Here is a 68456-nt window from a genome sequence, read left to right as displayed (position 1 = left end):
AAATTAGTGTGTGCTTCAATTTTTCATTTTACCTCTGTTTTTAAAAAAAGTTGCATTTTCTTAAATCATTCTTCTTTTCTCAAAATTTTCTTGCATATATACTTCTATCAAGTTCTAAACAAATTGTATCTTGGATCTCACTTGGAGAATGGCTATCTCTCCAATACAACTATTGTAAGTTTGATTTTCTATTTTATTTTTATACTTTTTTTATTAGAGGTTCTCCAATACCTTAAAGATCAATTGGCATTTTAGAGCCTGTAATCTAGAAATGAGTATCAACTAGGTTAGAATCTAGTCTTTATATTGAATCTCTTGGGGAGATATTGAAATCGTGTAATTGGGGATTACATATGGCTTAGAGAGAGTCATAATCCTTTTAGAGTTGTAATTTCAGCCAATAGAGCATATTAGTGAAATTTTTAAAAGAAAGGGTTCTTGGGCGATAACTACCACTAGGGGAACATTGAGAATAAAAAATCTTGCGTTCTTTTATGGTGTGTGCATTTTTAAATTTGTGTATCCAATTAATTTGATTGCACGACTGAGAGTGTTTAGATTATTTATTTTATAACTCAATTCACTCCTCTCTTGAGAAGTCACCTAGGCTAACAATTTTTGAGAAAGTAGAATGTTCACTATACTCTTTACTTCACTAGCACATTTGTAGCAGCATCAATCAAAGTGGTGAGCTAGTGAATTATTCCTCTAGTAGAAAAAATCTGCTTTTATTTTACCTAGATAGGGTGAAAGAAATTCACTCCTATTAATTTTTTTAACTGAATTAGGTTACTAAATGCAAGCTTTAAATTGTGTTTTTGTAATTTGGCTTTTGAATTTGCCCTTTAAATTTGGCTACAAAGCAAGCGAAATAAATTGCTAGTAGTTGAACTCATTCGTTTCCAAAATAAACCAAAAGACCAAAAGAGTAATAGGGTTCCTCAAATTGAGAGAACAAAAATTGCACCAAGGAAGATAACTCACTGAGAAGTGGAGGACCACGGGTATCAAGGTTGTAGAAAGATAACAGAATAGGTCTCACCATAAGCAAGGTTAACATAGATTCTCCAGAATAGCCATTTCATGCAACTTCCAAGTACTCGTTGTTATCATCAAGATTTACCCACAAATACAACATGCTAAATTTCCAATTGTATGAATTGATTGTCAAACACCTAGCAACTTCCCAGGAGGTCACCCATCCTAAGATTACTCTCGCTCAGGCTCACTTAACTTCAGAGTTCTTAGTCAGATACCTAACCAATACAACCCGAAAAGACTAGCCATTTAAGGTGCAGACAGCCAAGTGCCTAACCCATCAGTGGACCAGGGGTAGACGGAACCTAACCCAGGTGGACCGGAACCACCTCGCTCTGACATTGATGAGCTCCCATTACATATTGTTTGTGTTTGATTCCTTATATAGACACTTAAAAAGCATAGGTGGAAATGTATATGAACATAAAGCAAATTCATTGCACCCAAAATACGTTTACCAAACCAACCCATGAAAATAAACTTGAAGACTACATTGCTGAAATCAATTTATCTGCCCAAAATTCTAAACTTGCGGAGATATGCTTAAAAATTGTAAAGAAGACATTGGTTGCAGGAGAAAAAAAATGGTCTCATTGCCCCCCAAAAATACCTCATAGCCACGGACAACATAAACTGTAATAGAAGACACATCTTATACAATAACAGACAATAAACAACCACCAAAGAAGCTAAAAATAAGCAAAAGTAAAAAAATAAAGGCTCTTTTGTAGTAGAGAACCTACCACTATGGAAGACAAAAAAAATAAAGTATGCAAAACAGTAAAAAATTAAGACTTTCATCACTTCAAATTTAAATTCAAACAAAAGCAACAAATGAGTATAAAACTTACCTTATTGATGCTTTCAGCACCTCAATCTGTGGCTGATGCAGTGAGAACCTTTCCTGAAAGGGAAAAAAATAAGGCTTTCTACAGCTCAACTTTAAATTCCAGCAAAAAATCGATTCCTAAAAAGCATAGAGAAATTGGCCATCAGAAATCTTGAAACTGCAAGAGCTAGCAGAAACTTACACAAAGCTGGAAGAAAATACAACATGCAATCTTCAAATATAGTAACATAAATTCCTCATCAAATCTATTAACCAAGGGACCAAGATAACAGAAAATTAAGGAGAAAAAAGAAGAAAAATATCAAGGAGGAAGCAGAAAAAGTATGCCAGAATAATTTAAAAATACAATTTAGCTCTTCCGCTCAAAGAGCTGACAAAAGCTCGCAAACAACGCCACGAGCACGCCATGGAAAAGCAAATATGAAAAAAAAATCATTCTTAAACCTTACCTGAAAATATGGAAGAGGAATTTCGTGCTTGTCAGTAGTCTCCTATTATCTATACCAGCCAAACTTCAATGACAATTTGAATGCTGAAAGAAGAGTAGTTGATGGAGGAAGAGATTGCATTGGAACACGAGATAGAAGATAAAAGAGGACAAATAGAAGAGCAGAAGAGGATAAATGTTGAAAGAAGAGAAGTTGATGGAGGAGTCAGTGAAGGAACAGGAGAGAAAGAGGAGGTGGAGGAAATTTCCCTTGACAACTCGGCAATGAAAGAAAGAGAAGGTGGAGGACAATTCAGTTGACGACTTAACAGAGAAGATTGGCATATATAGGGACACGTGAAAGAGACTCTCTCCAATTGTATATTCTAAGCAAAAAAAATTATAATGAATAACATCTATAGAACAATATTTCCAAAAAAAACATCTATAAATGAATCACATCTGTAGAACAAAAAACATCTAATGAATCACATCTCTACAACAAAAACTAAAGAGTGTAAATATAACCATTTCGCTGCAATATTAAGATAAGATTTCCCCATTGCACTCTCCTTGATTATCTATACAAAAAAGATAAGTTGGCAAAAGTTGAAACGTTACCTTGTCAGTTTGTCTACTCAGCAAATAAGCAAAGACCAGGAATAGAGTTCAATAGCCTATTATTACCTACCGAGGGAAAGGACCGGAGGTTAGTCGAAGACGGTCACAACAAAGTCGGTGGATAGGCTACAGAAAAGTGGTTAATTTGAGAAAAGCCACACAAAAGAAAAATGTACAGTTTTTCGGAGGATTGCAAAAGTTAAGAACTGTAAGAAGAAATTCGTGCGAAAATAGTGTTTTTCCACCTAATGACCGACAAAAACACTAAATACAAAGATAGGAAAGAACATTTTGCAATAAAAGATACCTACTGGAGATTGCAACAGGCGAGAGAACACAGTCACGGAATTGGGGAGAATATGACAACAATGTGAAAATAGCCGAAGGTTTGGTTTTCAGAGGGTGACGATAACGACGATCTAGGGAAGAGGGGTGAGCGGAGAGAAAAACTCGCACAGAGCGAAGATACGAAAAAAGTCCTCGAGACAAGAGAGAGAATATAACACTAGTACACGGTAAGAGTGAGGGGTGATTTTACTTCTTCTAGATAAAGTAGCTTTAAAACGTTAATCACCCGGAAAGTAAGTGAATGGAATGTGAAATTCCACATATCATGTTGGAATTTTACTTTCAATCTTTGGTTGTCTTCGTGGGGTTTGCACATTACTTCTTCATCCTCCTTCATTATTCCGGTTTTTTCTTTCTTATCTTCTTTTATTTGTATTTTTATTATTTTGTAATTTGGAATTAAATTGATTAAATTTTATAACTTTTATTATTGCTTAATGATACTAAGTACTTATAAATTTAATTTATTATATCAAAATTTAAATTCACGCTATTTAATTCAAAATTTATTTTTTGACAAAATAAAATCAATTTTAATATTATAAAAATTATCATATATCTAATTTTAAAATTATGCGTACAAATAAAAATTTTATTCTATGATTTTAATATAGATTACTTAAAATTTTCATGATTAGTTATCATTGTTTGTAAATAAATTAATTAATATTTTAATACTCTTATTTAATTAAAAATCATATTATCACTTTAAATAAATTTTGATAATTATTTATTTTATTAATTCAATTACTTTAATTATATAACATAATTGTGAATTTAACTCTAAATGATATTTAAGATTCAAATGTATGTTATCAAATTAAAAAAATATTTTATAACCAAAGTAGTCAATACCAAATTTATGTCAACTAATTAAAAATATTTATAATTGACTCACAATAGCATGAATGCCCTTTTTTTAGTTATTTTATTGTAAATCTAATTTACTAATGAGGGATGGCCTAACCAAATGAGGGATGGCCTAACAGATGGTGCCATAGCCAAATCTGTTCCACTTTGAGGTCACTCGAGTGGCGCATGTGGTATGTTCTGTGCATATTGAAATCTTCAATGTAATAGAGCTGCACCCCCCCTCCCCCTTCCTCTTAGTTCACACACAATGATCTCTTTGGCGAAAATATTTTGAATAAGACAAAATGCAGGATAAATAAGCACAACACAATTTAAATATTTGGTAACTTGACTGACGGATAATAACTTGTGAGAAAGAGAAGGCACAAGTAATGTATTAGATAATAGTAGGGCTGGTGACAACATCATCATTCTTGCCCCTGTTACCAAAGAAATAAATCCATTAGCATTGGCAATACTAGTTCATCGGGGAGGAGAGATCTGAGAAAAAATATCAATCGTCATATGGTCCGTTGCTCCAGAATCAAGTATCTAAGTGTTGTAGTCAGTCTCTCTATTAGATCCGAAGAGAACATTACTTCGAGTAGAATTTGAATTGTTGACTAGAATAAGGGGAAAATACGACTTTACTGCAGCCACTACTGCCTTGCCTGTGCCTTCACTATTCCCAACTGCAACCTGCCACCATGCGGAGAGATAGACCTAGAGTGTGTCGGAGGGTGCGAACCATGTTTGATGCTCTTAGATGCCAGAACTGCTTCTTGGTGTATCATCGGAGCTACCAGTCGTCATCATTGTTTGACAAACAACCTCTCTGTGGACGTGAGTGTAGGCTTGCTCCATGATTGGCAAAAGTTGTATATGGAGAACATCACTTTAGATATGGTCTATGTGATCATCGAGACCATCCAAGAATACATACCCACTCTTATTGAACCAAGGTATTATACTGGTGAATATTGGCAGGGCACTCCTATCAGGTTTGGTTGGCGAAGTCTATTTCACACCAGAGGCCCTATAAGTTATTGTAGAATTTTTCAAGAGAGTTACCAGATTGTTTGAGACGTGTCACACGTCGCTGGAGATCATACACCTGGGAGGTGTCACTGCCATCAAAATACGTAGTAGTAGTGGCATCTTAGACCATCTTGGCTATCGGGAATTGAGTGAAGTTACTGATGAGGGAAGAGTCCATAGAATTAATCAACCATCCTTTGACATAGCGTTGTCTGTGTGCCATCGTCAAAAGGTAGAATCCGTTTGAGGAAGTTGAGGGAGAGCGCCGTTCAAATACCCCAACTTATCTTTGCCTGAGATATACATTTCGACAACCTGGGACTAGAGTGCATAGTTGGTGCCACCCAACTTGATTCCAATTGGTGCAGCGATATTGGTGGTCTGGGTCGGGGTTGAAGCTTTGCTCAAAGCTTCAGTCATTCTCGTGGTCAACTCAGCTAGGATAGAGGAGGGCGGAGATTCACTAGACTGACAGTCTGTATCAGCTATGGATGAAGACACGATAGAACCCATGATGAGTGCAAGAGATCTTCCCACTCGGTCATTGGGTTGACTAGGCTGAGTTCGGTCTAAGTAGAATCCGATTCGAGTCCGGTCAGAGGTGCTGGGTTGACTGAGTTCTAAGCCCGATCCAAAATTAAAATCTTGCTACGACGGATTTTGATTTCGAAAACAAGTCGTCGTCCGGCTTTAAATCTGCTACTATAGCGATCGTCGAAGAAGGGGTTCTCACCCAGGGAGTGATGCTTGAGAACATAGTCGGGCCATCGAAGCACCACTACTGTAGCGATCGTTGGAGAAGGGTTTCTTGCCCGGGGAGTGACGTTCGAGAACACGGCCGGGCCGTTGAAGCACTAGGCAGTGGCATTGCGGGTGGAATCAGACTGCTCGGCCTTCTATGGCTGTGACATTCTCGCATACCAGGACACCCTCTACGTCCACTTATACCGCAACTTGATTTTCACATTTCATAACCTTGGGTTGGGGAATATGAAACCCAAATTTTAGAAGAATAGACTTACTCCACGTAGTCTCACTAATGTTGTGAGTTATTGCTCTATTTGGGCTCTGCACTTGATCTAACTATAACTGTTTGTTTCTTACTTTTCCAACTTACTAAGTTACTATTGACAAAGCAACAATAGCTAGAAGTAGATCGTCTATCCATCTTACATCCATCGTAATCTTAGAGGGAACTAGTAGTTGGTAGATGGAATGATGCATCCTTCTTGTCCTCCAAAAATGGCAACTTGGGCTCCTCCACCGGCTGGCTACTACAAATTAAACTTTGATGGCAGCGTTTTTGGTTGTCCCGGTCTTGCAGGTTTTGACGAAGTAATCCATGATGAAAATTGTCATCTCCTTTTTTCCTTCACTGGGCCACTAGGAGTCTCTGATTCTACCACTGCAGAACTTTCTGGATTGCTCAAAGGGCTTCAGATCTTCCATGGCTATCTCATGGGGCCCCTCCTTATTGAAGGCGACTCCAAGATTGTCATTGATGGTGTGCAAAGTCAACCCCTCCTTCCTGGCGGCATTGGGATATGTAATTTAATTTATCTTATGAATTGTAATTGGAAACACATCCCTAGGTTTGCCAATCATTTGGCAGACACTCAGGCTAAGTTGGGTGTTTTACTCCAACACTGTTGTGGAGGAAGGTCCACTTAGTTAAGTTTATATTCTTTCTCCCTCTTTTAATAGTTCATACATCCTTCTTCTTCTTCTTAAAAAAAAAAAGATAACCACAATAATCTTCTTTTTAAGCAAGGACATTGAAAGATCACAATGAATTCTATAGAACCCAAATTGCATCACAACATTCCAAAACTTTTCAAACATGCTCTCGGACTTTTTTTAAGTCCATTAATAGCCTTTTCTTTAACCGACATACCTTCGCTATCTCCCCTTAAGCAATATATCTAGGAGGTTGCTCCATATATACCTTCTCTTTTAAATCATCATAGAAGAAGTCATTTTTCATATCTAGTTGAAAAAGCAGCCACCCTTTATTTATTTCAACAAAGATCAATATACATAACAAGGTAAGTTTAGCTACATGAGGGAATGTCTCAAATACATCATCAACAAAGGTTTGTAAATGCCCCTTTGCCATCAATCTTGCTTTGTTTGATAGATCCATCAACTTTATATTTAATGGTAAACACCAACGACACCCCACCATAGTTGCCCCTGTAGGTGGATCCCAGAGAATCTATGTTCTCCTAGATGTCAAGGCACTCATCCCATCATCTATAGTTTGTTTCCACTCGGGGAAACCCAAAGTATCCTGCATTGAACGAGGAATAGTGGACGTAAACAAAGACATGGCAAAAGACTTTATATGATGAACATAGAAAATCAAAGGACACATATTTGTTGACTGTAGGTTGATTCCCATATTGCTTTTGATGATAACAAAACTTAATTGAATTAATAACTTGCAAATCTGAAGTATTTCAAATACTGTACCTTCAAGAGCATTTCAAGGTCTAATACATCAAAGCCAAAATGAAGACCTCAAGCACCATTATAGAATATCTATTGAAGAAACACCTACAAGGAAGAAGACAACGAGAAGACTCGAGTTCAAGCATCATATACAAACATTTAAACTTAATCAGTTTTTGTAAGAGAGTATTCTAACTCCTATTCCTTAAGTACTTGTGAAATCGGAACTTTAAGATATAAATTGTATATAGACATGTTTACAATCATCATACACACGAACATGTTAAAACACTTAAAGAGAAATTCCCATCAACTATAATCGATTGATCGATCATCCAGGACATGGCCATTTCATGCTATAACGTATGATCTATCATCCCTTAGAGATTGATTGATCATCCCTCCAAATTGATCGATTAGTCAGAACCTTACCAGTAAGGGACTTAAAACATGATTGATCAAATGAAAATACACAGATTGATCATACTTGTATTGCACAGCCAGAGAGAATCTTGATTGATTGATCAACCACTGGTGATGTTGATCGATTTAACTTTTTTGGACCAACGGTAACATACTGATCAATCAATTCATCGATCAATAAGTCACTGTCTGACAAAAAAAGTAGCCATTATGATTGATTAATCGATCAAGCACTTACCAATGATCGATCAATCAATGGTTTGATTTTTGCAAACAAGCAAATGATAACTAATTTGAGTTGGGGAAGCTATAAATACCCCACCAAACCGTGAGTAAAAGAGTGAATGAACATTTATTAGCATATCTTTAAGACACAAACCTTTATCTTGCAAATTCCTACCAAAATTGCTTTAGAGTGACAGAGAGAGCCTACCTTTGAAAAACCTTCAATCTCTTTCAATCATCCTTGGATACATCATAGTACAAGCTCCTTGATCTATTCACAGTGTGCTATAAAGGAGGAAACAATTTGAATTTCTCAAGGAGAAGCATCTCTCCAAGTAAGGGTGTAATTTTTCCCTTTTTTTTATGAAATTGTGAAAGGTTCATCTAGAAGCTGATAATCTAGATAGAAAGGCCTAGCTAGAGCTAGAATCTAGAAGCAATCTCTTGGGGAGATTGACTTGTGTAAAAACCATGTATTGAGCTACACGTGGCCAAAGAGAACAGTAATCTCTTTGTAATTTTCCAGCTATTAGAGCTTAATAGTGGAATTTTCCTAGCACGAGTTCTTGGGCGGAGATTATCACCAGGGGAGCATTGATAACAAAAACATATTTTTGTCCTTGTGGTGTGTGTATGTTGCTATTCACATTGAATTGTTTTATTGCATGATATTTTAATTACACGCACAAATTGGTCTTAATTTTAATATCTCAATTTACCTCCCTTTTGAGAAGCCACCTGGGCCAACAATATTGTGAGAGAGGATGAGAGGTACATAACTTTTTACCTTTCTGGAGGCTGATGGGTAAATCCAAATAAAAAGGAATTGGACCTGTAGGCAAAAATGAAGATAGTTAGCTAGAGGCGAGGGCTCAGGAGTTCGAACTACGAATGGTATAGATGATGGCATCACATGGCAAGGGCATCGACTGTTGACTTGAAGAGGTGGAGAAGGACTTGTTTGGTGCATCCAAAACTACTACATGAACAAGACTAACCATAGAAGGACTAGATAACAATTGAGACTCAACAAAAGATGTAAAATATGGAGTATGCTCAAAGAATGTTGACACATATGTTTTTTGTCAAATAAGATCATAACATTTATACCCGTTTTTATGGTGAATACCTCAGAAGAATACACTTAACAGATTGAGGTGACATTTTATCTAAAGAATTATTAAACAACTGCATAAAACATGTGCAACCAAAGATGTGAGGGAGAACATCAAACAACTTGCAGTGAGGTTTTAAAACTTGAATAGGAATGTGACCACGCAAAACAGATAAAGGCATACAATTAATTAAGTAACATGAAGTCAATACTGCATACTCCCAAAAAGATTTTGGAACATTCATGTGTAATAATAAAATCCTAGTAACTTCTAAAAGATGTCTGTTTTTTGCGTTCAATGACCCCATTTTGTTGGGGAGAATATATGCAAGATGTCTGATGAGTAATACCATGGAGGCACAAAAAGACATAAAATTTTTATTGAGATACTCTAGTCTATTATCAATATGAAAAATATGAACACATGCCCCATATTGATTCTTTATTTCATTGAAAATTCAAGAATACATTAAATACTTTGGATTTTTCTTATAAGAGATACATTTAAGTAATATGATTGAAGTCATCTATGAAAGAAGCAAAGTACTTAAAGCTCACACATCAGAGTGAACTAATTCAAATATGCGAGAAATACAACTAGGATTAATAGGAAAATTGGATCGACGATGTTTCTCCAATTGACAAGAATCACTCTCAAAAGGAGATATCAACTGACAAAGACGGGAAAGACTAATGTTGCATAACTGGTGATGGATGCCCCAAACATAGGTGCCATAAGTATGAGGAGTCTTCAATGGTAAGTGGCATAGCTTTACGAATAAAAACATCATCCAGCAGATATAACCTTCTTTTCTTATGTCTGGAGCCAATCATCTCTTTGTCTACAAGTCCTGAAAAACACAAGAGGTAGGAGAAAAAGTTACTGAACAGTTTAAAGACTTAGTTATATGACTTACAAATAGGAGGTTGATAGGATACTTTGGAACAAAAAGAATCAAAGTCAAAGACATCTGAGGACTAGTATGTATAGTACCCTCCCCTTGAATAGGGGAGATGGAACCATTGCTAAAGTAACATGGCGATATGAGTGAGAGGGATGAATGGACTAAAATAAGGAGGATATACCTGACATATGAGTAAAAGCTCTTGATTGAATGATCTAGGAAAGAGAATGCAACACATTTGGTGTTGGCATACCTATGTTTACCATTGTGGCACTTGCTAAGGAAGATGGATCAGGCTCAACTATAGACAAAGTGGTAGATGTAGTGGTCAATTGACCTATCTATGTCTATTACTGTGGAATTTGCCCAGCAGGCTTACCAAATTTCTCTTAGTATTTGTCAGAATAGTGGTTAGATCGACTACAATGAATACATTTTCGATCCTTTTTATTGTTTCGACTACGGCCTAAGTAGAGAAATCTCGACCTCTACCTTTGTTGTTGCTTCCACGAATTCTAGCCATGGGCTTACCAATGAATGGCTAGAGGTTAGAGTGGTAGCATCTGACAACCTAGTATCATTATTTTGGCTTACTGACAAACTGCTCCTTCTACCCGAAGCACTCTATTAAAAACTTGCTCAAGAGTAGATACTTCATCATTGGCCAATAGTTGGGGCCTAATAGCATCATCTTCAAATCTTAAACCATCTAAAAACCTAGTATCCTGAATCTGATTCTTTTCTTTCTGAATGTCATCAGCATTTGTAATGAAAAGATGAAAAGTATTGATTTCTTGTAGAACACCTCTTATCTTAGTAAAATGACCTGTAACTGATCTACCACCTCTTTGCATGTTGAAATACCGAACATACTGCTCATAAATGCGAGATAACTTTCTCTCTTGAGACAAAATGGTAGCCAGTGTGGTCCACATCTCTTTACATGTTCCTTAGCTCAAAATTTTTGTGATTTCATATTGTTCACCAACTAAGTTATAACTTGATTGCCCTTTGCTTCCTAGTTTTCAGTTACCGGTATAGGGGGATCATCTCTGACATATTTAGCCATCCTTCTAGTCTTCAAGATGTAAGACATAGATCTTGACCAATTCACATAGTTTGATCCATTCAGTTTAATCGAAGTTATCAGATTAGGCTAAGAGTGTTTTCCATCTGAACTCTCAAGAGGTTTAGGGTAGCAACTTGTTTGCTGGATTCCGTCATCTATTTCTTCCAAAAACATCAAAAATCAATTCAAAGAAGGACCTAATTACTCCAAAAAAACACTTTTCCCAAATCAATTTACCCTGTGCAGGTCAAGTGGGCTCCATAGTCCAAAATTAGGGCACAATATCCACGTCCAAAGCACAATGCAATCAACATCAGTGCAATCAACCTTCAATTCATCAATTAGACATGAGAAGAATCAACTAAGAAGGCAGCAAATATGATGGTGCAGGCTGATATAGATGATGTAAAACTTGGATGGAGTGTGCAGGCAGGTCTGTCTCTAGGGCTTCTAGTAGGGGCCCTTCTAGGGCAGTAAATCATAAGGCTACTCAATTAGTAGCATAGGCCATCAACCAAAGAGGTTATGGCAGGAAGAAAAGGAAAAAACTTGATTTTTTACCTAACAGTCCAGAAATTTCTTGAAGTACCTTTAATAGAGTAGAGAAGGAGGCTTAGATACTTGAAAAAACTACCCAAGACTGTCTTCTACTGCTTTGATACCATGAAAATGAAAAAAACTTGATTAGATTTGAGAGGAAGAGAGGGAAGAAATTGAGAAGAACAGAGAAAGAGAGGAAGCAGCATAGGCTGCATTGAAGTGCTTGCCCAGAGAAAGTACGACCCCCTTCTTTTAATCTTCACTTGAGTGATAACTTAATGCCCCTTGTTACAAAAACTGCTATAACTTATATAATACAACTTAAAATTGAATGAAACTTGAAATGTAAGAGCTTAATGAAGACATCTATCTAAAAGGACAAAGCTGAGATTATTCAGTGTATGTGAAATGACCTAAATACACTTATACTGGTATTTTAACATATATCTTGTGGAAGGAAGGAACTAAATTCAAGAATACCAAAAATTAAAAAAAATCTTTTTCTCTGTGCATTCAATCATTTTGCCTGTTTGAGTGGCAATTGAAGTTGTGTGTACATGTATTTATGTTATATATGTTTGTCTTATATTTATGTTTTGTGCTTATATGTTGTTGTTCTTAATTTTGGTAACTGTAGTTTCCAGAGAAGCCACAGGCTGGTGATAGAAGTACCAAGATGTATGGAAGAAATGCTGGCAAACTTTTGAGAGAACTAGCCAGCAGTGAAAGTGGACATCTCACTAGTTTCAATGTAAGTTGGTCCGCCTCCGAAAATGTTTCAAAGTGTTCAAAAAATACAATTCAGGGGTATTTTGGTCATTTGTAGTCATGGATGTTTTGGTTGTTTGCCCTCACTCTCTTTGACTTTTTCTTTTCCTTTATATGTTTGATGCATATGTACTTGGGAGTATGCTGGATTATATTGTATTAGAGAGAGTACTGAGTCTGTTTGTATGTAAATAACCTAAGTGATATATTAACAGACAAAGAGGTCGAGTGCAGTCCCTAAATTGATCTCTCCCACACGAGTGACAACCTGTTTCTCTCCCTAAAATTTCACAATTCTAGTAACAAACTCATTGCTTGTCATCTCACTAGTTTCAATATTAGTTTACTGACCACAAATGTTTAACAGGCTCATGACCTTTATAGCCTGTATCTGATCCTTAACTTCATTCTGCAGCTAATACATATTTCTAGTTGTGTATGTTATGGCACTCTGGAAGTTAATTCTTAATGAAGACTGCAGAAAATATTTGTGTTTTGAATTATTGGTCATGTTTTTTTTCTGGAAGTTGTAAAAGATGTATGTTTTTTGGTTGAACTGGATGAGCTAGTGCATGTATAAGCTGGTGCGTTGAGATTATTTTGTGTCTGTTTAACTAATATTTTAGTCTAGGTTGGTGCTTTTGGGTCCAAGTGGTATATTATTGTCTTTCAGTGCTATGTGTTTTGTCTAGACTATGATTTCAGGATTGGGAATTTGCTGTAGGATGGTCTGGTGTGTTTATTCCTTGTGTGCTGTGAGCATGGGCCTTGCATATGGTTATCTGGGTTTGACTTATGCACTTGGGTATAACGTAAGAATCACTTTGCATAGTGGTGGTCACTCAACCAAATTCCTGCAATGGATGATTAGGAAACGTTTAGAGAGGAAAATCAAAACAATTGAATTGAACTAGTTTTCTTAAAACTCTCTTGGCTTGAGCTATGTTTGATTTATGGTGGCTAATTAGTTTTCACAGTTTGTCCCAATCATTAGCAAGATTACTATGTGGAAAATAGTTAATTTATGATGAATGGATGATAAATGTTGTCAAATGCTCTGCAAGTAACTATAATAGTCTGTGGTTATCCTTTCACCCCTCTTAAGACTAAATAATTAGGTATACAATTCATAAGTTCTGGATAAGTCTTCTATCTATACAAAGAGTCAAGAGAAGTCGAAAATTTCCTTCATAGTTTCACGATTCATAATTTGACTTCTAAGCTTAGAATTTGTGCTGTGGAATAATCAGATTATGATCTAGCTACCTCTACTTCCCAATCATCTGTAATAGGAATCGGTTGATCATCTCTAACATATTTGGATTTTCTTTTAGCTTTGAGATAAATTTGAACCAATTAGACCAACTAAGATAGTTTTGGTCATTCAATTTCTCGGTAGTAATAACAATAGTATCTTTACCTTCAAAACCCTCAATTTCTCTTGCAGGAATATTATTTCACCAAAATCAGCCATAGAGAATTAAAACAATCAACACAAACGAAAGAGGTAGGTCATAATTTGATGCCTGTGCAATCAGTGTGGGCTCCACTTCAATAATTAGGGTTTTCAACAAATTACTCTAATCTAATCACAATCATTCAATGTGAGAGGCAGCAAGATCAATTGGTACCATAAACAAAAGAAATTTCATGAAGAAATAACGTCAGCCTTCTTGGTGATGCATTAGCACCAGGCATAGGTTTGGGATTTTGTGCATGCTTCAATTGAGAAATTCTCAAGGCACAACCCTATAGAGGCATTAATCATACATATAACTACTCAATTGGCTTAAGCTATAAACCTTAAGGTTATGGGCAGAAAAAAGAATTGAAAAAATTTAACCTTAACTTTTGATCTGTGGAGAATCTTGAAATTCCTCTTTCCTGGAATGTGGATACGTTAGAAAAAGGAGAATTGAGTGCTTAAAAGGCTCTGAATCTGGATCTTATTCCTCTAGTAGCATGTGAGAAAATTTAAAATAGGAGAGAACAAGGAAGAAAATAGAGAGTTGAGGGAGAAGAGAATGTGTAGATTGCACTCATTTGGGGCCTTCTCAATTTATTTCTCACTTAAGTGGAAGTGATGTCATTTTACATAAATACCCCTTGTAACTTATGTCTATCTCAGTAATTACATGTTTAGAATAACCTGTAATCAGGATCATACACTCCTAACAATGACTCCCATCTTATTGTTCCTTTTACAGATTCATAAAGTGTACTGAAATGACTAAAATGCTCCTATGTAAATTTAACAATAGGATTATGAGGTGTGGAGCATATGTAAGTAGTGGAATTTTTTATCTGCCAACAGCAAAGTATGAATGTTGAAAGTACATATGCCACCAAAAAACACATGCATGTCCACGACTGCAAAATTTTTGTTGAAAAGTCTTTGCTTTTTGTAGATTTGGGTTTGCTAAACTTTGCGTAGGTAATGATGTTTATACTGTTCTTTTGTTTTTGTAGAAGGTTCTATTTGATAAAGTAGTTCAAGATTGCAACGAGCATCATCTTCAGCTTCAGTCCTTAATGAGGTAGCTGTGGCATTTCTTATGATATCCTCAATTTGCCTATGGATACATCGATGGATGATGCTCTTTTCTATCCAAAAAGAGCAAGCTCCACTTTTACCTAGAAAGTAAAACAATTACTTGAAATATGTCAACCTTTTAGTGGATGTAATTCTTATCTCTATGTTTCTTTTTTTATCTTGTCTTTTCATATTTCCAATCCACTAATATGATATCCACCCAATAGGATGCTCACACAACATGGAAATAAAATCATACTTGACCAATTATTGGAGTTTGCAATGCTCTTTTGGAAATATAATATATATATGATTACCTTTTATCAAGTCTAATTCTAATAATGAGGCATACATATTTCTTTAAAAAAATAATGAAGCCTATTTCGATGTAGTCCTTTTTAGTGTTTTTATGTTGATTCTACATATATATATATGATTCTTGTCAAAGTTGTGTAGAAGATGTTGAATTGAGCCCAATTTAATCCCAAAATGGGTAACAAATTAGGAGGCAAACGTTTCTAACATTCATCAATATAGGTTTTTTCTCACTCAATACCCCCCTTACGTTCAAACTACATATAACATGCTTGTGACATGGCCACAAACTCCAAAAACACACCCAATAGAGCACAAATTGGGTCCCAGCTCATACACACTTCCTACTCTATTACTATTGTTGGATTGAGTACGGTTCTATCCTAAAATGACTAACTACTTAGGAGGCTAATTACTCAAACTTAATAACCCAATAAAGTTTCTTAACAAATATCAACGTGGGATTTTACTCACTCAACATAAGACTTTGCCATTACAAGCAAACCCAACGTAATAATGTGAAGCCAAGTGTCAGTTTGCACTGCCTATGTTCTCTTTGTGTTTTTATACTAGTTCATGTTCTGACTGTTTTGTAGCAGTAATGTGTCACGTGTACCCTGACCTTTTATTGTACCATGTTACTACAGGAAAATACAGGATGAAGGCCTGGACATACAGACAACCAGAAATTCTGACCATTTGGTGCTGTTATTCATCATCTTTCCTTAATTCGCAATAAACGTTGTCTTATGGCTTACATGTATGCTTAGTAGTTTTCTATTCCTTCTTGTGCTACTCTGCTCCATGATACCTATTTTATAATCCTTGTATTAAGCTTATGACTTATGACTATGCAGGTATCATCGGTTAGATATGATTCGTTGCTTGAGATGGAAAGTTGGCCGTGAACTTCCTGAAGAAATCAAACAAAGGCTTGTGCAATCAGAAAGAGATTATTTTAAGAACCATTCTTTAGCTTTGGAATCATACATGTCAGAATTGGATCTTGAGCTCTCTCTCTCTCTCTCTCTCTCTCTCTCTGTTTCTCTCTTTATCTTTCACATACACACACAGACCACCATTTAGAGGGGCATGCTGTGCATTGACTGCAGCTCATCTCAAAGTCTGGCATATAACATAAATAATAGTTACCATCCTAGTAATGGGTTTTCTAGTTACACCTGTAGCTGATTACAACTTTCGTTACCTTCTTTGAGGCCACCAATGAGCTTGTTATGGTTGTTAGATGATTTGCATTCAGGGCATGCATCCATTCCATGCATGGCTTGCCCTCTGATTTGATGTGTCCAAGTGATTCTTATGTGTGATCTCTACTCTGACAGTACTTTGTATAGTTTTACCTGAATGTATAATTCACAACATCAGCCACTGAATTTTTGACCTTTTTGATTCTTAAAATCATCATTTTGTTAGGATATGGTCCCTCCTAAGGACCCATATATCCAGGTCCGTGTCCTTGATGATATTGGTGATGTATTACTTAGTAGTGCTCAAACTACCCTTTTGCGACACTCGGTGCACTCTCTTCGAGTACTGATGCTGAGCCATACATCTCTCAGGTTTTCTGCTTGGTCTATATCACACAGCTTTTGGCCACGGCAAACAGTTTAATTCTATGCTAATTGTATGTTTATGGTGAATGCTAGGGACTTATGGTGGAATTTTTGGGGTGATGAATATTATGGCAGGAACTGTCTATTTGGCATTTGTAATTGTAAATTTTACAATAATTTATTTGTGTACAACTGAAAAAAATAAAAGCTTGGTTCATGTCTGGTTTTTCATTATCAAACTAGAGTGGTAAGTTCTTATAGTGTATGCTCTGCCTTGCAACCCTTAACTCAAACTAGAGTGGTGAGTTCTTATTGTAATTGACTTTCTACTTGTTTATTAGTTGTACGAGAATTCTGGCAAAGTTTTTGACATTATTTTGGGAGACAAGTTTCTGTGGTTGTAGCAAAAAAATCTTATATCTAAAATATTTTCTGATTAGTTTAAAATAAGTGGACAAAAGCTTTCGATAGTTAAAAAGATTAACAAAATTATGAAAGGATTTGTTACAAGAAGAAATGAGTCTTTTCATAGGATTTTGAGAACAAATTCTTATTAATAATAAGCTGTCAAAAAGTACCAATGGTTCTTGTATATTAAGGTAGTGACTGAGAGAGAAAGGGAAGTAGTCCTCGTGATGAGAGCCGTCAGGATTCTTCTTTCAACCGCACATGGCGCCTTTGTAGCGTTTGAATTACATGTTAGCCGTTATCAAACATGTCACGCCCTCAAAAGGGACACAGACCTTTTGACGGATGCTTGTCAACTTGGAAGCTCCGAAAGGGCGAGAGTAGGAAGAAGCATAATCGATGCGTCCGAACAACTCTCTCTCGGGTGTCAGATAGGCCTAGTTCCCTGACTCTTCCCGAGTTGCAGAGGCTCGAAGATGAATCCCAGCAGTAAAACAAGAAATAGTGGGGAGGGCAAGGGAAGAGGTAAAAGAGGCTAAAGGAGGTATCAATTCTGTACAAGGGTGCAATTTGCTTGCGACAAAGAAATAAAAATAGACAGGATCCTTAACTAAGCTTGCAACCCCGAGTAGAAGTGGTCCAGAACCAGAGGAAATAAAAGCATAGGGCCGTCTCATAGGCTCGTACAGCCACCAGCTGGCGCCTTAAACACTCAAATTGGTCGCAGAGGATGGTGCTACTGCATTCAAGGTCTAAAATCCCGGTGAACATTCTATTCGACAGTGAAACAGAACACCCTAGAGCGTGGACCTAAGTGAAGAAAATGATCAGAATCGGAGTGCCTTGGTTAGGTGAGTCTATCCGTATCCTCTGAAGACCAATCTGTGGTCCTGATTCTCACAACACCTTGACATTTACATTTGAACAGCCAAGGTGGGGATTTTGTACTTATTGCAACTCAATAATCACTGACCCTGCAAGGCTGCAACCATGTGGACCCTCAAAAGTGATCAGAGCCATTACAATTCACACCCATCTCTTCTTTTGCACGTTTTGAAGTGCAAAAACTAATAACTTAACCACATGCGGAATGCTTCCAACTTTCACTAAATCGAAGCTGTCCTTTCTATCCTAAAGAGATTTTTCAAAAGACAAGAGCACAAGCTTTCTTCGGTCCCACTTCAAGCAGCCTTACTTATATAAACGATTTCACCTGCGATCCTCGTTCTAATAACGGCTATAAGCCTGTAAAAGTTTTTCGACTTGGTAGCCGTTATAAGTTACGAAGCGCTAGCAATGATTAAAAGTGGGGGAGGGGACCCCGGGGCCTTCTCCATTGGGAAAAAAAAGCCTTCGAAGGGAAGAAACCAAGCACAGAGAACGGAAGGTGAGAGATTTGTTGAAATCAACGACTTCCCCCTAATCCGAAGTCATTTTCAAAATCATTCCCTAATTTGTTGGAACCCGAGATCAGCTAGCTTTCAAAACTAGGGTCCTCCTCCCTCAATGAACGAAGAATGCCCTTGATGCGAACCCTTATTTACAAGCAAAAAGCCAAATTAGAACAGTTGAGGAGGAATCCGATGTCTCTTGAATTTTGTCTAATAAATACTTCAGACATGATGTTAATTTACTGTGATCAGATGGACTTTGTATCTTCGGTTTATTGACATTCTATTTCTAATTTAAGTATTTTCAGGGAAATAACTGCAGGGCTTGATCAATTTATTAGTGGGTCCCGTGTTAATCAAGGGTTGTTGAATCTGTAGGGGCCCCTGTTTCAAGTTTTGTTTTTTTTGTGATTCTCCTACTGATCGTGCGAAACTTGAACGGCGCCATTCATGAGCAGCCTGAAACACTGGTTGGTCCGTGGATTGTCCCATAAATGAGGGGCATTCATGTAATCCTGCTCTTGGGGATTCGTACATTCCAAGGCTCCTGAAATATTTTAGTAATATTTTTGAAAACCATTCAAACAGACTCAGCATTTATAATCCAGAGTGGGGAGTCTTGAATCATCATGAGAAAAAGAGGGTTGTAAGAAGAAGAAAGGGTGAGAGGGTGCAGGGGGTGGGTGTTTATAGCCGTTACTTTCCACATGAAATCAGCCATATTGGCGGAAATGATCCGGGCAAAGACAAAAAATGGAAGAGTAGCTCAGGGATCCTGTGTTGAAGCGAGTTCCTCGTAATGATGGCTGTCGTCGGCTTCTTCATTTGAACTGGCAACGATCCTTTTGCGTTTTATATCGCCATTTTTCCTTAGAGATGGTTCCGGTCGTAAGGATAGAGTTGCCTCCGCTGAAAGCGTTGAGAGCATTGAGATGGACAGAAGTTTGGTGAAGATCGAAGATGCGAGTCATAACCCGTTTTCTGTTTTCTGTGTTTGGCTGTCGGCATCAGTGAGTTTGCGCTGTGGAGTTTGTTTCAGTCATGTCTCAGGTTTGAGGAGGCTCAAAAGTTCTCTCTTCTGCGGGTGCTGGAGACCGGAGGAGGACGCCATGGAGAGTTTGATTGAGAAGGAGGGTGAGAATGAAAAAAGAGGAGATGGGTTTGTGAATTCCATCGAGGAAGAGAATAGGGATAGCAGTTCGTGCTCTGAGATATTGACCTCGGATACGTCAAATGAGGAAAAGAGTCAGAGTAGTTCGGAGGACTTCGAGGCCTCGCCGTCGATGGGGTGGCCAATAAGGAAGGACGAATTTAACCACTGTTCCATACCCGACTTGAGGAATGAGGGAGAGAAAAAACAACTGGAGCCTCGGAAAAATGAGAAAGAAATTTCTAATGTATCGGGTGAGTACTCAGTAGGCTTTTTTCTCTTCTCCTTTTTCTTGAACATTTTGCGTTTTAAAGCAACATATCTACATACTTGTGTGGATACAGTCGATCCACTCTTGTGTGCGTGGTGAGATTGATTCGATCTTTCGGTGCTTAAATGCGATTCCGTTCTATTCTGGTAAATCATTTTATGTGCATTTCATTTTCTCTTCTTTTCCACTTTTCAATCGACAGTTTCAATGTTGGTATGCAATTTAGACTTGTTTCTACTTTTAGTTTAAATTTTCTTCCGGGATACATTTTTGCGTTCCTCTCGCTCTATAACTTCCACCTGCATTCATTCCGGCCATCCTATCTATTTTAGTGCATTAATAAGTAAATTTTAGTTGTCATAGCAGAACACACTTTATTGTGTCCTTATTGGTTAATAATCGATTCTGTTGGTATCTGAATAGAGATTGAGATGATGAAGGAGAGATTTTCTAAACTCTTGCTTGGAGAGGACATGTCAGGCTGTGGGCAAGGTGTTTGCACTGCATTAGCAATCTCAAATGCCATTACCAATCTCTTTGGTATGCAATATTTGTGTGGATTTCATGCTTTAGTTCAGAATTCCTTTTCTTTTTGTTCTTCATGAGAAAGCCCTACTTTTTGAGACTTCTGTTGACTCTTTTTTGTGTTCCTTTTGTGCTCCCTCTTTTAGCTACACTGTTTGGGCAGCTCTGGAGATTAGAGCCCCTACCTCCTGATAAAAAGTTAATGTGGCGAAGAGAGATGGAGTGGCTTCTCTGTGTTAGTGACCACATTGTTGAACTGATACCCTGTTGGCAAACATTTCCTGATGGAAGCAAGCTCGAGGTAGCTATATTAAACACTTCAAATGTCAATTTTTAGAATCACCATGTTCTTGCAAAAATTTAGACATAGTGTTAATTCTGTTGGATTCAATGCTTCAAAGTAGCTTCTTAACATTGAATATTGCACATTAATGTGTACAATCAAGCAGGTACAGTGCGGGCAGTTTGAACTCCTCTCCTGACCTTTTTCTGTCATCTATGTCCTGCAGGTCATGACTTGCAGACCCCGATCTGATCTCTCTATCAATCTCCCAGCTCTTCGTAAACTAGACAACCTGCTTCTTGTAAGATCAAGAACTTTGTACCTATTCTCTTGCTTGCTCTCTTTCTTCTACAAGAATCATATTCTTATTTGTTTTATTTTCTGTAGGACATATTAGAAAGCTTCAGCAACAGTGAATTCTGGTATGTGGACCAAGGGATCCTAGCACCAGAAGCTGATGGTTCAACGTCTTTCCGTATGCAGCGTCAAGAAGAGAAGTGGTGGCTACCTGTGCCCCGTGTTCCACCTGGTGGTCTCCATGAGAATACAAGAAAGAATTTGCAAAGTAAACGTGAATGCACCAATCAAATCCTTAAAGCTGCCATGGCTATCAACAGCAATGCCTTAGCTGAGATGGAAGTCCCGGGGTCATACTTAGAAAGCCTTCCAAAGGTGAATATATAATTCACATCCCTCTCTGTCTGTAAAGGAAAAATCACATCCATCTGTTCTTATAATGTTTATCAATTAATCTTAATTCTGGAAATCTGCTGCTTGGTACTTGAAACTTAGAGAGGAAACAAGGAGTTGTAAAAGTCTCTTTTGTGTCTTTGTTCTTGAATTTTCATGGTTGAATACCTACTTAGCACATGGAGAACTTCATACACACCAGGGTCTGTGCTGTTTAACCCATAATATTTTGTGTTTTTTTTCTTTCATTCTTTCTTTTGATAATCTTTTCTTTGTTATTGCTTTAATTTTCATGCCAACCTTAGTCTGTACAGTTTATTGAAATATTTCTCTTTGTTTTTTCTTAATTCTCTCCTTTTTTGTTATTTTACTGTTCCTGTTTATTTTATTTTTTGAAAAGATAGGAGATAACCAAGAAATTATTTTTTTTGTTTGCATCTGTTTCAGAATGGAAGAACAAGCTTGGGTGATGTCATACATCGATATATTACATCAGATCAGTTCTCCCCGGAATGTCTTCTCGATTGCTTAGATTTGTCTTCAGAACATCAAGCTCTAGAAATTGCCAACCGTGTAGAGGCCTCAATATATATTTGGCGGCGGCGAACAACTAGTAAACCGGTAAACAACTCGAATCGCACTAATTCAAAATCATCTTGGGAAATGGTCAAAGAACTAATGGTAGATGGGGATAAGAGAGAGTTACTTGCTGATAGAGCTGAAAGCCTCCTCTTATGCTTGAAGCAAAAATTTCCAGGCCTCCCACAGACAACCTTGGATATGAGCAAAATACAGTATAACAAGGTTCAAATTTGAACTCTCCTCTCTTTGTTGATCTTGGGTTTTGTCATTCTATAATTACGTTTCCTAAAAAGTTAAATTCAAAATTTTCAGGATGTGGGAAAATCTATCTTAGAGAGCTACTCCAGAGTCTTGGAGAGTATGGCATTTAACATTGTAGCACGGGTTGATGATCTGCTTTATGTGGATGACTTGGCCAAGCAGTCGGATAAGTTCTCGACTGTTTCTACTGTTAGTGTTATTGCTCACAAGAGAGGTCCTATGTCATATCCTGTGCCTGTCTCGAGCACTCCTTATGCAACTGCCTTTGCTACTCCTAGCTTCTCCCCTGCTCCACTAGTTAGCCCTGCCAAGGGAGAGAGGTCCTCATTTATCCTTGCCAAACCTCATAGCCGTGGGTTTGGTGTAAAGAAGGTTCTGACAGATTATTTGGGTGTCGAGGTGAAGGGGAAGAACAACACAGTTGAGTCATCTGATTGGTCTCAAACTAACACAGAAAATTTGGAGTGAGGAAAGGGATCACAAGTCTTTCGATATAACTGAAATTCTTGAGCTTTTTGTTAGATCAAATAACTGTGCAGAGCACTCTTAACATATTTGTTGCTTAGATTCCGCAACTTGGATTTGTCTCAGGTCATCATTTACCCTTTTTGGTTTCTTTATTGTTTTTGTGAGTCATATTAGAGGTTTTTCTTTTATTGTTTTAGTGAGTCATATTGGGGATTTATGACTGGAGGGCTTTTCAGAATGTCTTGTACGTTGACAAACAATGAATATATGTGTACATAGTTGAGCATTATTTAGATAACAGATGACATTGAGCAGAATATGGTTTTGGTGAAATGGTGATGACCTCAGCATTTACAATAATACCAGTGGCGAAAACCAGGCACTGACACGGAGGGCTGTTTCAGCGAGAGGAAAATCAGTTTGAACTTACCGCAGGAAGGATACAAATTTGGAACCTGGTGTTCTTCTTTCTAGGAGGCATCGGGGCAGCTCCACAGCTCCACCAGTAAATTATCAAGCAGTTGAAGGGTTAATGGATTATGGTTAGAATGATGACCAATTCATTACAATGGAAATTCCTCAAGAAAAGAGTGTTGTTTCTATGCTATAGTTCACCAATTACTATTCACGATTACTATTTAAACATATCTACACTGTTTATATATACGGAAAAAATTTTAAATAATACAAAATACAAATACTATAGTATTCCCTAGGTTACTGACCAGTCATTGGTCAGTTCCCTGTTTTTACAAATACTATGGTTTAAATGGCACATACCGTGCAGTCTCCAAAAATCGCCTTCTTCTTTGCTCTGCTTTCTTTCTTTGTTTTATGATTTGTTGAATACCAGAGAGTTGAATTTATAGTTTTTCAGTTTTGAATTTTTTCTGCTTTTGCCCTTTAAAGTAATGGTCCTGAGAAAAAGTGGATGGGTATTTTCAAAATTTTCTTTATTACTATTTTTGCCCTTGCATTATTTGTCGGCGGAGCTGAATGTAGGGTATTTTGGTCTTTTCATGCTATGAAATCATTATTGCTGATGTAGGAGCATCTTCTTTTCTATCGTCATGTTGACGTGAGTTTTTATCGGCGATAAACATTGTTTGGTGACGTGTTGCTGACATCTTTATTGCAACAGTAGGTCTTATGCAAAAATATTTCTCGCAAAATTTGTAGGAGTGTTTTTCGCCAAACGCTTCTTGAGCAATTTCGCAATATTTTTCCTTTGTGCTTTTAGTGTTAGGAAAATTTCCAAGTCTTATTTTCCTTTCAACTTCTTCAAGTGCCTTTTGGATATGAGTAGGAGTCTCCTTGAAGCTTTTGGATATGATCATCAACGAGACTGATGTTTTGTAGATGAACGATTTCTTCTTTAAGATCAGTCTCTTAAAATACTGAACTATGTTCCTTATTCCAATAGTGCGACGATAACACCACTTTGATTCAGGGCAGTCTTTCGTCTTCGGTTTGATTTTTGGGTTGAACTGGGGAAGTTCACTTTCTTTTTCCAGTGTTTCAATAGTATTTACCGAAAGACTCCATAAGAACTTATTGGGCCCAGTGATTTCAACAATTGTCGAAATGAACTTTAATCGGATTGACTTGCATTTAACCACTGTACTGAATGCTTTGCAAACATTAGTAATTTCTTTGGGTAATAACTCCAAAGGTGTCCAATCGTTCACGTGTATGAGAACTTGACCGATGAAGTCATAATCGAACAACATCCGGATATACTTGGGTTCAGTGTTTGGGTATATGACTGTCCTGTTCCATAGTCCACTAGAGTCAGTAATCATAAAGTGAGTATGAATCCCTTCACCAATCCTTTTATTCCATACTTGAAATTGTGTTTGGTGATCAATAGTTTCTTTAGAACTAGCACCGACAGGTGTTTTGGGCCTTAGTGATAGTTCTTCGGAGATGATATCAATGAGTTTAAGCGGCCTTATTTTCCAAAGAAAATCAAACTCACTTTGCTCACTATGTTCTAGTTTACTTAGGTTTTTCAACCGAGTGAACTCAGATGGGGTAACCAGATGTGCTTTGAAAGATTTCTCTTTCACAAGCAGCTTCGTTTCCTCTTGTGGAGGATCCGTTTTAACTACTTCATTTCCAACTTGAGATTTGTAGGTAGAAGTCCCTAATTCCTCAGTCTCACAGGAAGATTGAGTTGTGATTTCCTTTTCCTGCCTAGCATGACCGGTAGAAATTCCGGGTCAACTTTTACTCACTAGAGTAATACAGTCATCTGTCTACTTAGTGAAAGTAGTCGTTATGACTTCCTTTTCTCGCAAAGAAGATCCGGTAGAAATCCCGAAAGAACTTGGCGATTCACACCTAATATGTAGTTCTTGTAGCTCTTGAGTTAATTGCTTAACTTTGAGAGCTATTTCTTTAGAGTTAAACCCATAATGGGTACAATTCTCATTTAGGAAGGGTTAGTACACTTTGTAAGTGCTGGGGAAAGTGAAAGTGAAAGAAAAAGTGTATTACTTAATGAGGGAGGGTTAGTCAATATTTACAGCTATTTCAGTTGCATTACTCAGTTCATCTCCTGACGTCGTTAGTGAAGCACCAACGACCGATTCATGTTGATTGGTACAATATGGGACCCACAAAGATACCACGAGCTGGTATCCTTATCCCATGAGCTGGTATCCTTATCCCATGAGCTGGAAGATCAAGTGGGACCCAAAAAGATAAACCACAAGCTGGCATCTTCAGCCTATGGTCACGTCGTTATAGAAGAGTTAGAGTTTGAGTTATGTTAGACTTCTAATTATGTATAATGGTCCCTTGCTATAGATCTAGTAACTCGAAGTGGTGAATCCAGACCGTGAACGACAAGTTCAGCACTAGTAGGTGTTGCTGCTCTCGGTAAGAGGTATAAGAACCTCTTATGGAACTCGGAAAAGGGAGATTAATTGCCCCTTTGCTGCTCAACAGATGAGAGGTTTAGAAACCTCTTGCTTTTCACGGAAAGAGAGGATTTTTAGCCTCTTGCTGTTCACGAAAAATAAGAAGTAGAACCTCTTCTCTCTCGGTAAGATTGTAGAGAACAAGAGAGATAAAAAAGGGTAGGAGAGAAATCAGATTCAAGAGGGAACCTAGACCTAGAGCTCGTCAAGAAGAACTCTTAACCCTAGAGCTCTTCAAGGAGAACTCTTAACCTTGTGTAACATAAAATCAGACTTGTCTTCTCTTCATTCCTCTACCCTCTAAATAGGGTTTGACGCAAATAGAGTTTAGGGTTTAATAATTACAATTCTGCCCCTACAACATCTTGCCTTAAACAATTAATGAAAAATATAACTTAAAAGCAGTATAAAATGAAAATAAAAGCAATTAACTCAGTGAGTCAGTGGCGCCTCCTTTGGGTGACTCGGTTAGCTATTGAGTCTTCAACATTTGCCCCCTCTTGGAGAAAAAGCTTATCCTCAAGTTTGTAAGTTGGGTAGACCTACTTGAAGTTGTCCAACTATTCCCATGTAGTAGCTGCTGGTTCGGTGTCTTTCCATTGGACTAGAATCTCCCACTGGTCATGAATAAGGTAGGCACGCAATATCATGACTAGAGTAAGAGTAACCCGTCCATTATCCACCGGTGAAAGGGACGAGGTGGAAGGAGGGAGTGAGCTCTGAAAGGGTTTAAGTAGGGAGACATGAAACTCATCATGAAGCTTGGCCGTGGGAAATTTCAATTGATAGGCAACCGGCCCCATGCGCCAAATAATAGTGAAAGGCCCAAAGTACTTTGGGGGAAAGTTTATGACGTTTTTGCCCAACAATTGAGTGTTGTCTATGAGGTTGGAGGCATAACCAAACGTAGTCTCATTCCTTGTATGAGACATCCCTGTGCCCCTTGTCATAGAAGTCCTTCATACGAACTTGTACCTTGTGGAGGCGATCCAAAATATTCTATAGCACCTGATCCCGTTCAATGAGTGCTTGATCAATAGAGTCCACTCAGGTGGAGTCCGGAGAATAAGAGAGAAGCCGAGGAGGATTACTTCTATAGAGAACGCGAAAAGGAGTAGACTGCAATTCTGTGTGGAAGGAAGTATTGTAACATTATTCAGCCCACGGTCGCCATTGAACCTAGGTTTTAGGACGATCGCCCACAAGGCATCGGAGATACATCTCCATGATGTAGTTAACCACCTCGGTTTGGCCATCTGTTTGAGGATGATAGGATGAGGAAAATTTCAGCTTGGTGTCGCATAGACGAAAAAGTTCCCACCAAAAAGTGCTGGTAAAGACTGCATCACGATCACATGCTTGAAATGTCTGGGCCACTCTGAAAGCAGTATATGGGTGTGCCATGGGAACCTATCCATCACCACAAATAAAACCGATTTGCCTGAGTACTGTGGAAGGCCTTCTATGAAACCCATAGAGATATCGGCTCAAACTTGTGTAGGGAGTACGAGAGGTTGCAGAAGACTCGCTGGACTTAAATGTTTGGCCTTTTTACGTTGACATACCGGGTAGGTTGTGACATATGCTGCAATGGTGGTCTTCATGGCTTGCCAATAAAAATATGCTCTAATGCGATGCAAGGTTTTCTGTATGCCTTCATGAGTGCTGTCATGGTATGTAGAGAGGATGACTAAAACCAACTTTGAAGTGTGGGGTAAATATAAGTGCAATTTGTAGCAAATAAGGGAATCGTGAATTGACCACCTAGAGTCCATTGCCCCTGCTGTAATTTTTGTGTTCAGATCTTGTAGGATCACATTGCTGGTATTTTCCTCCTTAACCATGCCAAAGAAAAGAAAACGAGGTAGGCTGATGGCATAGAGAAGCGGCGGATCTCTAAACGTCGTGACAAGGCATCTGCAGCCTTGTTTACCGCCCGGTGTAGTATTCCACTGAAAAGTCGAACCCCATCAATTTACTAACCCAATGTTGTTGAGGAGAAGTCGTGAGGCACTACTTAAGCAAATATTTAAGACTTTAATGATCAGTACGAATGAGAAATGCCCATCCCCATAAGTAAGGTCGCCAGTGTTGGACAACTTTGGCCAACCCGATTAACTCACGTCCATATGCTACCAATTTTTGATGCCGTTCTGCCAATTGTCTGCTGAAATATGCAATAGGATGAAAGTTTTGTTGTAGAATGACCCCAATGCCCCAACTGGAGGTGTCACACTCGACCTCAAATAATTCCTCAAAATTTGGAAGTTGCAGAACTAGTGAGGATGCAAGAGCTAATTTCAGATTAGTGAAGGACTGTGTGGCCTGATCATTCCAAATAAAGGATTTTTTCTTGAGGAGGCTTGTCAATGGTGGTGCTAACGGCCCATAATTTTTTATGAATTTTCTGTAATATCCTGCTAATCCCAAAACCCTCTCAAAGCAGAGTTATTCATAGGTTACGGGCAATCAAAAATGGATTGAATCTTCTCGGAATCAACTGTGATCCCATCATGGGAAATAATATGGCTTAGATAGGCCACATGTGACTTCGTAAAAGAGCATTTAGATTTCTTTAAATACAGTTGATGTGCTTGTAACAATTGAAATACCAATCTTAAATGCTCTAAATGCTGAGTTTCGGCCTACTATAAATGAGCATATCAGAACAAAAACAAGTACAAATTTGCGTAGATAGTTTCGGAATACCTTGTTCATTAACGCCTGTAAAGTGGATGGGGCGTTGGATAACCCAAATGGCATAAAAAAAAATTCAAAATGGCCATGGTGAGTGAGGAAGGCAATTTTCTCGATGTCGTCTGGATGCATACGAAGCTGATGGTAGCCGGAACACAAGTCCAATTTGGCGAATACCCATGAACCATGTAATTCATCCAGGAATTCCTCCACCACAAGAATAAGGAACTTATCTTTGACCGTTTGTGCATTCAAATCCCTATAATCGACACAAAATCGCCATGTACCATCATGTTTCTTAACGAGTAGGACTGGAGAAGAAAATGGTGAATGACTGCTACGAATAAAGCCCAGTTGCAGCATTGCTTGGCATTGTCTTTCAATTTCATCTTCTGGAGGTTTGGATACCGGTATGGTCGAACCACCACCACATCTAAACCCGATTTTAAACAGACCCGATGGTCACAATGCCTCAAGGGAAAAAACCCTAAAGGTTCTTGGAACAAGTCTGAGAATTCATCAAGGAGAGGTTCTATGGTGCTGTCTGGATTGTCCTACGTGTGTAGGGTATGAATGTGATGAGGCTTGTCAACTTGGCTGCCCTGTAATTGTACTTGGCATCTGCCCATTGCAAAACTCATAGTTAAAGTAAAAAAGTCCCATAAAATAGGGCCCAAGGTTTTCAACCATTTAACACCCAAAACCATATCAAACCCAGCTAAAGGTATGACAAAAAATTCTGAATAAAAAAAAGTTGTATCGATTGAAAATTTTACTGCTTTGCTAATGCCATAGCTAGGCACTTTCTCTCCATTGGCAACTGAAACTGTGGTTGTTGTGTGGGGAAGGATCTGTAGTTGAAGGTGTGGAGCAGCTGTTAAACTGAGAAAATTATGTGTACATCCCGAATCCACAAGGCTGACAAGTTCATGGTCCATAACCCGAGTTCTGACTTGCACAGTTTTGGCAGATTTCTGGTTTAGCTAGTTCATCAACTTCGAGCCAGAACAACAGTTTACACTGATGGCCTGCCCTGTACGGTTCATCACAGTTGTAACATAGGTTCTTTGCCTGGCGGTTAGCCATCTCCAAACTTGTTAATTTTCGGATATACTGAGCGGGTGGGTTTCTAGGGCATGTATCTACTGCAAGAGTAGTAATTGGATTATTTCTGGCCTATTGCCCTGCAGGAAAAGTTATCTGAGGAGAAGTGTTGCACCTCCCTTGCCAAGTAGTGGAAGTGTTCCGATCCCCTTGCCAAGCTGTCCTCCTATTTTGAACTTTTTGTCTTGTTTCTAGTGATCGAGCTAAATTCATTGCTCGAGCCAAGTCAGCATGTGAGTGGAGCTCCACCTCTAACCTTAAAGACTCATTAAGGCCGGCTGTAAGTAGATTGACTTGTTGGTCTATGTGAACCATCCGGCTGGCTCGGGCCAATTTTTCTTGGAACTGTTTTTGATATAGTTCCACTACAACACCAAATCCCCCAATGGGTTGTTGTGAGTTGGAGGACCGAATCATATAGTGCATAATTCTTTGAACTCTTCCCAATCCAGCACCAATCTATCCAACTCTACTTGATGAACCCAAAGTTGTGCTTCATCGAGCATGTGGAATGCGGCCAGTCCCACCTTATCAATTTATGATGTTCTTTGATGTATAAATTTTTTTTTTGCACATATGTAACCAAATCAAGGGGTCATCTGACCTATTAAAAGTAGGAAAATACAATTTTGTATACTTGGGTACGGTGCCTCCTCCCTAGTTGAAATTTGTAGTTAACTCAATGAGTCAGTGGAGCCTCCTTTGGGTGACTCGGTTAGCTATTGAGTCCTCAACATTATGTTGAGTTATCTTATCATGATAGACTTATTTTTAAGAGTTAGAGTTGGAATGTAATTAGAAGAATGAAGTTTAATTGTATATGGACTCTACCACTTTCCTCTACTATAAATAGAGGATTTTGTACTCTGAATTAAATAATCAAAGTGAAGTAGTTCTCCACTTCTCTCTCGTGTAAAGTATCTTTTTACTTAAAGGATTTCTTCTTTTTTTCTTCTTCTCTTCTCTCTACCCTAGGGCTTTCTTTTTTATTTTTTCATTTTCTCCCTCTCACTTTGCTTGAGATGTTAGTAAAGGGATCCTAAATTCAATATGGTATCAGAGCATCAAATTTAGGATCCCTATGTCAAAAGGAGTGCTCTAAGAAAGTATGGTCAAATCCACTCAAAGAAGGCTCTTTGTGAAGGAAGATTGAAGCTCTTGAGATAAGTTTCTTTATTATTCTTATTATTAATTCATGCTACTGGTTTCCAAGTTTAGAAGATGATGTAGAGATGATTTTATGGTTGTCTTCATCTTACGAGTTTGTGAAGATATATGCATAGTAGATTAGAAGAAGTTACCAAGGCCATTTGTCTTGCAAATATTAAACCATATCTCGAAGTTGTTAAGAGTCAACTTCTTAGCGCCTCTGTTGTTCCCACCTTTGATGATATACGTGCCACATCACTCTGTATTCCAGACACTTCTTCCTCTACTACTGAAGTATCATCTGCTATGTACTTCGGACATAGGGGAACATCATTCGACCGCTATGTTCTGACATAGGTCATGGCAGAAATTATATGGGAGGAAGAGGAAGAGGTGAAAGGAATGGTTCTGTCAGAACAAATGGCAAGGAATTCACTTAGTGTGGTAGATATGGCCACACTATATATACATGCTATTACAGGGTGGAGTGCACCTATTGTGGAAGATATAGCCACTCTATAGAAACATGTTATAAGGCTAATGGCACACTAGACTGGATGAAAGCTAATCAAGTCGTGGTAAGTGATACAAAGGAGGATCAGTCAACCACATCAACAGAAAAGAAAACACTTACCGATGATGAGCATGACTTGTTCCAGAAAATGAAAACAATGATGGGTTCTTCTCCAAGTTCCTCCTCAACGACAGCTGCCACCACCGCTTTAGGTATGTACTCTTCCTCCTCTTCATCTTGGATAATTGACTGAGGAGCCTCCGAGCATCTCACAGGTAACAAAACTCTATTACACTCAGTTTCTCAGTGTCTTTCTCATAAATTTGTTACCATAGATAACGGCTCTCAAACTAAAGTTCTAGGGAAAGGATCCACTTCTATTACACCATCACTTTCACTCACAGATATCCTTTTTGTTCCTACCTTTCCCTTGAATATTTTATCTGTTAGTCAGTTCACCAAATATTTTAATTGCTCTATCACTTTCTCACCCACTTCTTGTGTGTTTCAGGATTTTATAACGAAGCAGGTGATTGGTAGAGGCCATGAACAAGGAAGGCTCTACTACCTGGTCGTGCCTAAAATAAATACTATTTCAACTAGTGAAACTGAGACAAAGCTATGGCACAACCGGTTGGGACATCCATCCGCACAATCTCTTCATCATATTTTTCCTACTCTTAAAGCAAGGTCAGAATGAAATTGTGAAGTCTGTCAACTGAGAAAACACCAGAGGACTACATACTCACCTCGTCCAGAAGTTAAAAGTGTTACTCCTTTTTCCTTAATCCATACAGATGTATGGGGACCCTTGAGCATCTCAAATATTTTCAAGTTAAGTACTTTATTACATTTATTAATGACTTCACTCGTACCACTTGGTTATTTCTTTTTAAAGGACGTTATGAAATACCATTGATTTTTAAATCGTTTCTTGCTATGGTACTCACCCAGTTTGGTCAGAAAATAAAAATACTTCGGTCTGATAATGCAAAAGAATGTTCTTCCAGAGACCTTGACTCCTTTTGTCAAGAGAATAGTATTATCCATCAAACATCATGTGCCTACACCCTCAACAAAATGGTGTAACAGAATGGAAGAACCATCATATTCTTGAGGTAGCTCGCAGTTTACTATATGCTATGAAAGTTCCATACATATATTGGCCGCATGCCATTCTTACCGCACGTTTTCTTATAAATCGACTACCATCGTCCGTTCTTGGTAATACATCACCTTATTCTTTATTGTTGCCACATGTTGATCCTTTTTCATTGCCTTTAAAAGTCTTTGGGTGTCAATGCTCTGTTCATATTACCTCCCCTAAACATAGTAAACTTGCTCCCAAATCTATCAAGTGTATCTTCTTAGGATACTCACACACACAAAAGGGTTATGATTGCTATAATCCCACTCTCCAACGTTTACTTGTGTCCAGGGATGTCACATTTTTTGAAGACGCTTCATTCTATTCTGACAATGCTCCTCCAGGTCTCTCTTCAGTACTAGCTTCTCCTTGACCGATTGTGCCCTATGCTACGGAAACTACTCAACCCCCAGACACACTGGTTGACACCACACCTGCTGAGTTTACGGATCCCAATGAGGTAAGTCTATCCTCTTCTGTTGTTTTTGGCCCACAATATGATAGTTGTCCCATTGCCTTACGTAAAGAACCTAGGACTTGCACTAGGCCCTCTACTTCTCACCCCTATCCCCTTTATGTTGTTAATTTCTTTCATCTACCTCCTACATATCAGTCCCATAGTCCTATCAGGAGACTCTCAAAAATCCAGGTTGGAAGGCGGCAATGGACAAAGAAATGCAGGCACTATATGGAAAATTCCACTTCCATCAGGTAAGAAACCTGTCGGTTGCAAGTGGGTTTTTATAGTGAAACACTATCTAGATGGGTTCGTTGCTCGGATTAAGGCTCGACTCGTTGGTAAAGGCTATTGTTGATTTTCAAGACTCTATGGATTTATGTTAGGATCTTCCCGAGCCATGGATCGAGTCACCCTTCTTTCTTCTCTTCCCTCCATTTTGAATCTTGACGCTGGAAGATGATTCTTGTTTCTAGAACATGGAATGGTGGAATTCGGAATGGAAAGATTGAGCTTTGAAGGAAGCTCGACCTGGACCTCAGAGGGAGAATCCGACCTAGACCTCTGAGGGAGAATCCGACCTGTTTAATTCTAATTTTCTCAATGTTTGCTTTCATTCACCTTGACGTCCCCATAAATAGGGTTGAGGACGGAGATACAAGTTAGACCCATGGGTCAACTGGTTCATGCTATATTACATCTAAACTAAACCAAACCAAATGGAATTACATTAAAAGAAAATTAACATAATTTAATTCCTACGCCTATTGATAACTCGTGATGCTATGGTGTCCATAACATCACCCCCCTCCTGGAGAAAGAGCTTGTCCTCGAGCTCGAAAGAGGGGTATAGGGCTCTGAAAGCTTCTAAGGGCTCCCATGTAGTGTCACTGGGGTCAGCATCAGCCCACTGCACTAGTATCTCCCAATTGCCCTGAATGCGACGAGTTTGCAGCACCTGCTCTGGAGTAGAAAGGACACGTCGCTCATGTAGTGGGGGCAGAGGGGCGTGTAGCAAGGGAGAGTCACCCTAGAAGGCTTTCAGTTGGGAGATGTGAAACACATTGTGGATCTTTGCCTCTGGCGGAAGCTGCAAGCGGTAGGCAACTGTGCCAAGGCGGTCCATCACCTGAAAGGGACAATAATACTTCGGAGAGAGCTTGTGGCGTTTGGAGGCTGTCAGTGAAAGCTGTCTGTAATGTTGGAGACGTAGCCATACATAATCTCCTGGAGAAAATAATACTTCTTGGTGCTTCTTATCATAATATAATTTCATAGTATGCTAGGCCTCCTTGAGATGAGTGCGCACCTCACTGAGCATGGCGTCCTTTTCTGCTAAGCTTGGTCCAAAGTGGCTACCTTGGATGCACCTGGTTCATACGATAAAGGTCAAGGCTGATCTCTGCCATATACTACCTTGAATGGAGTAGTTTCGAGTGCGCTGTGGTAGGAGGTGTTGTAACAGAATTCAACCCAGGCGAGCCATTTAACCCACATTTAGGTGAGTCCCCCACGAAACAACAAAGATACATCTCAATCGCTCAGTTGATGACCTCGGTTTGACCATCAGTCTGCAGATAGCAAGCGGAAGAGAACGCTAACGTTGTGCCTTGCAGATTGAATAGTTCTTTCCAGAATGTACTGGTAAAGATGGCGTCTCTATCACTGGTAATGGAGGTAGGTATCCCATGTAATTGGACAATATTATCCATGAATAGCTGAGCTACGTGAGCTGCTGTGTAAGGATGCGCCAAAGGGAGGAAATGGCCATACTTTGAGAAACGATCAACCACTACAAATATAACGGATTTGTTGGACGAAGAGGGAAGGCCATCAATGAAGTCCATGGAAATATCTGACCATACTTGTGACTGTAGCTGAAGTGGTTGGAGCAACCCGGCTGGACTTAATGATTCAACTTTATTCCATTGTCAAATCTGACAAATCGCTACATAATCTGCTATACTGTGCTTCATACCCTTCCAATAAAAGTCCCGACTGATCCGGAAATATGTTTTTTGTCGGTCCTCATGTGTACTGTCATGGAAAGAGGCTAGAATGCTGTGAATAAGTGGTGACATGTGGTGCAGAAAAATCCGGTTTTTGAATAGGATAAGACGATCCTGGACCGTCCAATGTTTCTCCGATCTCCCCTGCTGAATCTCATGATATAATGCAATAAGTTCCGAATACGGTTGTGTCTCCTCCCTAATAGAATCCAACAAGAGAGCTCTGGGCTGACTGATAGCATGTAATTGCGGCTCTGGAATGTCTCGGCGAGATAAAGCATCAGCCCCCACATTCAAACTCCCAGGTTTATACTCCATAGTAATGTCAAACCCCATCAGTTTACTTAACCAGTGCTACTGAGGGAGGTGGTGAGGCGCTGCTCAAGAAGATACTTGAGGCTGCAATGATCGGTGCGAATCAAAAATGGGCGCCCCCAGAGATAAGGCAGCCAATGCTGTATTGCCTTAGCTAAACCGATCAATTCCTTCTCATAAGTTGCTAACTTGTGATGGTGTTGGCCAAGCTGGAGGCTGAAATTAGCGATCAGGTGTCCTTGTTGGTGTAACATTGCACCGATACCGCCACTTGAAGGATCACATTCCACCAAAAATAACTCATTAAAGTCCGGTAGTTGCAAAACCGGTGCTGATGATAAGGCCTCTTTCAACTGCTGAAAGGAATGAGCCGCTGTCTCGGACCAGGTGAATCCATTTTTCTTGAGTAGGTTGTTGAGCAGTGCTGCAATCTGGCCATAGCTGCGGATAAATTTCCTGTAATACCCAGCGAGACCCAAAAATCCCCTTAACACTGTAATGGAGGTGGGAGGAGGCCAATCTGTGATGACCTGAATCTTACTCCGGTCAGCCTTCACCCCAAGTGCTGAAATAACGTGGCCCAAGTATGCCACTTCGGAGGTGCCCATAGAACATTTGGACTTATTTAAAACCAAATGACGGGAGGGACAAGAGTAAATACCTGGTGAAAGTACTGAAGATGCTCGTCCCAATTTTTTCTATACACCAATATATCATCAAAAAATACCAAAACATATTTCCTCAAGAGAGAGGAAAATACCTCATTCATGAGGGCTTGGACTGTGGAAAGCGCATTGGAGAGACCAATGGCATCACGAGGAACTCGAAATGACCGTGGTGCGTGCAGAACGCTGTCTTCTCCACATTTGAAGGATGAACGCGGATCTGATGATAGCCAGACTTTAGGTCCAACTTGGTAACTATAGTGGCACCATGTAACTCATCTAGCAACTCGTCCACCACTGGGATGGGAAATTTGTCTTTAATGGTGTGAGCGTTGAGTTGCCTGTAATCCACACGAAACCTCCACGACTTATCATGCTTTCTGACTAGTAATACAGGGGATGAGAAAGGAGACCTGTTTGGCTGAATAATTCCCTGGGCGAACATATTTTGGCACTGCCTCTCAATTTCATCCTTCTGTAGGTGGGGGTAACGGTAAGGCCGAACCACCATAGGTTCAATTCCCATCTTCAACCGGATGCGGTGATCACAGTGGCGAATAGGCGGAAGAGTAGTAGGTTCATGAAATATATCATCAAAGTCTGTAAGTAATTGAGATAACTTACAGTTGTCGGTGCTCTGGACCTGAACGGCCTAAAGTGCATAGGGCACTGGTGCCATGCAATGTGATCTGATGCTGGTCCTCTATGTAGGTCATGATCAGAGCCTGAAAATCCCATAAAATAGGCCCCAACAGTTGGAACCATTTAACTCCAAGTACCAAATCAAATCCTGCTAGTGGAATCACTAAGAAATCTGCAATAAAGGAGTGTCCCTCAATATCAAAGTGGGTGACTGTAGATATTCCTACACTGGCAATTTTGGCCCCATTGGCCATTGAGACAGAGAGGCCTGTCTGCTGCTGGATTACTAACCCAAGTTGTTATGCCGTTGGTTTACTGATGAAGTTATGCGTGCTGTCAAAGTCAACTAAAGCTAGTAACTGTAGATGATGCAACTGGGCCCGAACTTGCATGGTGTTAGAACTGCGCAGGCCAGTCATGGCATGAAGTGAAATCTCTGGACCCTCTTGTTCTGTCTCCACAATCTCTTCCTCTGGTAGTATGTCTTCACAATCCTCCCACAGAACCACACTGAATAATCTTTTGCATATGTGACCGTGGACATACTGTTCATCATAGTTAAAACAAAGCCCTTGGCCTTTCTCTGTTCCATCTCCTGTCTATTCAATTTTTTGAAGTAAGGGGTTGGTGGCATAGAGTTAGAACTTTCTGTATGCGGTGCTGCACTGGTCCAGAACGTGGAGGCCCGGAATAGGGTGCTGGCGTTGTGGCATTGTGCCTGCTTGGCCAAACTGGTTTTCTGACCAATGAATCCTTCAGAACTTGCTGCTTATGCTCAATTGACCTGGCTAAATTCATAGCGTGGTCCAATTCTGTAGGACCATGTAATTCAACTTCCAGATGCAGAGCTTCTGTCAAACCAGTAGTAAAGATGTGAACATACTGGGAGTGACTGACAAACTCACTAGCACGGGCCAAACGTTCCTGGAAGGTCTTTTGGTGCACCTCTAGTGATCCATTCTATTTATAATTGATTAATTCTCCTAATGGATTGCTACTAGCTGGAGGACCTAACCTCATCATGCAAGATTGTCTAAAGGTCGCCCAATCCTGAACCAAATGGTCATTTCAGAATTGGTGGTACCATAGGAGCGCTTCATCGAGCATGTGGTATGTGGCCAAATGAACCATCTCATCCGTCGGTGTTTTTTTATGATAAAAGAATTGGTCACACTTGGTTAACCAAATCAAGGGGTCCTTAGACCCATAATATGTAGGAAAGTCCAGTTTGAAATACCTGGGAACCGAAGTTGGTCTCTGTGCGGAAGGCCCCTTATGGGGATTGTTGTGGCGCAGTGGTGGTGGCTGGTATTGATGGTGGTCGGCCGGTGGAGAGTAGGCTGCCGGCGGCGGCGCTTGAAGGCCACTGTCGTCCTGTCACCTGAGTATGGCTTGGATTGCTGCGTCCATGGATTTGATAGCCTCATGTAGGTCAGATGTGGTATGACGCACTTCTTCAAGGGATTGAGCCTGAACTTCTGTCCTTTGACAATTGTCCTCAACTAATTGTGCAAATCCTCAAGGGAAGAGGAATCCCCAAAGGTGGACCTGTCTGATACCAAGATGTTAGGATCTTCCCGAGCCATAAATCGAGTCACCCTTCTTTCCTCTCTTCCCTCCATATTGAATCTTGATGCTGGAAGAGGATTCTTGTTTCTGGAACGTGGAATGGTGGAATTCGGAATGGAAAGATTGAGCTTTGAAGGATGCTTGACCTGGACCTCAGAGGGAGAATCCGACCTGTTTAATTTTAATTTTCTAATGCTTGCTTTCATTCACCTTGACGTCCCCATAAATAAGGTTGAGGACGGAGATACAAGTTAGACCCATGGGTCAACTGGTTCATGCCACATTACATCTAAACCAAACCAAACCAAATGGAATTACATTAAAAGTAAATTAACATAATTTAATGCCTACGCCTGTTGATAACTCGTGATGCTATGGAGTCCATAACAATTTAGCTCATGGATAAAAAGTGAGAGAAACCCATTAAGAGAAAACTAGAGGAAGAAGGGTTATGGACTTGATTCCTAACCCTCCCCCTGATGCTCTATTTATAGATTTATGAAACTATTGTATTACAATAATACCCCTGAACTTAGGGTTTAGGGTTTTAACCCTAAAACTTTAACTTAATTACATCAATGCCATCTCTATGAGATGACTCTTTATTTACCATCCTGCCATCATTGTATGTGGGCCTATGAGCCTTCTCCTTGATCTATGGGCCTTTAGCCCGTCTTCTATATCTCTTGGATGCATGGGTCTTCCTTGGTCTTATGGTCTTGGGTCCTTCTTCTAATATACTTGAATATGTGAGACTTCCTTGGTCGTGTGGGCTTGGGCTCTATCTTCCAACACTCCCCCTCAAGCTGGGGATGAGAGAACAACATGAACTCCCAGCTTGCTGCAAATGATATATAGAATTTTTTTTGTATAATCTGGCAAATCTTCCAACACTCCCCCTCACGCTGGTGCTCTTGTTCATGAGGTCCAACTGGCATAAGAAAAGTGAGAGTAAAATCACTTCAACTCATATGACATTGCTCTTTAATCCAATCAATTAACTCCTATCTTCTGTAGGTAGTGCCACTTCTAACTTCTATAGGTAGTGGGTCTATATGCTGGATGTTCGGCACACTTCTATCTTCTATAGGTAGTGCCACTCCTTTCTTCTATAGGTAGTGGGTCTATACGCTATTCGGAAGTGTAATAATAAAAAAACTCCTCCATCACCGTGTCCCTCCATAGGACAACGACTTTCAAGTGGTAGGAGTAATAAATGCCAATTCATGGGGGTATAACATAGAGTTAGTATTAAACTCTTCCATCACGGTGAAATAACATAGATGTCCTTACGGGTAGTGGATGTAGTAATAAGCTTCTCCGTCACGGTGATATAACATATACTGAGGCCATCTCCTCTTCAATAATAATTTCTCAACCAATGAGACATAATAGCAATAACTGTAATGGGCTTGGACCCATATAAAACGAACCAAAATAATCTTTGTAAAATTGACCCATGAAATAATCTACTACACATATCTGTACCAAATAATATGCTGACCAAGGAATAATCTGTCAATTCTTCAAAAAATAATTATCCAGCCAAAGAAAAAATTTACTGAGTCGCATGGAGTCAAATAGTAGATCAATATATCCGAGTCATGGCAAAAATATGTATAAGCTTTAGTCTAGACATGTATACTGAGGTAGAAAACATAAGTGGCCCGAGTCAGGTTGACCCAGACCGGGCTGATTCGGTCTGAGTTGGCTCAGCAGAACAGGAGCATTCTCGGGTCAACAGAACCGTCCCTGGGTGAACACGGGCTGGTCCGGGTCTGGGTTGGGCTAGCGCTCAATTAAACCAGTTCCTAAGGAAAGTTTCATTTTTAAACAGTCTTCTTCTTCACGCGGCCGAAGGACTCGGCCGTCCTAAATTTTTTTCCAGATTCTGGACTCTTTCCCAATATCATCGGCAAGAATCGGGAAAACGTCTTTTCTTCCCCACGGCGCCGAATAACTCGGAATACCTTCATCTTCCTCACGGCGCAGAACAACTCGGGACAACAGAAAAATATATGCAGAACGTAATCTCGGCAGTATCGCTTCTTCCCCACGGCACCGAACAGCTCGGGACAGCAGATTCGTCTTCTCCGGTGACGGTGGGTCGTCTTTCCCTGCGGCCGAACAGAAAACGACGAAAAAAACGCAGCAGTAGTACGTCTTCTTCCCGGATGCCGATGCCGTAATGGATTTGGTGACGAAGACAACTCACCGGAAACAGTATTCTGGACGGAGTCAGCGGCTCGGGCAGAATTTTTTTTTTCCGCAAGATGTCGTCGTCTTCGACCTCTCACCCGAACAGAGCCGAAACAGAGACAGCAGCAATCGTTTTTCCCGACTGAGTGGAAGGAAACTACCGGTGAAGTTAATTTAGGATCTCTGCGCGCGGCCCAGATCACCAGAGTTCGCCTCTCCCGTCCCCGTCGATGAGCGGCAATCAGTCTCCCTGCGTCCGACTTCTCCTGTCGGCCACCAGACGCGGCGCCGCTGCAACTACGGGTATTTTGCTGGCGCGGCATTCGACAGTCAGCTTTTGACGACCTTCACGTCGTCTCTCTATCTCGCCGCTCTCATCGCCTCATTGGTGACTAAGAAGTTTGGACGGAAAATCTCCATGCTCTTCGGTGGAGCGATTTTCTTGACGGTGTTGGCAGGGACTATCAGCTTAGAAGTCAATGAAGCTGCTGGACGATCCGCAGGGACGAGAAATCAGCAGCGATCAGACAGTTAGATAAACAGCAACAGAGCAGGCTGGACTAGAATTGGCGGAGACAACGGACGAAAAATAATGACAAGCAAGGATACTAAACTCAAGACTCCAAGGCAATATGATTTAATCAAAATAAGAAAGAAAAAAATAATGCACGAGACTATATACTCTGTTAAGGAATTGATTATGAGGAAACATTATCTCTGGTGGCAAAAATGAATTCGATATGTATCTTATTATCTCTTGCGGCTAATTCTTCGTGGCTGGTATATCAGTTTGATGTGAAAAATATTTTTTTTAATGGGGATATCAAGAAAGAAATTTATATGCATTAACCACTTGGTTATGTGGTTGAGGGGGAGTCAGTATGTATTGAAGAAATTCCTCTATGGTCTGAAACAGTCTCTTTGAGCATGGTTTGAAAATTTTAGCCAAACCCTCATACGGGCTAGATTTCACAGATGTTCGGTAGATCACTCCGTATTTATTAAAGACACACCTAAAGGAAAGGTAATTTTGGCAGTATATGTTGATGATATTATTTTAACCGGAAGTGATCTCGATGGTATTCAAGAAACCAAAGAAAAAATATGTGCAAAATTCAAGACAAGATTTTGGACTATTTAAATATTTTCTAGGTATTGAACTACTAAAATCTAGACATGGGATTGTACTATCTTAAAGGAAGTACGTCCTTGGTCCACTGGAGGAGATAAGAATGATGGGGTGTAGACCAGCAGAAACCCCTATGGACTCAAATACAAAGTTATGTGCAGGTATTGGAGAAGATGTGGATATTGGAAAATATCAAAGGCTTGTGGGAAAAATTATTTATCTATGTGTATCAAGGCCAAATATATCATATACAGTAGGTGTGGTGAGTCAATACATGCACAAACCACAACTCAGTCATTGGCAAACACTTGAAAGGATATTGTGATATTTGAAAGGAACTTCAAGAAGAGGGCTTCTCTATAAGAATCATGGTCACTTCAACATCGAAGAATTCTCAAATGCAAACTGGGTTAGATCATCGATGATAGAAAATCTACTTCGGGATATTGTACGATGGTTGAAGAAAATTTGGTTACATGGAGAAGCAAGAAGTAGAATGTGGTTGCATGTAGAAGCAGAATACAGAGCTATGACACACACAGTTAGTGAGCTTCTATGGATCAAATATCTTCTCACTGAACTGAGATTCTATAAAGAAGCTCTTATGGATCTATATTATGATAATCAGGCAGCTATACATATCACATCAAATCCTGTCTTCCATGAGAGAACAAAGCACATTGAAGTAGATTGCCACTTCATACGAGAAAAATTCCAAACCGGCATATTATATCTCAAGCATATATCTTCACAAAGTCAAGTTGCAGACATTCTCACCAAACCAGTCACTCAAAATTTTTTGTCCATCATCTGTAGCAAGTTGGGCATTTACAATGTGGGACCTATGGTTGCACGAGTTGGTGGGACCCACCATGAGCACATGAGAAGCCAAGAGGAGTCATCATACAAGCTGGCATGAGTTGGAAGATAAGAGCACGAGCTGGAATGAGTATAAATGGTTGTAAGAAGACAACAAACAGCTCAATCATATGACATTTGGACCTTCGAAGAAGATAGCAAAATGCTCGATCTCTTGGTCGAGTAGGTCAATATAGGGAACAAGTTGCCCAATGGGGTTTGGAAGCATGATGTATATATGGACTGTGTCAATAAGTTCAATGAAGATGAGGTCAATAAAAAAACTGTTGAGCAGCTCAAGAATCGAACAAGATCATAGGAGAAAACATACCAAACGGTAATTAGCTGTCTCAACACTAATGCGTTCGATTGGGACGCAACCACACAACGAGTTATTGCATGTCATTTTGTATGGCAAGACTACATAAAGGTCAGTAAATCATGATGTACTGTAAAATATTTTGTATGTTTTTCGCATTACTAGAACTCTATTCCAAGACGTGTAAAGGATGTTTTATTCTTATAGGAGCGTAGACATGCTGAAAAATATAGACGTGAAGACTATGCCCTTTACGACAAATTGGCTTTGGTAGTGGGAAACTCAATAGCCATGGGGCAACAAGTATAACTCCTTTAGATTTGGGCGATGAACTAATTCGCGAGTCAGAACATGTCCTGATGGATGAGTTCGAGGATGTTGATGTGGTTAGGGAAACTCCATTGTCATTCATTAGCGGATATGGGTCGACAGCTGAGCAATCTCGAAGAAGTAACCCTGCATCTTCAACTCATCATAGAAAGAGAAGCGAATTGTTCGCTGATGACACTGGTAGATTCATTAACGCAATTAAGGAAATCATTCAAGCATTGAAGGTGATGTCGAAAGAGATTGGGTCAAAGCCCTTAGGGAAATCTCGGACCTGCCGACAGACTTGAAGTTTTGCGCTCCTGTATGGTTAGATACGCCAAGTAAGAAGGTCATGTTTACGGAGATGACAATGGAAGAGCGGGTCGAGTGGCTTAACTTTTGTGCAATATAAATGTAGTAATGCGTTTTAAGTACACTATCTTCTTTGGGATGATTATTTTGTATTAATGACGATGTTTGAATAATGACGTTGTAAGACTTATTATTATGGTTAATATTTTTATTTTAAATGATTTTTGTGTTATTATATTGTGTGGATGAATATGGTGGATGAGTATGGATGTGGACAATTAAATGGATATGGTTGTGTAGGGTTATGATTGAAGGTAGGATGTGTGAGCAAAGGTATGAATATGTGGGAATGTGGATGAATATGGTTGTGTAGAAGTGTGATTGAAAATAGGTTATGATTGAAGATTGATGTTTATTTGTGTTTATGACTTTTAGGAAGAAACATGACTTTTAGGCGATTGAATTTGTAGATTTCTATGGATATTATGACAGACGAAGAAAAGGTTGCAACTATTATTAGATTCACATGTATTTTTGTCGCCATAGGAAGATACCATCTCTACCATTGCGATAAACGTGTATCGCGTTCTTGTGGGATTAATGGTCCGTTGTATTTGCAAAAGGCACTAGACAAATCACCAGTTAAATTTTGAAAAGTTTATAGGATGAATCAAATTGTATTTCACAATTTGGTAGAGATACTTAATAGTAGAGGGTTTTTATCAACCACAAAGACCATCTCAGTGGAAGAACAACTTACATATTTTCTCCTAACTGTTGGTCAACAACAATCCTATTGTGTCACAATAGAGATGTTTGTTAGATCGAATTGGACCACAAGTAGGTATTTCAATAAGGTGTTGGATGTTATTCTCAAACTTCACTTTGATTACATCAAACAGCCTTCAGAACACACACACTCAAAGATTTTAAATAGTTCAATGTTTTATCCGTACTTCAAGGTAACATCACTTGCCCTCTAACTAAACAATTTTAGATTAATATACAAAATTAGTCAATATTAATTGAAATGGTATAATTAGGATTGTATTAGGGCTATTGATGGAACTCATATAAAAGCCAACATCCCACTTGAAGAACAAAAAAGGTTTTGGAACAGAAAAGGTTATCTCTCACAAAATGTGATGACAGCATGTACATTTGACATGCAATTCACTTATGTACTTGCTGGATGGGAGGGATCATCAGCTGATTCCCGTATACTGAAAGGTGCATTGACTCGCCGAGATAGACTGTTTGTATCTTAAGGTAAATAATATATATTTTATGTAGTAATTTTTTTATATATTTTATCTTCAATTATTTTATGTGGAATATAATTTCTATTATAGGTAAATATTATCTAGTCGATGCTGGTTATGCAAAATTTCCAAGATTTTTGGCTCCATATCGAGGAACTTGGTATCCTTTTCAAGAATTTGGAGATAATATTCTTAGAAATGAAAAAAAATTATTCAATCGAAGGCACTCATTTTTGTAGAATACTATTGAGCAAAATTTTGGTGTTTTAAACGCTCGATTTCAAATGTTGAAAGGTGCTCTTCTGTTTTATTTTAAGATCTAGAAAAAAATTGTAATTGCTTGTTGCATATTGCACAATTATATACGTGGAATGCATTACAATGATATATTTGAATTGGAAGACGATGATTCGGGTCACGAGCATGGTGGAGGAGGTAATGGGGTCCAATTTGGTGCAACGGATGATGCAGACAGTGATGATCACGATGGTCTTGTGGATGAGGGTAGCCAATCAACAAAAATTCGGAGGAAACATGCATTATAATCAACAAGATCCGCACAATTTTGAGATGCCATAGCGACTTGCATATGGAATTATAAATGATGGTTGTATCTTATTGGTTTTGAACATGTATCGTTCATATGTACTAAACTTGTAACTTGATGATTTTAATATTAAAGGCATGAACTCTTTATTTGAATAATTTTTTTTAGGTTATTAATAATGTTGTATATTTATTTATTTATTATTTTAATTAAATTTTATTACTATATTAAACCAGATATTTAAGTTTGGTAAATAAAATATAGTTAAAGTATGTATTGATCAATTAATTAATTTTAATTTTGTGGAAATATATTATTAATTAATACCATGTAAAAAATCCATCTTGTGTTATTAAAAAATATTATTTATTTATTAATTTAATTTAATTAATTATTGTATTATATTAATGATTTAATAGTGGTAATTAAAATATTGTTAAAATATTGCTCATGACGTGAATATGGGAAACGATGATTTTTCGCAAGTTGACATGGACTAGATAATAATGGAGAAGGTAATAAAGATGTTCTTGTTTATGTAAAGAACAAATAACAGAATGTTTTACAAGTCCACAGAGAGCATGCCATAGAAACATATAAAGATTTATTCTTAAGGACATAAATAAGGGCAAAGTTGCCATGCTCCAGCACATATAAGCCATCATCTCTCTTACTGGTCACCACCACCCTTCCTGTGAGATGATTCTGAACAATGAAAAGGTTTTTAGTAAATGTAACGGATAGCGGAAAATCAAACGTTAATTTACTAATAGAGAGAAGATTTTTGGTTAGATGAGGAACATCTAAAACATCTAACAACTGAATATTTGGGGGAGGAGAGAGAATACCATTTGTGAGATAGGCAAGGATGCACCATTCTCAACAATTACAGAGACCCTACCCGTGTTCTGAGTGGATTGATCCAGGATGGACAGTGTTAGGAATTAAATGCCCTAATTCCAAACTAATGAGAACAATAATAATAAATAAAGAAGAAGGAAAAAGCAAGCACGAAAAAGACAACAAGATTCATATAGGTTCGCCTCAAGGTCCTGTCCATCGTCGCTACAGTAATTCACTATGAAGATAAAAAAATTTACAAGAGAGATCAAACACACTTACATGTGTTGCTTTCCTCTAAACTTTCTCGACCACAACTGATGCTCCTCGGATGATAAATTCCTAATAGCGGCACCCCAAATATAAAGAGGGAACTAGGGCAACCGTGATACAAAAGTAAAATTCCCAAAGTACCCATAATGATCTGAGTAGGGATTTAGTGTAGGGCGTTGATTAGGCTCCATAACTTAAAAATCTCCCACTTGGAGACTAATCCATCATCAATATCTCCTCTGTAGTGGCAACAAATTCTTAATCCTCAGAGAGAAGTCCAACTAAAGTTGCACACAACTTCAGTTTATCAATTGTAAGTCTTTGTCAACATATCAGTCGGATTCTGACTTCCTTGAATATTCTCAAGTGTTAAGACTCCATCCTCCAGAGTCGATCTGATGAAGTAATAATGCACCCGTATGTCCCTTTTTATGGCAAGATAAACATGATTCTTTGTTAAATGAATAGCACTTTGACTATCACAATATAACACATTCTTCCCATGTTTGAGACCTAATTCTTCCCAAAAAGACTGCAACCATACCATCTTTTTGCTGGCTTCAGTCACGGCACATATTCTACCTCAGTAGTGAAAAGAACAACTATCTTCTACAACTTAGAGACCCAACTAACTGCCGTATGTCCCAATGTGTATACGTTTCCAGTGGTACTCTTCTAGCTATCAATGTCTCCAACCATGTCAACATCTACATAACCCTGTAATCCCAACTTTGACTTTCTAAAATATAAGGCTAAGTCTGTAGTGCCTCTCAAATACCCGAGAATCTACTTCACTGCTTCCTAATGTTGTTTACCCGGATTACTCATATATCTGCTTACAACTCCCACTACATGAGCTATGTCTGGTCTAGTGCACACCATGACATACATGAGACTGCCAATAGCAGAAGCATAAGGCACATTGACCATATGGGCTCGCTCCTACTCTGTAGAAGGTGACTGCTCCTTAGATAACCTAAAGTGACTAGCGAAAGGAGTACTCACTAGTTTTGCATCATTCATGTTGAATTTGTTCAACTCCCATATTTTTCTTTTGATAGTTTCAACACATTAGTATCTCTAGTAATCCTCATCCCAAGGATTTGTTTTGCAGTACCCAAATCCTTCATTGCAAACTTCTTGGGAAACTCCCTTTTCAACTTATCCATTTCCTGTTTGCAACCACCTGTTATCAACATGTCATCAACATACAACCATAGAATGATGTAGGAGTCATCAAACATCTTCACATAACAGCAATGATCCGCCTGGCACTTTGAAAAACCATTACCACTCATAAAGGTGTCAAACTTCTTATACCATCGTTTTGGATCTTGTTTAAGACTATACAAGCTCTTTTGAAGTTTGCACACCATTTTCTCCTTTCCTTGTGCTTTGAAACCCTATGGTTACATCATGTAAATTTCTTCCTCCAAATCACCATGAAAAAAAGCTGTTTTTAAAACCTAACTGTTCTAAGAGGAGGTTAGTCAACATCAACTTGAACTTGAAGTTCTTGTAATTACATAGTTCATTCACTTGAATCCAATAGCTTCAAGTGAATGAAGCATAAAATTCAGTTGACGTTGCCCAAGGCTGAAGTGGCTAAATCAGGATTCTGTCCAAAATCTTGATTCATCTGGGTTAAGCCCTCAACACGCTGCCTCTCGTGACCAGACCTCCAGATTTTTTCCCCTCTCTCAGCATAGTCTCACACTTGATCTCCCTCTCCCTCTCACTTCTCCCTTCTCGTCTCTCTTCTCCCTCTCGGCCTCCCTCTCCCTTCTGCCTCTCACTGCTCACCCTTCCCATCTCTCTTTTTCCTCTCGACTTCCCTCTCCCTTCTCCCTCTTTGCAAGGAGTGGAGACACTGCAAGAGCAAAACGATACTTGGACCGAGTTCCATTTGTGATGAAGAATGTGGGGACTTGGACAGTGATGGTTGATGGAAATACGAGAAGTGGAGGCAGCGAGTCAGGTTTTTGAGGAGATGCCGCAACGGAATTTCTATGGTTGGTCATGCATGATGGACGGGTATTGCAAGAAAGGTGATCTTAATAAGGATAGGAAAGTTTTTGATTTTATGTCAGTCAAGAATTTGGTGAGTTCACAATCCCTAAAAATTACAAACACTTTTTGGAATTATCTCTCTGTACATATGTGCATTTCCATTTTATATATATACTTTTTTCTTAAATCAAAACTTGAGTTTTCACATTTCCCCTTATCTCTCGTAAAAAAAAAAGGTCAGGTAAATAGATCACAACAGAATGAAAATTTTAGAGTTTATCTATGTAAAAAATTTAAAACAGCAACAAATGTAAGTAAAGAAACTTTATTCACACACCACAAATGAACACAAAAGTTTTGATATCCAAGTTTGGGAAATTCCACTAGTTCAACCCTAATAGCTTGGAATTTTACAAGAAAAAGATTTCTAATTGATCCTACACATGTTTTAAATATGGATATGCATGTTTGAAACATGTTAAAGATGCAAATGACCAATGGATCGAAACCTCATTAAATTATCAAGTGAGCGTGCGGTGACCTGAGTCCAACAAGCCATTATTTTGCCCATTTACAAAAAAGCTAACCTAACAATCATGGATGATTGTAAAGTGATTTATCGGTCAATCATGCGTAACATGATATATTTTTTGTAAGAAGTGACTTATGGATTGGGAGTCAACACTCAGTTAAAAATCCCGGCTCCCCCTTTTCTCGACGATTTCAAAACCTAATACATAAAAGCCTGAAAGATTTTACAATTCCTAAAATTGAAGACACTTTTTGGAATTATCTTTCTCTACATTTGTGCATTTCCATTTTAGATGTATATTTTTTTCTTAAATCAAAACTTGAGTTTTCACTTTTCCCCTTATCTCTCGTAAACAAAAAAGATAAGGCAAATAGATCACAACAGAATGAAAATTTTAGAGTTTATCTATGCAAAAAATTTAAAACAACAGCAAATATAAGTAAAGAAAATTTATTCACACACCACAAATGAACACAAATGTTTTGATATCCAAGTTTTGGAAATTCCACTAGTTGAACCCTAATAGCTTGGAATTTTACAAGAAAGAGATTTCTAATTGATCCTACACATGTTTAAACATGGATATGCATGTTTGAAACATGTTAAAGATGCAAATGACCTATGGATCCCAACCTCATTAAATTCTCATGTGAGCGTGCGGTGACCCGAGTAAAACAAGCCATTATTTTGCACATTAACAAAAAAGCTGACCTAACAATCATGGATGATTGTAAAGTGATTTATCGATCAATCATGCGTAACATGCTATATTTTTGTAAGAAATGGCTTATGGATTGGGAGTCAACACTCAATTTAAATCCCCTGCATCCCCCTTTTCCTGACGATTGCAAAACCTAATACATAAAAGCTAGAAAGAGTTTAAAATCCCTAAAAATTACAGAAAATTTTTGGAATTATGTCTCTCTACATTTTGTGCATTTTCATTTTAGATATATACTTTTTTCTTATATCAGAACTTGAGTTTTCACTTTTTCCCTTATCTCTCGTAAACAAAAAAGATAAGGCAAATAGATCACAACATAATGAAAATTTTATTTATGTATGCAAAAAATTTAAAAAAATAACAAATATAAGTAAAGAAAATTTATTCACACACCACAAATGAACTCAAAAGATTTGACATCCAAGTTTGGAAAATTCCACTAGTTCAACCCTAATAGCTTGGAATTTTACAAGAAAGAGATTTCTAATTGATCCTACACATGTTTTAAATATGGATATGCATGCTTGAAACATGTTAAAGATGCAAATGACCTATGGATCTGAACCTCATTAAATTCTCAACTGAGCGTGCAGTGACCTGAGTCAAACAAGCCATTATTTTGCCCATTTACAAAAAGGCTGACTTAACAATCATGGATGACTTGTAAAGTGATTTATCGGTCAATCATGCGTAACGAGCTATATTTTTGTAAGAAATGACTTATGGATTGGGAGTCAACACTCAGTTAAAAATTCTCTGCCTCCCCCTTTTCCCGACGATTGCAAAACCTAATAGATAAAAGCTAGAAACAGTTTACAGTCCCTAAAAATTACAGACACTTTTCGAAATTATCTCTCTCTACATTTGTGCATTTCCATTTTGGATGTATACTTTTTTCTTAAATCAAAACTTGAGTTTTCACTTTTCTCCTTATCTCTCGTAAAAAAAAAAGATAAGGCAAATAGATCACAACATAATGGACATTTTAGAGTTTATGTATGCAAAAAATTTAAAACAACAACTAATGGATGTAAAGAAAATTTATTCACACACCACAAATGAACACAAAAGTTTGGATATCTAAGTTTGAGAAATTCTACTAGTTCAACCCTAATAGCTTGGAATTTTACAAGAAAGAGATTTCTAATTGATCCTACACATGTTTTAAATATGTATGCTTGAAACATGTTAATGATGCAAATGACCTATGGATCCGAACCTCATTAAATTCTCAAGTGAGTGTGTGGTGACCCAAGTCAAACAAGTCATTATTTTGCCCATTTACAAAAAAGGTGACATAATAATCATGGATGATTGTAAAGTGATTTATCTTTCAATCTTACGTAACGGGCTATATTTTTGTAAGAAATGACTTATGGATTAGGAGTTTACAATCATTTAAGCATCCCCCACCTCCCCCTTTTTTCGATGATTGCAAAACCTAATACATAAAATCTAGAAAGAGTTTACAATCCCTAAAAATTATAGACACTTTTTAGAATTATCTCTCTCTAGATTTGTGCATTTCATTTTAAATGTATACTTTTTTCTTAAATCAAAACTTGAGTTTTCACTTTTCTCCTTATCTCTCGTAAACAAAAAAAAAAAAAGGCAAATAGATCACAACAGAATGAAAATTTTAGAGTTTATGTATGCAAAAAAATTAAAACAACAACAAATGTAAGTAAAGAAATTTTTTTCACTCACCACAAATGAGCACAAAAGTTTTGATATCCAAGTTTGGGAAATTCCACTAGTTCAACCCTAATAGCTTGAAATTTTACAAGAAGGAGATTTCTAATTGATCCTACACATGTTTTAAATATGGATATGCATGCTTGAAACATGTTAAAGATGCAAATGACCTATGGATCCAAACCTCATTAAATTCTCAAGTGAGTGTGCGGTGACCCGAGTCAAACATGCCATTATTTTGCCCATTTACAAAAAATCTGACCTAACAATCATGGATGATTGTAAAGTGATCTATTGGTCAATCATGCGTAATGGGCTATATTTTTATAAGAAATGACTGATGGATTGGGAGTCAACACTCAGTTAAAAATCCCCCTCCTCCCCCTTTTCACGACGATTGCAAAACCTAATACATAAAAGCCAGAAAGAGTTTACAATCCCTAAAAATTACAGACACTTTTTAAAATTATATCTCTCTACATTTGTGTATTTCCATTTTAGATGTATATTTTTTTCTTAAATCAGAACTTGAGTTTTCACTTTTCTCTTTTCTCTCGTAAACAAAAAAGATAAGGCAAATAGATCACAACAGAATAAAAATTTTAAAACATAAAAAAATGTAAGTAAAGAAAATTTATTCACACACCACAAATGAACACAAAAGATTTGATATCCAAGTTTGCGAAATTCCACATATTCAACCCTAATAGCTTGGAATTTTATAAGAAAGAGATTTCTAATTGATCCTTTACATGTTTTAAGTAAGGATATGCTTGCTTGAAACATGTTAAAGATGCAAATGACCTATGGATCCAAACCTCATTAAATTCTCAAGTGAGAGGATGGTGACCCGAGTCAAACAAGCCATTATTTTGCCAATTTACAAAAAAAGCTGTCCTAACAAACATGATTGGTGGTAAAGTGATTTGTTGGTCAATCATGCTTAATGAGCTATATTTTTTTAAGAAATGACTTATGGATTCGGAGTCAACACTCAGTTAAAAATCTCTTGCCTCCCCCTTTTTCCGATGATTGCAAAACCTAATACATAAAAGCTAGAAAGAGTTTTGTTAAGCACCTAGCCAATACTACCCAAAAGACTGGCCTGTTAGGAGCGAAAAACATAGGTACATAAGCTAGGACCATAACATCACACCCATGCTCGCGAGAGCCGACGTCCAAGACGGCCCACTTGCGACGGCCTACTCTAGCGGCGGCCCATGGTGCGGGAACACACTCAGGTTGCCCCTTCCGCATATAGCGGTGGCCCATTAGTGCGGGAAGCACACTCTGGTCACCCCCTCCGGGATTTGAACTCACGAAGTAACGCTAGCTCTGACACCAAATGTTAAGCACCTAGCCAATACTACCCAAAAGACCGGCCTGTTAGGAGCGAAAAGTATAGGTACATAATCCAGGACCATAACAAGTTTACAATCCCTAAAAATTATAGACACTTTTTGGAATTATCTCTCTCTACATTTGTCCATTTCTATTTTAGATGTATACTTTTTTCTTAAATTAAAACTTGAGTTTTCACTTTTCCCCTTATCTCTCGTAAACAAAAAAGATAAGGCAAATAGATCACAACAAAATGAAAATTTTAGAGTTTATGTATGAAAGAAATTTAAAACAACAAAAAAGTAAGTAAAGAAAATTTATTAACACACCATTAATGAACACAAAAGTTTTAATATCCAAGTTTGGAAAATTCCACTAGTTCAAACTATTGGATTTAGGATCCCTTTTCCATAATTCCGAGCAAGAGAAAGAAGAAATAAAAAAGAGAAAAGGGAAGAAGAACTCTCGGGTAGAGAGAAGAAAAAAATAAAGAGCAAAGAGATGTTGCGCCAAGCAAAGGGAGAGAGAGAGAGTGTCACTCGAGAATGAGATGTGTAACTTGATTAATTCCGAATTACAACACCTCTATTTATAGTAGAAGAGGAGGTAGAGTCCTTCTACAATTAGCCTTTCAATCCTAATTACATTCCAACTCTAACTCTCTAAGATAAGTCTATTTAAACCAAACTACTAGAAACATAATATGAGTTGAACTTGAACTCTTGCTTTCTTCATGTGACTAAAGGGGAGAAGGCCAACTCATAGCCTTATACTTGTGGGTCCCTCGTGATCCTCCAGCTCATCTTGATAAGGTTGACAACTTGTGAGATATTTATGGGTCCCACTTGATATTCAAGTCTTCTAACTCAATTTTGCTCGTGCTTCTTGATTTCTTAACTCGTGCTTGCTTCGGTGAGGACTCTTCTTGGAGTCCCACGTCCTCATGGTGGGTCCCATCGGTTCGAGCACCATGGAGGGTCCCACATTGTAACAATAATTAATTAGTTCATAGTTAATTGTTAGACATAATTATTGTATTAATGTACAATAAACTGTAATCATTAATTAATATAACATCTTATTTAATTAATTAGTATATTAATATATTTTAATTATACATTAAATTACTTATTAGTGTAGTAATCATGTTTGTTTTGGTTAATTTGATGTTTAGGTATTTATATTCTATTTAAGTAAATTATTACAAGTTACTCATTCTCTTGTTTTGGTTATATTTTTCATTTTGGGGGCACTAACACTGGAAATTATTTTTTAGTGCACTTGAACTCATCCGCACTAACACCCAACTTGAACTTGAACTTGAATTAGATCATTCACTTGAATTTGAATTTAAACTTGAAGTTAAACCAAAGGTGAACTAACCCTCTCAAAGCGTAAGTCTTCATTTGCCACTAGTCCAAGCACTGTTCTAATTGTAGTCAATTTCACTGTAGGAGAGAAAATCTCAATGTAGTTAATGACTTCTTTTTCTTGAAAGCCCTTTACCACCAATTTTGCCTTGTACCTCTTGCTGCCAATATATTCATAATTTATTCGGTACACCCATTTATTCTGTAAGGTCTTCTTCTCTTTTGGTAACTCGGTCAACTACCATGTTTGATTGGATAATAGTAAATTCATCTCATCCTGCATGGCCAACTCCCACTTGGTTGATTCATCAACTTGCATGACTTCTTCATAACTCTCTAGTTCACCTTTATTTGTCAACATAATATAATTCAGTGCAGGGGAGTACCTTTGTGGTGGTCTACTAGTTCTAGCAGATCTCCTGAGTTCTGTCATAGGAATGTTCTGATTTACTTCTGGGGGTATGTTTTCCTAGTCTTCCTAAGCAATATTCTCCATATCAATAATTGGAAGATCTCTCAACTGACTCACTTCAGACTTCTTGGTTTCATTTCTTGAGCTCTCAGACTATGTTCTCAACCTGTCTTTATACAGGGCACCTTCATTGAAGATCACATCCTTGCTCTTGATAACCTTATGACTTTGGTCATCCCAGAAGCGATAACCAAACTCGGTGCCACCATAGCCAATAAAGAAACATATCTTAGATTTAGCATCAAGTTTATTTCTAATAGCATAATCAATATGAATATAAGAAACACAAACGAAAACTTTCAAGAAAGAAAGGTTTACCTCTTTGTCGCTCTAGACCTCTTCTAGTATTTTGCAATCAAATGGTGTTGAGGGACCTTAGTTAATCAAATAGGGAGAGGTGTTAATAGCCTCAGACCAGAATATTTTTGGCAACTAGCATGCTTGTCCAAAGTTCTGTTCATCCTCTCAGCTACACCATTCTATTGTGGTTTTCCAGGAATGAACTTTTTTATCTTGATTCTATTCTTAGCACAGTACCGCTTGAAATCATCATTTATGTATTCTCCCCCATTAACTGACTGCAGACACTTTACCTTCACAGTTGTTTCAGTACCAACCATTGCTCTCCATCTCTTGAAGGTATCAAAGACATGAACCCATACCTTTCTTCTTGCCTCAACAATAAATGTCACATAGTAGTTAGAACCCCCAAAGGAAGTAACACTTGAAGGCCCCCACACATCAGTGTGAACCGACACCAATTTTGTTGTCTTTGCGTCCTTTCGAGCCTTAGAAAACCTAACCCTTTTCTACTTGCCAAACATACAACCTTCACACAAACTGTTGTTTACAGTTTTCAACCTTGGTAGCTTCCCTTTGGACTAAAGCACTTTCATTCTCTTCTCACTCATGTGACCAAGCCTATAATGCCACAAATCAGAATCAGTAATAGCATCAACAACTGCAACCGTGTCATTGCAACTGGAAGTGATGTAAAGAGTTCCAATTTTAACTCCTCATGCAATAACCATGGCTCCCTTAGTGACTTTCCAGGCAGCACCATTAAAAGTCACATTATGACCTTCATCATCAAACTGCCCTACTGACATTAGTTTTGGTACATGTTTCAAACTATCCAAAGGTTCTCCATCAGCAAGATATACCTTCCCGTGATCTTCGACAATGTAATTCTCCATGATCGCATGATGTGTGGTGGGGTGAAAAGAAGTTCCTAAATCTAACACCCAAGAGTCAATAGGGCTATTAACCGACAAGAGTAAAGCATCTCGTACCTCTTTAGTCACAACATTTGCAAAATTGTTTTTCTTTTCATCCTTCTTCAGTGCTCTGTAGTTCTTTTTATGTAACTTGACTTGCTACAATTCCAACACTTCACATTCCTTCCTAATTTGGACTTACTTCTACCATTCCTTGACTTTTTTTTCTACCATTGCCCTTATTGGAATTCCTCTCGAAGTTCCAATCCCTATTATTGACACTTAGGCCAAAATTAGATGTCAACGATTCTCCGAAGTCCTTTCTATGAACTTCCTCTGTGAGAATGGTATCCCGAATATCATTAAAGATTATTTGTGTTGCCTACAGAGTTGCTAACCGTAGCCCACATAGGCTCCCAAAAATTTGGCAGAGACGCCAAAATAATTGAAGCATGAACCTCATCATCAAATTTAATTTGAACCGAGGTCAATTGATTAACAATCATGCTAAACTCATTCAAATGCGATGCCACTGATGTATTTTTTATCATATTTAAATTGAAGAATTTTTTCGTGAGATTTACCTTATTATTTGTGGAAGGCTTCTCATACATGTCAGGCATAATCTTCATCATCTCCATTGTGGTTTTCTCTGATGCCACATTGTAAGCAACGTTCTTCGACAGTGTTAACAAGACTACTCCAAACACATGTCTATCGAGGATTTTCCACTCATCATCTTTCATACTTTCTGGTTTCATATCCAAAAGTGGTGCATGCAGTTTTTTATTGTACAGATAATCTTTGATCTGCATCCTCTATAATGCAAAATCCACACCATCGACCTTGTTGATTCCAAGTGTTGATCCTTTTCCTCCAACCATTGCTCTCAATCATGAACCAAAGCTCTGTAACCACTTGTTAGGAATTAGATTCCCTAATTTCAAACTAACGAGAGCAATAATAATAAATTGATATGGTCTCTAGCATTGGATCTAGTAACTCGGCATGGGAGTGGAGAATCCAGAGTGAGAAAAAACGAATTCAGCACTGGTAGGTGTTGCTGCTCTAGGTAAAAGTTATTGGAACCTCTTATGGAACTCAAGAAAGGAGGAATACAAGGTCCCCTTGCTGGTCTCGGCTGAGAGGGAGAGAACCCTCTAGTTCTTCATGGAAAGAGAGGATTTTTATTCTCTTGTGGTTCATGAAAAATCAAAATAGGAGCCTTCTCTCTCTCGGTAATGTTGTAGAGAGCAATAGAGATAAAAAAGGGTAGAAGAGAATTCAGATTCAAGGGGGAGGACCTAGAGCTCGTCAAGGAGAACTCTTAAACCCTGTTTAACCTAAAAAATCAATACTTGCTTTTTCTTCATTCCTTTACCCTCTAAAGAGGGTTTGACGCCATTAGAGTTTAGAGTTTCATAATTATAATTCTACCCCTATGGCATGTAGCTTTAAATACTTAATGAAAAATATACTTAAAAATAATATAAAATATGAAAGTAAAAGTAATTAACTCAGTGAATCATTGGTGCCTCCTTTGGGTGACTCGGTTAACTATTGAGTCATCAACATTTGCCCTCGTCCCAAGGAGAAAGAGCTTGTCCTCAAGCTCTTAAGTTGGGTAGACATGCTTGAAGTTGGCCAGCTGTTCCCATGTAGCAGTTGCTGGTTCGGTGTCCTTCCATTGGACTAGATTCTCCCACTGGTCATGAATAAGGTAGGTACGCAATACCGTGACTGGGTGGAAGGAGGGGGTGAGCCCTGAAAGGGTTTAAGTAGGGAGACATGGAAAACATCATGAAGTTTGGCCGTGGTGGGAAGTTGCAGTTGATAGATGACTGACCCGATGCCCCGAATAATAGAGAAAGGCCCAAAGTATTGTGGGGAATGTTTATTACGCTAGTGGCCAGAAATTGAGTGTTGACGGTGAGGTTGGACTAGTAACCAAACGTAGTCCCCTTCCTTGTATGAGATATCCCTGTGTCCCTTGTCATGGAAGTCCTTCATACGAAGTTGTGCATTGAGGTGGCAAGCCAAAATATTCTGTAGCACTTGGTCCCATTAAATTAGTGACTTATCAATAGAGTCCACTCGGGTGGAGCCCGAAGTATACGAGAGAAGTCGAGGAGGATCTCTTCCATATAGAACGTTGAAGGGAGTAGATTGGAAGGCAGTGTGGAAGGAAGTCTTGTAACAATATTCAGCCCACGGTAGCCATTGAACCCATTTTTTAGGACGATTGCCCTCATGACATCGGAGATACATTTCCATGGTGCGGTTAACCACCACCTCTGTTTGGCTGTCTGTTTGAGGATGATAGGATGATGAGAATTTCAACTTGGTGCCGGATAGACGAAAGAGTTCCCGCCAAAAAGTTCTGGTAAAGACCGCATCATGATCACTGACAATCAATTCTAGAATACCATGTAAACGAACAATATATTCGAGGAATATATTGTCAGGAGGCAGGCCAATACAACCTAAAAGACTAGTCGTTTAAGTGCGGAAAGCCAACCTAATCAAGAGAGGTGGACCGGAACCACCTCTGACACCCACCCACCCCTTACCGCTCCCTGTGGGATTCGAAGGGGGGACGTGCCGGACTTGGCTCTGATACCATCTCAAGAGGCTGGCCAATACAACCTAAAAGACTAGTTATTTAAGTGTGGAAAATCAACTTAATCAAGAGAGGTGGACCTGAACCACATCTGACACCCACCTGCCCCTTATCGATCCCCGCGGGATTCGAAGGCGGGACGTGTCGGACCTGGCTCTGATACCATGTCAAGAGGTTGGCCAATACAACCTAAAATACTAGTCGTTTAAGTGTGGAAAGCCAACCTAATCAAGAGAGGTGGACCGGAACCACCTCTGACATATATGTGCCACTCAGGATGCAATATATGGGTGTGCCATGGGAATAAAGTGAGCATACTTGGAGAACCTAACCACCACCACAAATAATACCGATTTGCCGGAAGACTAAGGAAGACATTCTATGAAATCCATAGATATATCGTCCTACACTTGTGTAGCAAGTGTAAGAGGCTGTAGAAGACCCATTGGACTTAAGTGTTAGTCCTTGTTACGTTAACTGATGTTACATATGTTGCAATGGAGGTCTTCATGTCTTGCCAATAGAAATCCGCTCAAATGCGAGACAATGTTTTTTTTGTATGCCTTTGTGAGTGCTGTCATGGTATGCAGAGATGATGGCTAAAACTAACTCTGAAGTGTGTGGTACATATGAGCACAATTTATAGTAAATAAGAGAATCCTGGACAGACCATCTAGAGTCCAGTGCCCCCTCTCTAATTTTTTTTTTTTGTGCAGATTTAGGAAGACTGGTTTGCTAGTATTTTCCTCCTTTACCAAGTCTAAGAGAATAAAATGAGGTTGGCTGATGGCATAGAGAAGCGGAGGATTCTCGTAACGTCGTGACAAAGCGTCGGTCGCCTTGTTTAACCGCCCAACGTGGTATTCCACTATAAAGTCGAACCCCATCAATTTACTAATCCAATGTTGTTGAGGAGAAGTCGTGAGGTGCTGCTCTATCAAATATTTAAGACTGTAATGATCAGTACGAATGAGAAATGCATGGCCCCATAAGTAAGGTCACCGATGTTGGACAAATTTGGCCAACCCGATAGACTTGCGTTCATATGCTGCCAATTTGTGATTACATTCTGCCAATTGTCTGCTGAAATATGCAATAGGGTGAAAGTGATGTTGTAGAATGGCCCCAATGCCCCCCACCTGGTGTGTCACACTCGACCTCAAATAAATCTTCCAAATTGGAAAGTTGTAGAACTGGTGCAGATGCAAGAACTAATTTGAGATCTAAGAAGGATTGTGTTGCCTGGTCATTCTAAGTAAATGAAATTTTCTTGAGGAGGTTTGTCAATGGTGTTGCTAATGGCCCATAATTCTTGATAAATTTTCTATAATAGCCAGCTAATCCCAAAAACCCTCTCAAAGTAGAGGTATTCATAGGTTGCGGCCAATCAGCAATGGCTTGGATTTTTTCAAAATCAACTGTGATCCCATCATGGGAAATAATATGGCCAAGATAGGCCACATCGGATGTCGCAAAAGAGTATTTAGATTTATTTAAATATAGCTGATGTGCATGTAAAAATTGAAATACCACTCTTAAATGTTCTAAATGCCGAATTCCGAACTGGCTGTAAATGAGTATGTCATAAATAAAAAACAAATACAAATTTGTGTAGATAGTTGTGGAATACCTCGTTCATTAACGCATGGAATGTGGATGGTGCATTGGATAACCCAAATGGCATGACCACAATTTCAAAATGGTCGTGATGAGTGCGGAAGGTAGTTTTCTCGATGTCGTCTAGATGCATACGAATTTGATGATATCCAGAGCGCAAGTCCAATTTGGTGAATACCCATGACCCATGTAATTCATCTAGAAGCTCCTCCACCACAGGAATAGGGAACTTGTCTTTCACAGTTTGTGCATTCAAATCCAGATAATCGACACAAAAATCACCATGTACCATCATGTTTCTTAACGAGGAGGACTGGTAAAGAAAATGGTGAACGACTGCTGCGTATAAGACCTTGCTGCAACATGGTTTGGCACGGTCTTTCTATTTCATCTTGTTGGAGGTGTGGATACCGATAAGGTCTAACCACCACCACATCTGAGCCTTGTTTTATACATATCCGATGGTCACAGTGATTCAAGAGAGGCAGCCCGGAGGGCTCTTGGAACAAGGCCAAGAATTCAGCTAGGAGATGTTCTATAGTGCTGTCTGGATTGTCCTGTGTGTGAAGCACATTAATGTGATGTGGCTTGTCAACTTGACTGCCCTTTAACAGTACTTGGCATCTACCCGTTTAAAAGTTCATAGTTAAAGCAGTAAAGTCCCATAATATAGGGCCTAAATTTTGTAAGCATTTAAAACCCAATACCATATCGAACCCAGCTATATGACAAAAAATTCTGTATGAAAGAAAGTTGTACTATTTGAGAAGTTTACTTCTTTGCTGATGTCATAGCTAGGAACTTTCTCTCCTTTGGCAACCAAAATTGTGGCTGTTGGGTGTGGAAGGATCTATAGTTGAAGGTGTTGAGCAGCTGTTAAACTAAGAAAATTATGTGTACTTCTCGAATCCACCAGGCTGGCAAGGTCCTGGTCCATCACCCGAGTCCTTACTTGCATAGTTTTGGCGGATTTCTGGCCGGTAATGGCATGCAGAGAGATTTCTGGTGCATCTTCCTCAGGAGGATCATCACTCTATTTTGGTTATGTGATTTCATCAACTTATAACCAGAACAACCGTTTACACTGATGGCCTGCCCAGTATGGTTCATCACAGTTGTAACATAAGTTCTTTGCCTTGCGGTCAGCCATCTCCAAAGTAGTTAATTTTCAAATATACTGGGCGGGTGGGTTGCTGGGCCGTGTATCTACTGTAAGAGTAGTAATGGGATTATTTCTGGCCTATTGCCCTGTTGGGAAAGTTATCTGAGGGGTAGTGTTGTGCCTCCCTTGACAACTATTGGAAGTGTTCCAATCCCCTTGCCAAGCTATCCTCTGATTTTGAACTTTTTGTCGAGTTTCCAGTGCACGAGCTAAATTCATTGCTCGAGCTAAGTTAGAAGGTTCATGGAACTCCACCCCTGACCTTAATAACTCATTAAGGCTTGCTGTAAATAAATTGACCTACTGGTGTACGCGAACCATCCGGCTGTCTCGTGCCTATTTTTCTTAGAACAGTTTATAGTTCCACTAGCCCAGTTTGTCGTAACAGCACCAAATCCCTCAAGGGGTTGTTTTGGGCTGGAAGTCCTAACTGTATAGTTCATAATTCTTTAAACTTTTCCCAATCCAGTACCAATCTGTCCAATTCTAGTTTATGAAACAAACGTTGTGCTTCATCGAGCATATGGAAGGTGGCTAGTCCCACCTTATCAATTTCTCATGTTCTTTGATGGATAAATTTTTTTCACACCTATGTAACCAAATTAGGGGGTCGTTTGACCCATTAAAAGTAGGAAAATCTAATTTTGTATACCTTGGTATGGTGCTTCCTTCCTGGTTGAAATTTTCAGTCTTGACAGGAAAGACAATGCCCCCCCCCCCCTTCTGCTGTGCGAGTTGTTCTCTCCTATTTGTTCCGGGGTTGAGTTCCTTCCAGCCGTAATATTTCCCATCATTCCAGAAAGTCTATAAATTTGAAGATTAATATTTAGATGTTGTTCCAACTTCTCCATGATTAGAACAAAATTCCTTTCATTTTTTGCCTGCACCTACTGCCCTCTGATCAACAATTCTTTTAGCTCACCATTGTTGGGCTCCCCCGTGTTACCCTGCTCTGATACCACGTTGTTATGGTCCCTAGCCATGGATCTAGCAACTCGGCATAAAAGTGGAGAATCCAAAGTGAGAAAAAACGAATTCAGCATTGGTAGGTGCTGCTGCTCTCGGTAAGAGGTATTGGAACCTCTTATGGAACTCGAAAAAGGAGGAATACAAGGCCCCCTAGCTGGTATTGGCTGAGAGGGTGAGAACCTTCTAGTTATTCACGGAAAGAGAGGATTTTTATCTTCTTGTAGTTCACAGAAAATCAAAATAGGAGCCTTCTCTCTCTCTCTCTCTCTCTCTCTCTCGATAATGTTGTAGGGATCAATAGAGATAAAAAAGGGTAGAAGAGAATTCAGATTCAAGAGGGAACCTGGACCTAGAGCTCGTCAAGGAGAACTCTTAAACCCTATTTAACCTAAAAAATCAATACTTGCTTTTTCTTTATTCCTTTACCCTCTAAATAGGGTTTGACGCCATTAGAGTTAGGGTTTCATAATTACAATTCTGCCCTTACGGCATATTGCCTTAAATACTTGATGAAAAATATTCTTAAAAGCAATATAAAATATGAAAGTAAAAGTAATTAACTTAGTGAGTCATTGGCACCTCCTTTGGGTGACTCGGTTAGCTATTGAGTCTCTAACATAAACACAGAAGAAGGAAAAAGCAAGCACAAAAAAGACAACATGATTTATACAGGTCAATCCGCGTACTGACTCAGCTTAGGGAATTGATTAGGCTCCGCAACTTAAAAAATGGGTCATTTGATATATGGGCCAAAGCTCTAGTGTCCAAGAACCAGTCAGAGGGTGCATATCCATTTAGAGTGTATGATCCAATGAAAGCCTCAACAAGATGGGCGTGAGACTCACAGGAATCATAGCGGGCATAACACTGGTTGCAACGATCAACATAATGGCCATCAAGGCGACACATCTGGCAGCGAGGAGGATGGCCCCCTGCACCAGAATGAGTTTGACCTTGGTTGGCATAATGGCTGGCAAAACCATTGGGGTGGCCATGTGTTCCACCAGAGACACAATGGGTTGAACGCTTAGAACCACGAGATGCAGCAGTGAAAACATTAATGGGAGGAATATGGCTCTCGAGTGATTTATGAAAGAGCTCAATGCTCTCAGTGTTGGAGACGAGGTTGTAGAAACATGGGAGAGGCATGAGGGTAGTTTGTGTGATGGAGAATGTGGAGAAAACAGTGTTGAGTCCACAGAGAAACTAGTGGAGTTTGTTAGTATTGTCAACAGGTCTGCCGATCGCGTGAAGCTAGTCGTAGAGACCTTTGAAAATGCAGGTATAGGTTGAATTGATTTTTGCACTTTAGCTGGTGGTGGTCATCTTTGAGATGAATTTTGCAAGACTTTGATCGATGACTGAAGGCATTTTCCAATACGAGCCATACGTCGCGTGCAATGGAGAGGCCAACGGGTTCAGTCATTGCCTCCTCGGTGAGCGGGGAAAGGAGGAGGCCGAGAAGGTGTTGATCCATTGTTCTCCATGCCAAATGTTTGGTAGTAGGGGTGGTAGAATCTGTGATGGAAAACTGTGGTGGTGGTGCAAAGGTTCTGTCCACATAGCCGAGGACATTTTGACTCTCAAAAGATGAAGAAGATGGCTTTTGTAGAGAAGGTAGGTTGTGGTGGAGAGTTTAATGGTAATCATCTGGATAAGGGGTATGAAAGGGAAGAAGATGAGAAAAGGATTTAGCGACCATTGAGGTTTGACCTGAGAGATCAACTACTTCATGATTCGAACCTCCGAGATCAATGTCGTGGATTGAATGAAGAGATGAGGGACTTGGACAAAGACTTTGAAAAGAGGCGACTTTTTTTAAAATCATTGTGAAACAAGTTGGGCACAGGATTGAACCACAAACCGATCCAGGTTCACATGCGTGGGTTGGCAAAGCCTTGGCCCAAGGAGAAACTTAGCCCTCAGACTAAAAAATGGGGGACATCGATTCTGGTGGTCTCTCCTCCCGAAGTCGAGGAGGTGTGCAATCCGTTCTTGATCAGAGTGTGGTGAGGTCGTTGATGTTTTTGGTGATCTCATGGCAGAGAAGGTAGTGTTGTGGGATGCGATGATGATGTAATAGGTGGAGAAAGGGGGTACGTCGGGTGGCCTTCGAGTCTTGATAGATCACCGAACAGATGCCAAGGCCTGGGCCAGGGGCCAATCCGTAGAATTGCAACAACAACTGAAGTAGAGCAAGAGGAGCGTGATAGGACTGTCAACGATTACGTAGGTGATGAGCAGCAGAAGAGGGGTTCCCCGTAAAAAAAATTAGAAATAAAATTGGGAGACAGGTGATAGATGAGGAATCTTGATACCTTTTAATATTTGATTAAAATCTTTGTAATCACTGCGAATTCAATGGTGAGGATTTACATTTATTTATACTAAATTTACAACATAATTTACAACAGTTTTTCTGCATCTCGGTGATTTTGTCTTTGGCCTCTGTTTCTGGTATTAGGAAATGGTCTTCACCTGCTGTTATGGGGATGAACAACGAGTGAGTTTGTGGGAGGAATATGGCCTCGACTAAAAATAATAGAGACAACCAAAATTTTGAAGTTTAGAGTAGTTATGAGGAGTGCCAATTTTTTTGGCATATGGAGATATAAGATTAAGCGTGGGAGTAGGTAGACGGTTGATGAGATAGACAGTAGTGAAAAATACATACGACTAGTGTTGAATTTATTGAAAAGAGAATTACTTCATTGACTTTTTGTAATCAGAGAACATGAACCTTTATTTATAATAGGGGAAGGTAGTAGAGTCCAATTACAATTAAATTACCTTTGTCCCAATTACACCCAAACTCTAACACTTAAAGATAAGTCCTAGCATAATTAAATAACCCAGTATAAATAGAAGAATAACATGACTAAAATACCTTTAAACTAAAACTCTTCTATGACACCTGTTTCCATAATAATTTTGGCTTTGTAAGACTTCTTATTGTGTAAGACTCCTCATGCCACCTCCCGTGATCATGGTGGGTCCATATCTTATAGGCTTGGGCCTATCTTTCGACACTCCCCCTCAATCTTGGGTGAGAGAACATCATGAACTCCTAGCTTACTACAAATGATGTATAAGATCTTCTCGTATAAAATAGCATATAAAATGGCAGTCTTCCATATCTTTCAATACTCCCCATCACGCTGGTGGTTTCTTCCATGAAGCCCAACTGGCATAAGATAAGTGAGAGTAAAATCACTCCAAGTCGTATGACATCGCTCCATACTCCAGTCATAACCCATACTGGATGTAGGGCACACTCCTATCATTCACAGGTAGTGGGTCTATACGTAGTGCTCAGAAGTGTAGTAAAACTCTTCCATCACCATGTCCCTCCACAGGATAACGACTCTCAAGTGGTAGGAGTAATAAATGCCAATTAATGGGGGTGAGGTAATGGTAGTGATCTTAGCTTGAACCAAATAACATAGATGTAGTAATAAGCTCCTTCGTCACTGTGTCCCAACTTGAGCATTGACTCTCAAAGGTAGAAATGGGTGATAAGTTGGTAATGCCTGTCATTCACAAGACGGAGATAAAAGACCCATGGATATATATATATATATATATATATATATATATATATATATATATATATATATATATATATATATATAAAGTCTCAATAGACTTAAAACAGCTATATATATGATGGACTTAAAACACCAACCGAAGCAACACACAAGAAGTTGGCCCAAAGGGGTATTTGAGAGTCAAATAAAGGATGGTAGGAGAGAGGCTACCAAATAACTAATGGGTAACGGGTAAAGAGGAAGATAGGATGCTGAGGCCACCACTTCTTCAATAATAATGTCTCATCCAAAAAGACACAATAGCAGTAGCTAAAATATGCTTGGGCCCATATCATACGAACCAAAATAATAACAATCCTTGTAAATGACCCATGAAATAATTCGATGCGAGTATCTACACCAAATCATATGTTGCGAATACCTCAAAATAATAATCCAACTAGAGAAATATAATCGAGTTGCGTCAAGTCAAATAGTAGACCAATATAGCTAAGTCGCGAAAAAAAATATATGTAAAACTTGGGACCCGGACTAGTCCGGGTTGGAGCAGGCACTGAAACGGTGCTTGTTTAAATTTTCCTAACTTAGGAAAAATTTAATCGCAACAGTCTTCTTCTTCTTCTTCGGAAATTGCGTCAAACAAAGCGGACTCAGAACCAGATTAAACTTTCTTTCTCCCCCTCAGTAGAAGCTGTAATGGACAGTAACTCAGTAACTCAGTGGAAGTTGGACTCGTCATCCCCTGCAAAACCAACAAAGTTGTGGATGAACAAAAAACAACGTCAACGTCTTCCAGTGCGACGTTGGCATAACCGAATAATTTGTGCTAGCTCGGAAGCAATTTCAAGAAATAAAATTGACTCTAGTAGAATGCTAAAGCAACAGAAAAACACACCAAGTAACAACAGTTCCAACTGCAACTTGTTGTCGTTGTCTCTGCTTTCGAACAAAGTGGAGAACCAGAGACGACATGCTAGCACTGAACAGATCTTTCCGAAAATAGTTATTTCCAATAGAGAGTCAATCACCAGCGCAAAATAATCTAAGGCGCAATTTCTAAAAATAGCAGAGAGGATATCTCCAGGAGAATCAACAGTAAATCTTCCTGAAAAGAGAAAATATATTATTGGAAATCATGGTAGGAATGCTCGACAACTTCCTTGCCATGGAAGTCATCGTCTTCAGCGCAAATAATGTCTCTGTTGTGGACTCAATAGCACACCGAGTCACACAACGAAGAAGACAACAACAACTCACTCAATAGGATTTAATTCTTATATTTCTTTGAGTAGGATTTATTTATTATATTGTTTTAAGTAGGATTTATTTCTTATATTTTTTTAAGTAGGAGTTATTTCTAATTACTTTATATGTAAGGACATTATGGGGAATTATTGTAACCCTAACCCTAAAACTCCCTATTTAAGGGATACGTATGAATGAAATAGGTAAGCTTTGAGATTTTAGAATAACCTAGTCTAAATAGGTTGAGATCACCTCTTGATCTCGAGTTTAGGGTTTACTCCGAAAATCCAACCTATTCTTCACCCTCCATTGCCATCCATCTTCACCCAAATTCATCCACCATCATCCCTACTAAGAAAAGGAGCTTCCTGCCCCTTTTCCGAGCCCAAAGGGGAGGTCTATCCTCCTTCTCGGCAGTAGCAGCAAGAGAGGCCCAATTCCTCCCTTACCTAGCAGCAAAGTGAGGATTTTTATCCTCAAATCTTGAGCAAATCCTCGTGCAACGTGGGAGCTGATCATAGCATCAAAGAAGAGGTATTAATCTATCCCAAACTTGTGTTTCAAGTTATTTAAGAAAGAAGGATTGCATTTTTAGCTAGAGCAGCAACAAAGAGGGCCAAACCCTCTTTGCCGTGACCAAGAAAAGAGAGCACCTTGCTCTAGCAAGGTCAGCATTGTTGTGGGGTCTTCTACCTAGCACAACAACTCGGTAGGACCCTCAAATGAGGATCTTTCCTCCTGGCCAAGCACTGGTTAAGGAGAAATACTCATACACAGACCCTTGACGTGAAGTGAGTAAATTCTGAGTGCTGGATTCACAAATCCCACGCTGTGTTACTCGATCCATGACCCGGGACCGTAACGACTTGGTATCAGAGCAGGGTAACATGGGGGATAATATCAGCAATGAAGAAATTCAAATCAGGATACAAAAGATAGAAGATAGCCTTGAAATAGCACAACCAGTGTTGGGAAGGGTTTGTGGTTTGGAAGAAGAGATGAGCCGAATCATTAGCATGCTACAGGAGTTGAGGACAAAGAGACATCAGAGTCCAGAGGTGAGAGAGGTTGCTCAACCATATCACAGAAGAAGGGAGCAGTGGCCTGGGTGCACTGCTGTCCAAGCACCTCAGCATGAAGGCACAATCCCAAGGTACACCAAGTTAGAGTTTCCCTCTTTCAATGGTTCTGTGGATCCCGTAATTTGGTTGCATAGATGTGAAATTTTTTTTTGAACCAAGGGACTACTTAATGGGATAAGGTGCAACTAGCCTCTTTCCATATGACAGATGAAGCCATGTTATGGGTGACTCAAGTAGAGAAAGAGAGACCGGGAATGACTTGGGGAGATTTTAAAAATCTATGCACAGTTAGATTTGGGCCTCCCGCCAACAGCAACCCCTTGGGAGAGTTAGTCCTATTGAGACAAACGGGTTCAGTGGAACACTATCAAAAACTCTTCCAGGAAAAGTTGGCTCGTGCTGGAGAGAGGGTATTGGTTGACCAGGAGGTCTCCTTATTCACAGCAGGTCTCAATGAGTATTTACGGCTAGAGGTAGAACTCCTTATGCCCA

General features: G+C 38.9%; 1 protein-coding gene and 1 pseudogene across 1 annotated transcript; both read left to right on the top strand.

Moving 5' to 3' along the window:
- Nucleotides 1-12577: 12577 nt before the first annotated feature.
- Nucleotides 12578-17211, top strand: LOC137965078 (uncharacterized; annotated as a pseudogene).
- A 2324-nt stretch (nucleotides 17212-19535) lies between these two features.
- LOC137965935 (rop guanine nucleotide exchange factor 7-like) lies at nucleotides 19536-23420 on the top strand. Its single transcript, XM_068812339.1, has 7 exons — nucleotides 19536-20294; nucleotides 20735-20851; nucleotides 20983-21137; nucleotides 21346-21420; nucleotides 21507-21791; nucleotides 22257-22613; nucleotides 22704-23420. The coding sequence occupies exons 1-7, from the start codon at nucleotides 19823-19825 to the stop codon at nucleotides 23118-23120; spliced, it is 1878 nt and encodes a 625-aa protein (XP_068668440.1). The 5' UTR covers nucleotides 19536-19822; the 3' UTR covers nucleotides 23121-23420.
- The last annotated feature ends 45036 nt before the right edge of the window (nucleotides 23421-68456 follow it).

This window comes from Aristolochia californica, unplaced genomic scaffold (genome assembly GCF_029961685.1).
Source record: "Aristolochia californica isolate CCGP_79_NKW_82.1479 unplaced genomic scaffold, dmAriCali1.0.hap1 SCAF_5, whole genome shotgun sequence".
NCBI lineage: Eukaryota > Viridiplantae > Streptophyta > Magnoliopsida > Piperales > Aristolochiaceae > Aristolochia > Aristolochia californica.
The sequence above is the reverse complement of the archived record's forward strand: the minus strand, read 5'-3'. Positions and strand labels throughout refer to the sequence as shown.

Bases quoted from the DNA above. Each gene is read 5' to 3' on its own strand.
- LOC137965935 (XM_068812339.1), top strand. From the start codon at position 19,823: ATGGACAGAAGTTTGGTGAAGATCGAAGATGCGAGTCATAACCCGTTT. The intron at 20,295-20,734 runs GTGAGTACTCAG...GTATCTGAATAG, and splicing joins AGAAATTTCTAATGTATCGG to AGATTGAGATGATGAAGGAG. The intron at 21,138-21,345 runs GTAGCTATATTA...TATGTCCTGCAG, and splicing joins CTGATGGAAGCAAGCTCGAG to GTCATGACTTGCAGACCCCG.